Source organism: Miscanthus floridulus, chromosome 19, assembly GCF_019320115.1.
Source record: "Miscanthus floridulus cultivar M001 chromosome 19, ASM1932011v1, whole genome shotgun sequence".
Lineage (NCBI taxonomy): Eukaryota > Viridiplantae > Streptophyta > Magnoliopsida > Poales > Poaceae > Miscanthus > Miscanthus floridulus.
Window position 1 is genome coordinate 83,679,590 of NC_089598.1, and position 57,738 is coordinate 83,737,327.

General features: G+C 42.9%; 2 protein-coding genes across 5 annotated transcripts; both read left to right on the top strand.

Annotated features, from left to right (window-relative positions):
• Positions 1-28,917: 28,917 nt before the first annotated feature.
• LOC136526855 (nuclear pore complex protein NUP1-like) lies at positions 28,918-38,147 on the top strand. Of its 2 annotated transcripts, none has more exons than XM_066519427.1 (8): positions 28,918-29,240; positions 30,305-30,351; positions 30,915-31,072; positions 35,019-35,193; positions 35,548-35,850; positions 36,003-36,071; positions 36,685-37,149; positions 37,532-38,146. In XM_066519427.1, the coding sequence occupies exons 1-8, from the start codon at positions 29,021-29,023 to the stop codon at positions 37,952-37,954; spliced, it is 1,860 nt and encodes a 619-aa protein (XP_066375524.1). In that variant the 5' UTR covers positions 28,918-29,020; the 3' UTR covers positions 37,955-38,146. The 2 variants fall into 2 exon arrangements, with proteins under 2 accessions (XP_066375524.1, XP_066375525.1); XM_066519428.1 differs by lacking the exon at positions 28,918-29,240 and adding an exon at positions 29,510-29,600 and having other exon boundaries at positions 37,532-38,147.
• Positions 38,148-42,584: 4,437 nt separating this feature from the next.
• Positions 42,585-46,452, top strand: LOC136527390 (glucan endo-1,3-beta-glucosidase 14-like). Of its 3 annotated transcripts, none has more exons than XM_066520101.1 (4): positions 42,845-43,061; positions 43,217-44,256; positions 45,233-45,345; positions 45,987-46,452. In XM_066520101.1, the coding sequence occupies exons 1-3, from the start codon at positions 42,986-42,988 to the stop codon at positions 45,308-45,310; spliced, it is 1,194 nt and encodes a 397-aa protein (XP_066376198.1). In that variant the 5' UTR covers positions 42,845-42,985; the 3' UTR covers positions 45,311-45,345; positions 45,987-46,452. The 3 variants fall into 3 exon arrangements, with proteins under 3 accessions (XP_066376200.1, XP_066376198.1, XP_066376199.1); XM_066520102.1 differs by having other exon boundaries at positions 46,016-46,452; XM_066520103.1 differs by lacking the exon at positions 45,987-46,452 and having other exon boundaries at positions 42,585-43,061; positions 45,233-45,912.
• Positions 46,453-57,738: the final 11,286 nt, after the last annotated feature.

A 57,738-nucleotide genomic window follows, 5' to 3' on the forward strand; every position in this document is an offset into this window, starting at 1 on the left:
TATTGCATGCCGATGCACAAGATAAATATCATGGATGCATAAGGAATGATATGATGCTCATGATGAATGAATCACAGTAAGTGTTTAACGAAACATCACTGGACACTCGTTTACCGATTAAGAATAGCCCTATTCAAATCACTTTAAAACAAGTATCTAAACTTAACTTGAAGAACAAGATCAACTTACCTAACTTGCATAACCTAAGGTAAAGCTGCTCATCTTCAGTTAAAGGCCTAACACCTAAGAACATTACCATAAACTTAGAAATAGTAACGGTATACATAATTTAATATTTAAAGCTTCGTATGCATACAAGTAGTCCCTTAATTCAATCACAACCAGAGTTCTACCATTCCGAATGACTTGTATGAGGACATTCTAGAAAACTATGAAATTCTCTACAAAACAATTGTAAACATCACAGCATGATACTTACGGTAACTAACTCGAAATTCCGTAAACCTAGAATTTGTCCAGAATGGCAGGGTTACTAACTTATTTATTTAACGATGATGCAAAAGCCTAATTTGACCAAACCAAGCTTACCAACTTGTTACACATACCAGAGGAACACTAGAAAGTATGGTGCTGACTTTTAAATAAATTATTTAATATCCTTTTCCAATTTATTTAGTTAATTAGGTGATTAAAGCAATATATAGTAAAACTGTTCATAAAAATCTACAAAAATTACAGTAGCTATCTCATGCTTCACATAGACTACCACAAAAATTTCAAATCCATTGAGCAAGCAGAACTTGCTGTACCTAAAATAACGAGTGGTATGTCCATTTTTAGCATAATTAGGAAACCCTAATGAAAAGTGTCAAACAACAGATTTCACATTTTTCCTAGCATCATTCTAGCATAAGAACCTTACTCACCAAATTTTACCTACACTGGATCTATAGAAAAATTATGAAAATTCACATAAGATCCATCCATTGATAAAAAGAAATTCTATAACTTAAAAACTATACATGCACTAGCTCTGAAATTTTAACCAGAGATTCTACTAAGCAATAATAGACTACCCATAAAATTTCATCATTTTTGGACCACAGAAACTCAAGATAAAATTCAAACAAGTTTGCATGTATCCAAAAACACATTTCAAAGTCCTATTTAATTTATCCAGAATTTCTAAAACATGTGCTCATATAATATTTTTATTAAATACTAGACAATACTAGGAACTCAACAAAATTAGAACCATAACAATTGGATCTACCAACTAGGAGATACACATTTTTGAATCTATATGCCAAACTGTGAAATAAAACAAACAAACAAATAAGAAAACAATCACCGCCACAGCTGTTGGGCCGGCCCGAGGAACGGCGGCCCGCGAGCGACGCTGGCGCGGCCCAGACATTGGAGCGGCCCACGCTGGGCTCCCGCCTCAGCCACGGCGGCTGACAAGGCGGACCCGCACGACAGAGAGAGAAGCAGGGGAAGGAAGAAGACGACGGCGGGACTCGCCGTCGGTGGCTTCTCCGGTGAAACCAACGGCGTTACGGTGCTCACTACAGTAGTGCGCAACTAGCCATGCCCTTGATTGAAGCTTTTGGCACGGCTGCAGGGTCGGCGACGAGCAATGGCGGCGCACGGCCGTGGCAGGGCTGGCTCCGACGACGATACGGCGTCAAGGTTCCTAACGGTGACCCTACGGGCTCCGATGGTACTCCTATGACCTAACATGAGCCAGAGGAGGGAATGGAAGGACGCAGGCGTGGGGTGGCTTCAAGACATGGCTGGCCGTGCCAGGGCACCCACAGCGCGTGGCCTGTGCGCTCAGGCGAGCGGCGATGAGTGGCGGACACACGGCGTCAAGCCTCTGAGCCGGTCGGCCATGACGGTCACTGACCGATTTCTGAAAACGGCGATTCAGAGATCACATGACCCGACTGACAGACGAACTTAACCGTGATGGATCTCTCAAACCGTGACGATCTGGGTTAAGTTGTAGTTAACAAAGTTGGAGACCTACGCGAGTACTACAAGTTTGCTAATTGGAGCTCGAGCTAGTTTGGCTTGGTTAGTGAGATACAGTGCTCCAAACATCAGCTCATGAAACTGTACTTCACTTAGGACTTAGAAAAAATTTGCTAAGTATGAAATCAGCATGTACTTCAGACTTGTGGGCCATGTTTGAGCATGTTCTAGACATTTTCATGAAATGATCATATTGAGACTTTTGTTCCTTAATAAATTTTCTACAACTTTTGTAAATAGTGCACAACCATGCAAAGTCTCTAAGTTGGACTTTTGAATGAGTCAAACAGTGACACTCCAAGGGTCAAATCTAGTCAAACCTTCACTTGAGGGTATTTTGGTCATTTTGATCTACATGAACAATGTTCCAACAAGTAACCTAAGTGAAGTTAAGGTGTAATAGACCATGATCAACCACTTTACAAAATTGTTATACCACTTATAAAGATCACGTGTGATAAAAGCAACTAAAACAAGCAATTCACTCATATGTTGCAATGCAATGTTTCATATGTTGCATGACTTTTGTTGCAAGCTTAACTTGCCACATTCCTACCATGGTGCCATGTTTCCAGGTATGAGAAATAAATGTTGCATTCACATTTTTGCACTACTACCATTCATAAGCAAGAAAGTATGAACAGACAGAATATGTGAATGTTGCATAAGCATGTTTCAGTGACAAATGGCATGATGACATAGATGATGCACATGTTTATGAAATGAAATGCAATTATGCGGAAGCCAAACACCTAGGGTGTTACAAAGGATCCGTCTGTGCCCACTAGAAGAATCCTCCACACAACAGATACTCTTCAAGCTGCACCTGTAACAGGGTAAATAGACCCTGAGTACACAATGTACTCGCAAGACTTACCCGACTAGTGGGAATAATTTCCTGACTTCAAATGATATGATAAGGTTTTTGGGTTGCTGGTTTTCCATTTTGCGGAAAGCAATACTAATAGTGAATCCTTATGTATGTATCTTATAAGTAGTCATGATTAGTTTATTATCTAACCATTCTATTTAAGCACATGTTCTACTTTCAAACAAGAGTTAAGCAAAGAGATCCATTTCACCATCTTTTATCTTCCAGTTTTTACTACGGTACTAGATTGTAGACAAGTCATACCGGATTACTCGGCGATTCACGAATCAATGTGCCTAGCTGGGTACCCCGAAACACACGCCTCGCTTATACCCCAGGCACAAGTAGGACCAACCTATCACTCTCCTGTTAAGGGGTCTAGGTCACTGTCTAAATTTGGACTCTAATCCCCCACACCTGAGTCCCAGACTCAGTGTGGTGCTTAGACCTACACCATCCCCGCCTCCATTTAGTTGGTTCGAAAAGAGACAGAACCCACGACAAGAGAGCAACGAGCCTTCTCTGCTCCCATAAACAAGTATGTGCTCAGGATAATAAGTCTGTGACCTGACCAGAATCCAATGCAACGGCCGGTCCTTAACCGACACGGATAGGGAAAATAGTGTAACCAAGCTATGCCCCGTTGGCCATGGGACACAACCCCTTACACTCACCAATATTAGTACCATATCCCTGCCTGGTCTCCATTTCCTTTCACCATTTTATCATGAGTGATAATAATAATCACCTATTGTGAGTAACGGCAGGTTACTCACGCTACCGATAGCCTAAGCATAGCTGCTACTCGACCTATGCTAGTACGACTCATATGTAGGTTATCTATGCATGTGGTTTCCATAAAGTGCCTGTAACGTAAATGCACATCACATTCATATATATCCAGTTATCATTCAAAATAAGGGTTATGCACCAGGGCTTGCCTTGGGCAGGCGCGGTGTTAGCTCAGCCAGTCCGTGGCGGCTCTAAGACCTCTTCCTGCATGAGGATCTCCTCCTCATACTCTTCAACCACCTCCTCGTACTCCTGCTTGCCCTCGGTCACAAACTCCACCAACTCGTTCTCTACATGGATGCAATGACGATGCAACACCCAATATTAAGGCAACAGTAGTTCTTAAAATAAGAATACATCTACTAAGCCACTAAGCTAGCTCTAATGACTAAGATACCGAGCTAATCAACATTCCCATCAAACCAGCAGGGCTTCACCTACAAGTGCTACTTAACAACTAAAATATATTCTTACTCTTATTAATGATTTCCTATATACTACAACAAGGAGTACATAGCTACCATATTTCTCAACCTATTCTAAGGCTACAAAAATTACAGTGAGCACATAATAATACAATGAATCTACTATAAAAATTTTATGGTCAAAGCTATTACCAATTTGCCACAAAATTTCCTACAAATACTAATATAAATAATACTAAACACTCACAAATGATTTAATAGCCGCTGGTATCAACATATATATATATATATATATATGAATTAAATACACTAACAGATAGAGCACAATTTTAGGAACCTAACAAAATTGGTTTTATAATTTTTGGACATCTACATGATTTTATATGATTTACCAATGTTCAGCTCAGAATTACAAATAAAAAGCTATTTCTATTTTCTATGAAAAATCTAAACATATTTTAGCCCACAGACCTTTCTCCTATTTATAATGGTGAGGCCCTCGGCCATCCCTGCACGCTTTGGCATGGCGAGCAGTGGCACAGGTGCCTACGCCAGCCACACGGGACCCCCGCTGACCTAGCTACGAGGCAGACGCTCACCTAGGGTTTGACGCAAGATGATTGGCGGCGGTTGCACGAGATGGGATGCCGTAGAAGGACTTCTCCACAACGGTGAACACCCTGTGGCAATGGTGATAGTGTTTAGGTGAGCCGCAATAACAATCAAGGTAGTAGGTCAGCGGGTGAGCAACGACAACTCACTGGTGACCATACCAAGAAGCCGGCTTGGCCAGAGATGACCCGAGCGAGGCTAGCCACGTGCGCGCGGCTAGGCAAACGATGGACTGTAAGGCATGGCCGCGTCAGTGGCAAGGAGGCAGCACAAAAGCTATGACTACCATGTGCACGATGAAGAGAAAGCCAAGGTGAGCTAACGGTGCAAAGAAATTGGCATAGGGTAAAGTGGTGGAGACTGGACACGACGCGGGCGGCGATGAACCTTAATGGCACGGCGGCGACAAGATTCCAAAATTGGAGCTTGGCATGATGCGAGTCAAGGTGGGGTGGGGTCGTATGGAGAGGGGGCATGAAGGCGGAGACGCGAGCACGAGGAATTGATGAGAGGTGCTCGCTCTCTGGCTTCATCGTGACACGACACGACAACAGCAGAAAGCTGAGGGAGGGAGAGACGGGCACGGTAGTGGGTTCGACTCATCCACGCCTTGGCAGGATGTGAGTGGCAGAACCAGGAGGCCCACGCACCGGCGCTAGCCGATGGGCATGCATGCCCGATCGGCGTGGCTCGCTCGGCTGTAGTGCCATAAATGGCAAAGCGACGGCGGCGCGTGCGGCCACGGAAATTGATCGTTTTGAGTTACGGAAATTGATCTACACTCTTTGTTACATGCATTAACACATAAACATGATGCTTATGACATGTTTTAGTAAATGATTTATAGTGTAACACCGAGGGTGTTACAAATCTATCCCCCCCTTAAATAAAATCTTGTCCCGAGATTTCATGTGCCTAGTGTGGGAAAAGAGATAAGAAATAAATTCTGATTTAAACAATTACCTCGGTTAACTAGAAAGAAGGTGGGGATAATGCTTCAAAATATAACTTTCTTGCTCCCACGTTGCTTTGTCCTCCGAGTGATTTTGCCACTGAACTTTGTAAAACTTCACCACACTGTTTCTAGTCACTCTTTCTTTTTCATCCAAGATCTTGATAGGATGCTTAATATAAGACAAGTCGGGCTGGAGGGGAAGTCCTTCCACTTCCACCACTTCATCGGGGACCCGCAAACATTTCTTTAACTAGGAAACATGGAAGACATTATGCACTACTGATAAAATATCCGGGAGCTAAATACGGTAGGCAGCAGAACCACACCGAGCCAAAACAACATAGCGAGGGGCTAGCTTCCCACGGACACCAAATCAATGTACACCTCTCATGGGAGATACCTTGAGATACACATTATCACCAACTTCAAATTGCAAGTGCCTTCTTCGCTTGTCCACATAAGTTTTCTGACAACTTTGAGCTGCCTTCAAATGGCTCTGAATAATAATGACTTACTCTCGAGCTTCTTTCATAAAATCAGGCCCAAAATATCCATGATCACCCACCTTAACCCAGTTAAGAGGTGTTCTACATTTCTTACCATACAGGGCCTCAAAAGGTGCCATACGAATGCTTTCTTGATAGCTATTGTAATAAGAAAACTCAGCTAGAGTCAAGCATTCATCATACTTTTCAGGAAAAGAAATGGCACAAGCCCTCAACATATCCTCAAGTACCTGATTGACTCTTTCTGTTTGACCGTCAATTTGCGGATGATAAGCTAAACTTTTGAGGAGACTAGTACCAAGACATTCCTAGAGTTGCTCCCAAAAATGAGAGACAAAGACTAACACTCTATCAGAGATGATAGTAAGAGGAACTCCATGTAGGATCATGATCCAGTCAAAATACAACTTGGCATACTTCTTGGCGGAATACCTGGTATCTACCGAAAGAAAATGAGCGGACTTGGTAAGGTGATCCACAATGACCCAAATAGAGTTATAGCCCTTGGACGTGCGGGGTAAACCCATAATGAAATCCATGGAAATCTCCTCCCATTTCCAAACAGGGATAGGCAAGGGCTGCAAAAATCCCAGTGTACGCATATGATCTCCCTTAACTCTTCCACAAGTATCGCACTCCACGACGTACTTGGTGATATCCTGCTTCATATTTGACCACCAATACAAGTGGCGCAAATCATGATACATATTGTTACTTCCTAGATGGATGGATAACTTAGAATTATGAGCTTCATCCAAAATTTTTCTTCTAAGCTCCTCACTTGACGGAACCACTAATCTGTTTTTGAACCTCACCACACCTTGGTTATCAATACTAAAATGAGGACCACGCCCTTCGACAATTAACTTCTTGATATGCGGGATTTCTGAAACATCTTGCCTTTGCTCTATAATAATTTGCTCAATTAAATCCGAGACTATAGCAATATGGGCTAGCACCTCAACATGGTTGAGAGACAAGGGTGCTTCTTCAACTTGATACGACTTCCGGCTCAAAGCATCAGCTACCACATTAGCTTTTCCAGAATGATAATGAACTTCCAAATTATAATCCTTGATTAGCTCCAACTATCTCCGTTGCCTCATGTTCAGCTCGGACTGAGTGAAAATATATTTTAGGTTCTTCTGATCCGTAAAAATGTGTACTTTATTTCCTAACAAATAATGCCTCCAAATTTTTAGAGCGTGCACCACAACAGCCAGCTCTAAATCATGGGTGGGATAATTCACCTCGTGCTTTTTCAGATGGCGTGAAGCATAAGCTATCGCACGTCCATTCTGCATAAGCGCATATCCCAATCCAGCCTTGAGGCATCACAATACACATCAAATGGCTTGTCAATTCTGGTTGGGCAAGAATAGGAGCAGAGGTAAGAAATCTCTTTAGGGCTTGGAAAGCTCCTTCACAAGCCGGACTCTAAACAAACTTGACATCTTTCTGGAGCAACTTGGTCATTGGTTGAGCTATTTTGAAGAAGTCAAAAATGAAGCACCGATAATAACCAAGAAGACCAAGAAACTGACGAATTTGATGCACTAAGTTTGGAGACTTCCAATTTAACACATCCTACACCTTGCTTGGGTTTATAGAGATACCTTCAGGTGTCAGAACATGTTCCAAAAACTACACTCGATCTAATCAAAACTCACACTTGCTGAATTTGGCATACAGCTTGTGTTTCCTTAATTGAGCCAGTACTATCCAAAGATGTTGTGCATGCTCTTTCTGGTTCTTGGAGTATATCAAAATATCATCAATGAACACCACTACAAACTTATTCAACTCCGTCATAAAGACTAAATTCATGAGATACATGAAGAATACAGGAGCATTGGTGAGACCAAAGGACATGACTAGGTATTCATACAACCCATACCTAGTAGAGAAAGTTGTCTTTGGTATATCTTATGGCCGGATGTTAATTTGATGATACCCAGAACGAAGATCAATCTTTGAAAACACCTTGGCACCAGCCAACTGATCGAACAAAGTATCAATACGAGGTATAGGATACTTGTTCTTAATGGTTACCGCATTGAGAGGGCGGTAATCCACACACATCCAAAGAGTGCCATACTTCTTCTTCACATAAATAGCTAGACAACCCCATGGTGAAGAACTAGAATGGATAAATCCCTTCTCCAATAATTCTTCTAACTGCTTCTTCATTTCTGCTAGTTCTTTAGAAGCCATGCGGTAGGGACGCTGGGAAATAGGAGCAGTGCTAGGTTCTAACTTAATGGAAAACTCTATATCTCTATCCGATGGTAACCCATGTACATCTTCAGGAAAGACATCCAGAAACTCACAAACCACAGGAATAGAGGCAAGATCAGGAGAAGCTTAAACATGAGCAACAACTGGTAAGGCTGATCTGAGGGCATAAGAAGAGACATCCTATCCTCGAAAGAAGGAAGACGTAACTCAACAACTCTCTACTTAAGGTCCAAGACTACCTCATAAACTAGCAACCAGTTCATGCCCTGAATTGCATCTATGCCTTGTCCAGGCAGCACCATGAACTAGAGGCGGTAAGTGTGAGTGGCTAGCACTAATCCAACTGTGTCCGTTTGAGTGTTAACGCACAACTGTGCACCCAGAGTACTGAATCTATAGGCAATAGGAATAGCCATAAGAGGTATATTTTGCCTCTGTGCACACCCCATGCTCATGAATGAATGTGATGCACCAGAATCAAACAACACATATGCTGGGTGGGAATCAATGGTAAACATACCAGCCATCACCGGTTCATTCTGCAAGATTTTCTTAGCCTTAGTGAAGTTGACTTGCCCAGAGCGGCTTATGGGCACCTTTTTCTTGATGATCGTCTGCTTGATTAGACAGGTGTTGGCTAAGGGCTAAGAAGACTGTGCGGGCTAGTTCTGCGGATACTCTCGAGCATAGTGGTCTTCCTTGCCACACTTGAAACAAGCACTAGGCTTGTTCCCCTGCCCCTGATGAGATGAAACTTGTTGTCCCTGAGGCTGTTGTTGCACCTGCTAAGTAGGTGCACGGTACTGAGTGGGAGGTGCCTAGTAGGTCTGCTGAGACTAACAGAATGACTGCCCACCCAAAGACTAATAGGGCACCCACCTAACAACCTATACCTTCTGAGCCTGGGGGTGACTAGAAGATCCAATAATCACCCGCTTGAGCTTCCACTCAGCCTAAGAGTCACACTATAGTCCCTCCATGGCAATAGCAGCATTCATCATAGCACCAACAGTCTGGTAGTTCCCTGTGTACAGCTCCTTCTACAGACTGCAAGAGAGACCACGATAGAAACGATCCCTCTTCTTCTCATCAGTATTGATGTGCGTCCTAGCATATTGTGCTAGATGGTTGAACTTGTTTACATAGTCCATCACAGACATGCTCCCTTGCCTCAGGTACAAGAACTCCATCAACTTCCTGTTTAGCACACCAGCAGGAATGTAGTACTCTATGAAAGTGGCAGTAAACTCCTGCCAAGTCACATGGTGATCCACCAGCTCCATGGCATTGAACGTGTCCCACCATGCACTGGTAGAACCCAACAACTGCTGCACTGCAAAGCGCACCTTTTGCTCCTCAGTTACAGTGAGCAGCTGAAACTTCTACTCTAGAATACGAAGCCAATGCTCCGCATCCAGAGGCTCAGCAGTCAGTGTGAATGTGGGTGGGTGTGTCTTCAAGAAATCCTGGTAAGAACAGGGCCCCTTGGGACCGCTGGCACCACCCCTATTTTTGCCATTACCTCCGTTGCCTCCACGGGCGAAGCCACCAATCACCTAGGCAAGCATCTCCAAGGCATGGGCTAACTCGCATGGGTCATCGGAGGTGGCGGTGGCGGAGGAGGAGCCAGAAGTGGGGCCTCATGACTCTCCCCATTGGTGTTGCTAATGCCCTCATCGCGACCGTTATCGCCCGGGTCCGCCCCAGCGCTGGTACTCCCATGACCAGACCTCAGGTTCATCTGTAAACAGATAGGAACCAACCATTAGGGACAACCCTCCAGATTTGGAACAAGAGATTAGAAAAATGATAAGACTTTTATTAAAGCATTCTTTTAGGTTATCCTATCAATTCACTAGTCCAAACTATACATATAGGGGGGTTTAGTTTAAGCAAGATTCTTCTTTCATGATGCATGTATCGGCCTACCCATTCACTCAAGCCAGAATATAGCGGCATTCGCAAAACTTTTTGACACATCGCACACTCACTTTCCATGAGCTAAATGATTCTTACGCAGTGTAAGTTAGTGTACCTATAGAAACTTGATTAGATAAAACTAGTGCCGCTATCCTAGATAGACCATATTGCTAGGGCTTATACTTATTTACATAATTATATCGCATTCTATTTTTCGCAAAACTTTTGTTGGTCAAATTTTAGGTTTTGAAAAGAGTTATGAAACTCATAAGTTATTATTGGCTCCGATACCACCTGTGGCAAAACCACCCAAAATAACACACATTCGGAGGCGCTCATCTTCCACTAGACACTAAGCACCCCGAAAGCAAGCTACATCGGACGGATTCCATCGAGCACACCCCAAGGGAGAACTCGAATAATCCATGTTTTTTCTCCAGGATCCAATAATGAGAACGAGTTTACAATACTTAGTCCATTTCATACAACTAGAGTTCTTAGATATACATTATTACAGTACCAAGTTCAGAGTGCGGAATTTAAACAACGAAATTATAATAAACATCTAACGGTAGAATACAAGGATCCGTCTGTGCTCACCAGAAGAATCCTCCACACAAAAGCTACTCTTCAAGCTGCACCTACAATAGGGTAAATAGACCATGAGTACACAATTGAAAGCTCTAGTTTAGTTTTGGTGAATTGATAAAACCCTAAGTGCTAACCTAGTTTATCAAAGTGATTATGAGATAGGTGGCACATTCCAAGTGGTGGAGCAAATGAAGATCATGACATGATGATGGTGATGCCATGGTGATGATCAAGTGCTTGAACTTGAAAGAAGAAAGAGAAAAACAAAAGGCTCAAGGAAAAGGTATAAGTGGTAGGAGCTATTTCGTTTCGGTAATCAAGACACTTAGCGAGTGTGATCATATTTAGGTTCGATAGTCGTACTATTAAGAGGGGAGAAACTCGTATCAAAATACGGTTATTAAAGTGCCACTAGATGCTCTAACTCATTGCATATGCATTTAGGATCTAGTGGAGTGCTAACACCCTTGAAAATGTTGGTAAAAATATGCTAACACACATGCACAAAAGTGATACACATTGTGTTTAGCACTTGGGAGTAAGGGTTCAAAACTATACATGCACAGTTCGATGGTGCCACCGACGCCCTGTATAGAAAAGACAGGGTTTCACAGAGTGCACTGGACGCTGTCCTCATGGGACCGGATGCATCCGGTGGCTAAACCTAGGCGTCAATCTTCAACCAAACACTGGGTCACTTCGTGACCGGACACGTGATGGGTGTGTCCGGTCCCGCTGACATGGTGCACAGAGAAGATGAGAAGGACCGGACGCTGATGCTGTGTCCGATCATGATCAACCGGACGTTGATCCTGCGTCCGATCAAGCTGCTCTAGGAGCTCTCTAGACTCGACTAGACGCTGCCCCTCCTACATTCGGTTGTGATCGAACTGACGTGTTCGATCATCATTTGGCTCTCTCGGGACCTCTCTAGAAATGATCGGAGTCGGCAGAGGTGCGTCCGGTCTTGGCACTATGCTGCATCCGGTCGTGACTTAACCATTGAGATCGAGCACTCAACATTTGAAGTGAGGGATGATGTGGCAGCCAGCTGTTAACTAGACGCTGGCAGGGTGTGTCCGGTCATTCTGACCGGTGCATCCAGTCGCCCCGATTTCTTAGTGAACAGAGAGCCAACGGCTCTATTCTATGGGGGCTTCTATTTAAGCCCCATGGCTGGCTCAAGGTCACTCTCTTGGCCATTTGCATTGACATAGCAACCTTGTGAACTTAGCCAAAGCCCTCCCACTCATCTCCATCATTGATCCATCATCTTTGTGAGATTGGGAGTGAATCCAAGTGCATTGCTTGAGTGTTTGCATCTAGAGGCACTTGGTGTTTGTGTTTCTCTATGGGATTCGCTTGTTACTCTTAGTGGTTGCCGCCACCTAGATGGCTTGGAGTAGCGAGGATCGTCAAGCGGAGATTGGTGATTGTCTCTAGCTCCGATCGCGGTGATTGTGATGGGTTTTTTGACCTTTCCCCGGCAGAGAGCCAAAAAATACTCTAGTAAATTGCTCGTGGCTTGTGTGATCCTCATCTTGTGTTGGTTGTGCGGCACCTTATTGAGGGTTTGGCATGTGATGTCAATTAGCGCGTGAACCTCCAAGTGAGTGAATCACCACAATGAGGATTAGCTTACTGGCAAGCAAGTGAACCTCGGTAAAAATCATTGTGTCAACATTTGATTTCGAGGTGATTGGTATTCATTGGTATTCACTCTTATGATTGATTGGTTCATTCCTTGACTCAACGGTATAACTATCTTGCTCTCTCTCTTTACATTACCATAAACTAGTTGTCAAGCTCTTTAGTATAGCTAGTCGTGAGAGCTTGTTAGTTTGGTTAGTGTGACTCTTTAGTTAGCATTTGAGAGCATACTAACATAGTGTAGTCACATAGCCATTGTGTGGATAGAGACAATAGAAAAACTAGAATTGTGGTAGGTGGCTTGCATTTTTAGTAGGCTAGCGCAACACTCGTTTCGCCTCATATTTGTCTAACCGATTTGCTAAGTGCTGTTATAGAAAATTTAATAGGCTATTTACCCCCCTCTAGCCATTAGGACCTTTCAACAATGTACTTGCAAGACTTACCCGACTAGTAGGAATAATTTCCCTACTCAAAAGGATATGATAAGCTTTTTGGGTTGCTGGGTTTTCTTTTTGGGGAAAGCAATACTAGTAGTAAATCCTTATGTATGTATCTTATTAGCAGTCATGATTAGTTCATTATCTAACCATTCTAGGTAAGCACTTGTTCTACTTTCAAGCAAGAGTTGAGCAAACAGATCCATTTCACCATCTTTCATCTTCCAGTTCTTACTACAGTGCTAGATTATAGACAGGTCGTACTGGATTACCCAGTGATTCATGAATCAATGTGTCCAGCTAGGTACCCTAAAACACATGTCTCGCTTGTACCCCAGGCACAAGCAAGACAAACCCATCACTCTCCTATCAAGGGGTCTAGGTCCCCGTCCAAACTTGGACTTCAAGCCCCCACACTTGAGTCCTGGACTCAGTGTGGTGCTTAGACCTCCACCATCCTCACCTCCATTTAGTCGGTCCAGAAAGAGCCAGAACCCACAACAAGAGAGCAATGAGCCTTCCCTGCTCCCATAAACAAGTATGTGCTTAGAATAATAAGTCTGTGACCTGACTAGAATCCAATACAACGGCTGGTCCTTAATCGACACGGATAGGGAAAATAGTGTAACCAAGCTATGCCCCGTTGGCCGTGGGACACAACCCCTTACATCCACCAATACCCATACCATATCCCTATCCTATCTCTATTTCCTTTCACCATTTTATCATGAGTGATACTAATAATCACCTATTGTGAGTAATGACAGGTTACTCACGCTACCGATAGCCTAAGCATAGCAGCTACTCGACCTATGCTAGTAGGACTCAAAGGTAGGTTATCTATGCATGTGGTTTCCATAAAGTGCTTGTAACGTAAATGCACATCACATTCATATATATCCAGTGATCATTCAAAATAAGGGTTATGCACCGGAGCTTGCCTTGGGCAGGCGCGGTGTCAGCTCAGTCAGGCCGTGGCGGCTCTGGGACCTCCTCCTGCATGAGGACCTCCTCCTTGTACTCTTCAATCACCTCCTCATACTCCTGCTCGCCCTCGGTCACAAACTCCACCGACTCGTTCTCTACATGTATGCAATGACGATGCAACACCCAATATTAAGGCAACATTAGTTCTTAAAATAAGAATACATCTACTAAGCCACTAAGCTAGCTCTAATGACTAAGATACTGAGCGAATCACCATTCCCATCAAACCAGCAGGGCCTCACTTACAAGTGCTACTTAGCAACTAAAATAGATTCTTACTCTTATTAATGATTTCCTATATACTACAACAAGGAGTACTTAGCTATCATATTTCTCAACCTATTCTAAGGCTACAAAAATTACAGTGAGCACATAATAATACAATGAATCTACTATAAAAATTTCATGGTCAAAGCTATTACCAATTTGCCACAAAATTTCCTACAAGTAGTAATCTAAATAATACTAAACACTCACAAATGATTTAATAGCCACTGGTATAAATATATATATATGAACTAAATACACTAACAGATAGAGCATAATTTTAAGAACCTAACAAAATTAGTTTTACAATTTTTGGACATCTACATGATTTTATATGATTTACCAAAGTTTAGCTCAGAATTACAAATGAAAAGCTATTTCTATTTTCCACAAAAAATCTAAACTGATTTTGGCCCACGCGGCGCAACACGCGCGCGCGAGCGTGCGACAGCCCATAGGCGAGGCACGACCCATGCGTGGAGGCGGCCCGTGACAAGGAGGCCAGCGTGCGCTTCCACATATTCAAAAACACCCCTAGACTATGAGCAAAACAACCCGTAGTCCATGTTACTATTCCTAGAGACAACACTTATGCAAAAGAACCCTCGAACCTTTCTCCTCTTTACAACGGTGAGGCCCTCGGCCATCGTCGTGCGCTCCAGTGAGGCGAGCAGTGGCACAGGCGCCTACACCGGCCACACGGGACCCCCACTGACCTAGCTACGAGGCCGACGCTCACCTAGAGTTCGACGCAAGACGCTTGGCAGTGGTTGCATGAGACGGGACGCCGTAGAAGGACTTCTCCACGATGATGTATCCCCCTGCGGCAATGGCGACAGCATTCAGGTGAGCCACAACAACAATCAAGGCAGTAGGGCAGCGGGTGAGCAATGACAACTCACCGGTGACTTTACCAAGAAGCCAGCTTGGCTAGAGATGACTCGAGCGAGGCTGGCCGCATGCATGTGGCGAGGCGAACGATGGACCACAAGGCACAGTGGCGCCAGCGGCGAGGAGGTGGCACAAAAGCTACGACTAGCTTGCGCATGACGATGAGAAAGCCAAGGAGAGCTAACGGTGCAAAGGAATTGGTGCGGGGTAAAGTGGTGGAGACTGTCCACGACGCGGGTGGTGACAAGCCTTAACGGCATGGTGGTGGCAAGATTCCAAAATTGGAGCTTTGCGTGACGTGAGTCAAGGTAGGGTAGGGTCAGATAGAGAGGGGGAGTGAAGGCGGAGATGCGAGCATGAGGAATTGATGAGAGGTGCTCACTCTCTAGCTTCACCGTGACGCGACACAACAACGGCGAAAAGCAGAGGGAGGGAGAGATGGGCGTGGTAGTGGATTCGGCTCATCCACGCCTTGACGGGATGTGAGCGGCAAGACCGGGAGGCCCACACGCCGGCGCTAGCTAATGAGCGCGCACTGCCATGTACGGACGGCACCTAACCAGGCCAGGGAGGGGCAGCACGATGCAGCACGCGTACTAGACCAACACGACTGCAGCGATAGTGTCGTGACATGAGCCATCAGTGGCGGACGCGATGGCAGCGCAGCACGGGATAGGATAGGGCAACGACGGCGTGATGGCGCATGGCTGGGAGCTAGCGGCAAGGTAGTAGCGTGGCAGTGAGGTGGGGTAGCCACGCACCAGGGCTATCGGCCATAGTGGCTAGCCGAGCACGGCAAAGCACACGTGTGGGCGGTCGGTGTGTTGATGTCATGGCTTAGGGGCACGGTGACCATGCCTACACAAGGAAACTGACCGAGGACATGCCATGCATGCTTTTTAAAGCGTCCAAAACAACTAATCGGTTGGCCAAACACCCAAACCATCTTCACCATACTTTAGAGGGTACATCTCCTACAACTGAAAAGAATAAAGTGTGGACATTTTTTGGTGCGACATTTGTTTTGGTTCGTCCATCTACCCACACCTATGATCCCAAGACATCTCCCGCATGCCATTCTCCTTAATTGAATATTGCCTGTTATGTGATAGAGGAATCACGGCAAAATAGGAAGTAGAAAATTATTGTGCTATCCATATACACATTGCATGTTTGCATGCACCAGCATACATGACAACGAGCAAAAGGAAAGAGAATTGACATAGAAGGAAAGAGAATTAAGACAAAAGGAACCTCTTTGCATTTCTAAGAACCTTGCCAAATCTGCCTATATTTAATTACTTCCCCTCTTTGCATTTGCAAAAGCGATAGCTTTTTCCTCCTTTCATTTGGTTTCACGCTCACGTGTTCTATCGCCCTTGCTTGCTGTTTCTTGCTGAAATTGCCCTTGGGTCTGTTCATTTTGAATCCTTTCCCCATATCCCCGTTCCCTAATCCATGGTCCATCGCGATAGTAGACACTAGACACCATTTATTGCGTGAACCATAGTTGATGTCATCTGTCTTCCATGGCTTAGCCTCCCAATCCCAAGAGAAGGTCCCTACCTCTCCCTGACTGGAGATCTGGCCTGCCAGAGGATCTCCTCGAGTCCATCGGGTAGCGTCTCGCATTAGGCCATGACGCGGCATCCTTCTGATCCGCTTGCTCCCCATGGTGCGCCACCATCCCATTCGTGACCTTTAGGATGCTCCTGCTGCTCCCGTTCGACCCCAACTCAGACCGCGTCAGCTTCTACTGTGTCCTAGAGAAGGTCTTGTCCAAGACGCTGCCCAACGTGCATGGCAAGGTGGCGTGCGGCTCCTCATGTGGGTGGCTAGCGCTCATGGATGAGGCGGTGTCTGTGACGCTGCTGAATCCATTTGCCGGTGCCTGTGCCCCCCGCGTTGAGCTCCCGCCAGTAGGCGAACACGTCGTGGTGGCGTCCACATCGGAACGCATGTCTAGGGTCCACAGCCGGTGGGTCCTCCATCCCACCTACGGCTATGGGGACGCGGATGCCACAGGCAGAGCCATCAAACTAGAAGACATGAGGGACGTGTTCTTCCATGAGATCATGCTCTCGGTGCCGCCTGACATCGCCGGCCACGAGTGCATGGCCATGGCCATGCTTGGGTGCTCCATGGAGGTCGCGTTCTATCGGGTTGGAGTCGACAGTGCATGGACGCTACTCGACATCAAACTGGAGTTCTCCGTGGGGTCCATCGTCCATCGTCCACTGCCAAGACAAGTTCTTGGTGATCGACTGCACTGGAGAAATCTCCATCTGTAGTAGCAACGCCGCCGACGCTACTCCAACTGTGACGCTGCTGCCATCACTATCGCCACCTATGGGGCTCTGCCACCGCAGCTACCTGGAATCAAACGGTGAGCTGCACATTATGGGTGCCATGGTGAGCACGTTCCACGAGACATAGAGCTTCACCTACAGTAGCGTGATCTACAAGTGCAACCTCCACGACCGTACATCAGAGTGGTCCAGGGTGAGTAATGGAAACGGGGATCTCGGTCTTCCATCAGGTAGTGATAACTATCGTTGTGGCGGAGAATAACACACCGATCCGGCTTTAGATCGAAAAGATCAAACCCTGCAATCTTAGCACCACAACTCCTCTAGTTATCAACCGAGACATGGATCCGGTTGACCTCACTAAGAAGGCTAATCCCTGCCTGCGTAATGAATCTCACAAACCGATGAACGGTGAAACTATTCTTGATAGATTAATCTAAGTAAAACCCAAAACCTAATGATGGCGGTGGTGTATGATTATAAAGGTCTTAGGGTCGTCGCCTACCCTGGACGTGCCACCTAATGGGCCCAAACACGATACACGGTCCAACGGACCAAAAGACGGTGTCGCAGCACCCTGGTAGATTCTAGATGCTGACTTATTTCAACGATTCCTATTGATTCTGAAGGTATTTTGATGTGAGACCACATGGATTGGCTTCCTTATCAAATTAGCTTTCCAACCATATATGGATCATCGAAAACGAAGTTTGGATGCGTCCTGGGTGACTAGTTTAAGGCAGACTGGTACTGGAGGCCGAGGCAGACTCGAAATCATGTTGGACTGGGCCTCCGGTTTCTGTTGAACGTCCTTGCTGGTCATCAATGCATCCACCTCTTCCTCTAAGTCCCTCATGACCCTCTCCAATGTTCCTAAGCAAGATAATATCATTAGATAGTAGTCTATTCTCAAAAGTATGAAAAGGATAGTTTAAGAACAAGCTCACCTCTAAATTATCTTATAAGGACCAGCTGCTCTTGACATTAATTTAGACTTACGCAGCTTAGAAAATCTATATTTTCTCAAATGTAACCAAACCAAATCACCCGGTTCAAGTTTAATTTCTTTTCTACCTTTACTACCAGCAATTCTATACTTTTCATTCATTCTTTCAATATTTGCTTTAGTTGTTTCGTGTAACTTATGAATGAAATCAGCACGCTCTCTAGCATCACTATATGTTCTTTTAATGGTAGGTAAAGGCAAAAAAATCAATAGGAGCGCGAGGGTTAAAACCATACACTACCTGAAAAGGACTTACCTTGGTGGTGGAATGTTCGCCCTATTATATGTAAACTCCACATGCGGCAAACATTCTTCCCATATCTTCAAATTACGCTTCAAAATTGCTCTCAACATGGTGGACAATGTTTGATTCACTATCTCAGTTTGCCCATCAGTTTGGGGATGACATGTTGTAGAAAACAGCAGCTTGGTCCCTAATTTATTCCACAAAGTGAACAAAAAATGACTCAAGAATTTTGCATCGTGATCTGAAACAATAGTAGAAGACATACCAAGCAAGTGAATTATTTCTTGAAAGAAAAGGTCAGCAATATGAACAACATCGTCGCTCTTATGACAAGGAATAAAATGTGCCATCTTAGAAAATCGATCAACCACCACAAAAATACTATCCCTTCCCCTCTTAGTCCTTGGCAAACCCAACACAAAATCCATAGATATATCAGCCCAAGGAGTAGAAGGAACAGGAAGAGGCATATACAGACCATGTGGGTTCAACCGCGACTTAGCTTTTTGACATGTGGTGCACCAAGCCATGTACCATTCTACATCTTGCCTCATCCTAGGCCAAAAGAAATGTGTGGACAGCACCTTCTCTATCTTCTTGGCTCCAAAATGTCCCATCAATCCACCTCCATGTGTCTCCTGCAACAACAAAAGACGAACGGAGCCAACTGGAATGCATAGGCGGTTAGCTCTAAACAAAAACCCATCATTGATCATAAACTTATTCCATGTACGTCCTTATCTACAATTTAGCAACACGTCCTTAAAATCAGGATCAAGCGGATATTGTTGTTTTACTGATTGAAGCCCAAAAATCCAACAATCAAGTTGGGACAGTAATGTATATCGTCTAGACAAAGCATCAGCAATCACATTATCCTTCCATTTCTTGTGTTTGATAATATAAGGAAAAGATTAAATAAATTCAACCCATTTAACATGCCTACGATTCAGATTATGTTGAAAGCGAAGATACTTAAGTGATTCATGATCAGAATGAATAACAAATTCTTTAGGCCATAAATAAGGACGCCACGTCTCTAAAGAACAGACTAGTGCATACAATTCCTTATCATACGTGGAGTAATTCAGAATAGGACCATGCAATTTTTCACTAAAGTAAGCAATGGGTTTACCATCTTGCATTAAAACACCCCCAATGCCAACTCCACTAGCATCACATTCTAGCTCAAAAGTCTTACCAAAATTTAGAAGTTGCAGCAATGGTGCATGTGTGAGCTTGTCCTTCAAAGTGTCAAAGGGCTCCTCATGTGCCTTTCCCCAATGAAACACCACCCCTTTCTTCGTCAACTCATGCAACGGGGCAGCAATGGTGCTGAAATCTTTGACAAAGCGGTAGTAGAATCCTGCAAGACCAAGAAAACTCCTCACCTGTGTGATAGTTTGGGGAACCGACCAGCTCTTTATGGCTTCAGTTTTCATCTCGTCCACCTCAATTCTCTGTGGAGTTACAACATAGCCAAGAAAAGAAACTCGATCCATGCAAAAGATGCACTTCTCAAGGTTACCAAATAAACGTGCATCACGTAAAGCATTAAAAACAGCACGTAAGTGATCCATATGTTCATCAAAAGACTTGCTATAAATCAATATATCATCAAAGTAAACTACCACAAAATGACCAATAAAAGCTCTCAAAACCTCATTCATTAAGTACATAAAAGTGCTAGGTGCATTGGTCAAACCAAAAGGCATTACTAACCACTCATACAACCCAAATTTGGTTTTAAACGTGGTTTTCCATTCATCTCCAAGTTTCATTCTAATTTGGTGGTAGCCACTTTGCAAGTTAATCTTGATGAAAATTATAGAACCACACAACTCATCAAGCATGTCGTCTAGCCTAGGAATAGGATGACGATACCAAATAGTAATATTATTGATGGCTCTACAATCAACACACATACGCCAAGTTCCATCTTTCTTAGGAACCAAAAGTATAGGAACGGCACAAGGACTAAGGCTTTCACGTACATACCCATGGTCCAAAATGTCTTGGATTTGTCGCTGAATTTCCTTAGTCTCCTCGGGATTGGTTCGATAGGCAGCATGGTTGGGCAAGGTTGCTCCCGGAATTAAATCGATTTGATGCTCTATCCCTCTCATAGGTGGCAGCCCCAGGGGTATCTCAGCTGGAAAAATGTCCTCATACTCCTGCAAAAGGTTAGTGATAGCAGGAGGCACCGAGCTAACAATATCATCAAGCGAAAACATAACTCGTTTGCATACCAAAGCATAGCAAATATCATCATCAGAAATTTTAGCAAAGTCACATTTTGTTGCAAGCATAACACCACCCTTCAATTTAATCCCCTCAGCCTTAGAAATAGATGTAGACTTATCCTTTTTAGGTGGGAGAATAGAATTAGCAACTTGCTGATTTTTAGATTGAACATCATTCAAACTAGCAGCGCGTTCTCTATCAGCTTGTACAATTTAAGCAGGGGTCAAAGGTACTAAAGTAATTTTATTTCCTTTATGCACAAAGGTGCATTTATTACTTCTACCATGGTGTGTAGCATCATTATCATGTTCCCAATGATGACCTGATAAGAGTGAACAGGCTTGCATAGGTACCACATCACAATCAACAGAATCATCATAAGAACCAATGAAAAAAAAAACTCTACAAGTTTGTGTTACATTTGCTTTTTCAGAATCATTTAGCCACTGAATATGGTATGGACGTGGGTGCGGGCGTGTGGTCAAGCCAAGCTTCTTGACCAAATCAGAACTCACCAAATTATTGCAGCTACCTCCATCAATAATGACACGTGCTCGACGGTTGCTGATGACAAAGAAAATCTGGAACAAGTTATGGCGTTATAGCTTCTCAGGTTGTTGTACTTGTGAGCTGAGCACCCACTGTATAATAATGCTCCTATAGGACGCCGTGGCCTCATCACCAAGGACTTCGCCGTCCTCCTGATCTGTATCTTGGTCTTCTCCTCCTCAATGTCAGAGGTGCTGATGTAACCATCTTCTATAGCAATGTATGCCCGCTGACTTGGGCAGTCCTTCTGCACATGACCAATACCATGGCAGCGGTGGCACTGAATGCCCAAAGTGCGTCCCGTTGATGCAACGGATGAGGCACTCTTGGTAGGCACCTGCAAAGAATTTTTACCTAAATCTGAAGGTTGTGCAGGAGGTGCCTTAGGTATAGCGGTAACTCCAAAGGCTATTGGTCACTTGCTCACTGGTGGAGGTGCCCGAAAAGTGGTTGGCTTGGTCAGCTCTGAAGATGGTGCCGAGCGTGGCGTGTATGTGGTGCGGACCTTACTCTTGCTCTGCTGTTCACACCCCTGCAATTCCTTTTCTGCAAGTATAGCAAACTGAAACAATTGGTTGATAGTGTTAAATTCTTTATAATCAACAATGTCCTGAATCTCGCGCCTCAAACCCAAATAAAAATGACAAATGGAATCTTCGTTCCCCTCCACAACACTACAACGCATCAATCCCTTTTGGAGCTCACCATAGTAATCCTATACAGATTTCTCTTCTTGTTCTAAATGCATCAATTTCTTACGCAAGTCTCTATGATAAGAAGGAGGAACAAAACGATCATGCATAGCTATCTTGAGTTCTTCCCACATACTAGGTAAAGCATCCCGTGCAGCTAGCCCATTCCATCAAATAATGGCAAAGTCCTTAAACTCACTAGTAGCTTGTCGAACTCTATGATGCTCAGGCACAAGGTGGGCACTAAACTTTTGTTCTACCGTCATCTCCCAATCAAGATATCCCTCAACATCATAATGACCCGAAAAAGATGATATTGTGAACTTAATCTTAGCATAAGGATCATCGGGCACATGGTGATTATTACCTTGATGGTGGTGGACACCACCCATACCTGTCGTGTTACGATGAAGATGTCGCCGTAATCTTGCTTGTCGGAAGGCTGCTCAATCTATGTTTCCAGTGGCATCATGCACCGTGTCTTCTGGCAAGAGACCATCGGTGTTGCTGCCGGAGACATTGTTGTTGACCGCCATCAAGGTTTCCAACTCAGTAACCTTGTCAGTTAGCGTGGAAATTCGTTTGTCCAATCTCTCCATGCTGTTGCCAATGTTGAGTTCAATGAGTGCGTCAGTGATGGCCTTCCTGATGGCCTCATTCATCCTTTTTTGGGTATTATCTACAGCAACTTGCAGTTGCTCTTGGCTAACATACTCGTTGAAATCCTTGGGACTGTTATCTCCAGTCTGATCACCTCCTGCCATTGTAAACATAAAAACAGAAACATACGGTGAAAGTTATCCCTACCAAATGACTACGTGGTTGCAGCGGTGTCACTTTTCACAGCAAGTGGAAGTATCTTACCAAGCTCTTACAAAGTTCTTATCAACACAAGCAGTGGGCGGCACAACTGATGGCTGGTTCGTGATACTTGTGAGGCAGTGGTACCGAGATTGCAAGACCCTTTTTCTATACTAATCTAAAGAGTTTATGGAGCTTGAAAGGCACACAAAGAATAATATGTATATTTGGCACACAAGTCAGTAACAGAAAGTAATGCTGAATTATACTCCAAAGTACTTATTCTCGTTGCTGGTCTAAAATGTTCCAAGTGCTAGGTGTGTGACAAACAAGTATGGTGGATAGCAAGGTGATAGGGGTGTGAAAAACAAGTATGGCGAATAGCAAGAGCAACACAAACAAGAAACCAGACAACACACGCTAACACAACTCACTTTGGCCTTCTCTATATACTCCTCTAGATATTGTTCCTCTTTTACCCCTCTGTTTTTCCTATTTTTTGGGGTTGTCGTTGTTTTTTGGGAAATTTTGAATTTTTATTTTTATTTTTTTGATATTTTTCCTTCACTTAGGAGCACAAAAGAAGTAACCATAGAAAATATGAGCTTAAATAAGTGAAAGGCGTGGCTTGTGGAAATTTCAGAAGATGTGCTCGAAATTGACAAAAAGCTTGTGACCGCGAAAAGAGGATCTTGTGACCAGTTTTTGATCAAATTAAAAAATTTCAACCCCGTCAACGCGGGGGATGGATTGATCAAAAAAAAATTTGATTGATTTTGATATATGGAACATCGAAATCCGAGTTCGTATGCAAAAAGTAGACCAGTTTTAAGAATAGACTCTAAATTAGAGGACAAAACGGGAACAATGCGCGTAAAATTGGTCACGGCAGCAAGGATTTGATGGAAATGATGGGCAAAAACACATGAACTGGACTCTAACATGACCTAACCAGCAACAAGACCTTGACCAAGACATAAACTCAATACGATGGACTCTGAAACTAAAATATGCAAAGGCTATGGCGCGGAAGGTTCGAGGACAGGAAAAAATATGGCACTGGACTATGGGATGAATGCGAAACACTCAAAACTAGGGAGATAAATATGAACCTGATGGTATACCTTAGCTCTGATTACCACTTAATGGAAATGGGGATCCCGATCTTCCATCAGATAGTGATAACTATCGTTGTGGCGGAGAATGACACACCGATCCGACTTTAGATCGAAAAGATCGAACCCTGTAATCTTAGCACCATAACTCCTCTGGTTATCAACCGAGACACAGATCTGGTTGACCTCGCCAAGAAGGCTAATCCCTGCTAGAGCAATGAAGAACACAAACAAGAACAAGAAAGAAAGCAACCAAATTGCAGATGATTGATTAATCTCACGAAGTTGGGGTCTCACAAACCGATGAATAGCGAAACTATTCTTGACAAATTAATCTAAGTAAAACCCAAAACCTAATGACGGTAGTGGCGTATGATTATAAAGGTCTTAGGGTCATCGCCTACCCTGGACGTGCCCCCTAATGGGCCCAAACACGATACACGGTCCAACGGATCAAAAGACGGTGTCGCAGCACCCTGATAGATTCTGGATACTAACTTGTTTTGATAATTCCTGATGATTCTGAAGGTATTTTGATATGAGACCACTTGTATTGGCTTCCTTATCAAATTAGCTTTCCAACCATATGTGGATCGTCGAAAACAGAGTCTGGATGCGTCCTGGGTGACCAGTTTAAGACAGACTGATCCTAGAGGCCAAGGCAGACTCGAAATCATGTTGGACCGGGCCTCCGGTTTCTGTTGAACATCCTTGCTGGTCATCAACGCCTCCACCTCTTTCTCTAAGTCCCTCATAACCCTCTCCAATATTCCTAAGCAAGATAACATCATTAGGTAGTAGTCTATTCTCAAAAGTATAAAAATGATCGCTTAAGAACGAGCTCACCTCTAAATTGAGTTGACGCATTCGAGCCCAGGTCATTGGACCTTGCATGATGGTTGGAGGATCAATGGGTATATCCGAAGGAGTGATGTCCTCATCAGTGAGGGACATCGGTGATCAGATACTGTTCATGTCTAAACATTTCAATAAAAGCTTCAGTGGAACAAGTGTATCCAAGTACAAGGAGAATAAAATCTATATGTCTGAGCCATTGTATGGGGATCCATATGACTTGATCCATCGATTGGAGATCATTGATATTGCTACTGGCGCATCCGAAGTGAAGCCCGTCCAGAAAAAGATACAGGGTTTCGAGGCTTTAGGTTGGATTCAACCCAATCTCTGGAAGGGAGGTACGTTGATGTTCTTCAAAGGTTTATTACTTCAAATACTCATATTAGGGCAAGCACGGTTGAGATGTTTTTCGCTTCTGCACACAAGCAGTGACTAAAAGAATTCGATATATGCCACATTTAGTTATTACTATTAGTTCGCGAACTGAGTTAATTCAAACAAAACATTAACTAACGTACATTATATGTACGAATGTAATCAGTTCTCTCCTTTTATATTCAACTAGGTAACGTATCCGTGCGTTGCTACGGGACAACTAAATCTTTTGTACTAAAAACACACGGATCGCATGATAAGATAACAATATTGTTAAATTAAATACCGACATTAAAGTGACATTTAATTCAAAAAGCAAAGTGCGTGAAATTAACACAGTCACGGAGAGCGTGGCGTCGCAGGCTTACAAACTCTATTGTATAGATTTTTTCGTGATATGGCTAAGATAATATTTTATATCGGTAGAAAAAATTCTTTGATATCCATTTTTTCACGCATCAATAAATCCATGAATAACTTCCGCTACATCTCTATATAATCCTGTACACACAGGTTCGAGTATATATGCCTGTCACATGAATAATACTGCGTGTCTTAAAAAATCTCTCATAAAATTTTAAAACAAAGTATGTTATACTCATCGTATAAATATATGTAGCTTTATGACTATTCCACACAAACATATATTGTAGAATAAGGTATCCACTTGAGTGTCTATTCTAAGATGTTGAATTAGGTGTTGTAATTCTTAATTTCGACACATTTTTTAGGTCAAGGCAACCAATGGTGACACTTTTCTTAGTGGTGCATAATTTTATGGTGCACTTATTGACTATCTGAGTAAGGACAAGTTAGTACTGTAAAGGCTCAGAAAAACTGCTGAGAAGGCCAATGTTGAGTTTTCCTCCATTATGCATACTAAAATCTATGTCCCCGTTTATCATTACCGATGCTTTTGATGCAAAGCAATTCAACATTACCATGATCAGATATAAGTTTGAGTCTCTTGTGAGCAATCTCATAGAGGGACTCTCATCCTTTATGTGATCTACCGCAAGGATATTGGCAGGACGATGGACCCATGTTGAAATGTCGCACCAAAAAGTATCCATGTTTTGTCCATAATTTATTTTCCATGAATACATGCGGGTACTATGATAACACTAACTACACCAAATAAAAGATTAGAGAGAATTTGCATTGCCTCCAGAAGAATTTATTTATTAAGTTCTTTGGACTCTACAGGTAGTTTTGAAATATCTGTTTGCATGTCTTACCTCGTATCCTAATTTAAAATTTTGTAGTTTAATTAGAATATTTAGGTGATTGTATATATGTAATATTCAATACAAGAATAATCTATGCATGATCTTCTTGAAAGATTTCTGCAGTGTAAAGACATCTTCGTTTTTCATGCATGCCCGTGTTAACGCTACGGTAAAAACAAAAGGACAATATATCAATTAAAAAATAAAAATAAAACTCATGCTCAAAGTCAAAGAGATAAATTATGGATGCTTGAATTTTATCATCAATTATCTATCAGCGTGCCTATAAAATAGACTGAATAAACAATTAAACATAAATAGAAAACTAAATTAATGAAAGGATCATTGCAAGACATCAATCATCTCATAGCTTCGGACAATATCGCAAAGCTACTAAAAACTGTAACCGTACCCCACCTTAAACATTGTCCAGATAAATGGATTATAATGAAAGAAATTGATATCAGAGATTTCTTTTTGTCAATATAAAACATTATCTTAGCCGCATCACGGAAAGGTCTATAAAGTAGAGTCTGTGAGCCTGTGACGTCGTGCACTCCGTGACTGTGTTAAATTCATAAACTTTGCTTTTTGGATTAAATGCCACTTTAATGTTGGTATTTAATTTTTACAGTATTGTTATCTTATCGTGCGATCCGTGTGTTTTTAGTATAAATTGTTAGTTATCCCGTAGCAATGTACGGGCACGCTACCTAGTTAGGCTACTAAAACAGGCCATGACACTACTCTGCTTCTTAATTAAATTTTTCTACAAAATTTAATGAACAAAGCAATGTCTCCCATTTCCAAAGTTCAACAAATTTTCTAAGTTCTGAGTTGAACTCTATTTCAAATTGCATTTCTAAGCTATTGGAAATCTTAGCTAGTAATATCATTTTTTGACCGCAAGTATTTTATTATCATCTACAAAGTTTATACTTCTAACTTTATTCAAGTATCACATACATGTTCTATAGCATTTTTGCTTAATAAAAAATTATTTTAAACCCTAAGTGGTATAACATGACTATTGAATTAACTTTCATTTTGCATTCCTGTTGATCGTTTTGAGTTACGGAAATTGATCTACACTCTTTATTACATGCATTAACACATAAACATGATGCTCATGATATGTTTTAGTAAATGATTTACAGTGTAACACCGAGGGTGTTACATCTAGATATGCATAGGCACGTAGATTTTTTTTTTCTCACAAATCGACATTGGATTTACCAATCCCATTTTTATTGTCACCGCTAATTGCCCATGTGGGAGTGAATGTGGATTTAAGTGGTATGGTTTAGAAATCTAGGCATGATTTTCATAGACCAAGTACAGAAGGTTACCCTTTGAAAGAAAAATATAGCTCAAAGAATACACCACATCTATCTATTAACTATAACCTACCTCATGATGCCTTGCAAGCAACAACTTTGTGTCCCTTTATATATCATTTTATAGATCAACCACAGTATCGAGAAAACACTAATCAAAATTATTAAACATCGCTATAGTTTGCTGTATGTCTGTAGAATGTCCGAAGTTATGCAAGTTAGCATGATATATAACAACAACCACAAATTGATAAAATAAGAAGTGGTTCTATTTTCAATTAAATCATCTTTCATACATTGATAAATGAGATAATAGTGAAGGATCTGGTTTGATTTGTGATGTGTTGGTGAGACTTGAGAGGCTATATGTATGATAGGTATGAGTAAAGTATACACAGAGAAGCATAGGATCGATGGCAAATGATATGAGTCTGAAAAATAAGAGATAGTACTCTTATCTGAACTATATAATAACTAGTTAGATGAACGATTTAGCTCCGAACTAAAATTCCAAAATTACTGCCTACTCCATCCGTCTCAAAAATAGAGTCGCATGGGAATCGTGCTGGTCAAATTTTCTCAACTTTAATTAGGTTTATAGAAAATACGTGCAATATTTATATCTCCAAATAAGTTTATTATGAAAGTATATTCAACGATCTACCTAATGATACTAATTATATACCATAAATATTAATATTTTGTTAAATATATTTGGTCAAAGTTAAAAGTTACTGATTTTTTAGGAAGCGAGAACGACTCTTTTTTGAGGGAGATCACATATCTTGTACTTGATCCACGGAACACATTTTTGGATGTCATATCCAGCGTTTAACATGGTTTTCATTAGCGTTATTTATTAATTTTATTTAATAATAATAAGAAGAAGAAAGAACAGGCAAAACATGTTTCTTTTTTTTTTTGAGAAAAAAGAGGAAGAACAGGTTTCCATTGGGCCTTTTGGGCTGTCGTCTTTTCCTAACCCGAATCGGTCCGCCGCACACACCAGCGGCCAGCGCATGACCCAAGTGAGGAGAGCGTGAAGCGGGGGAGCAAGCAGCGCAGCGCAGAGCGCCGGCCGCCGGCCGCTGGCTAAGCGGGAGGCGAAGGCGAGGATGATGGGGTCGCGCCAGTGGCAGTCTCCGGCTGGTGCTCCTGCGGCCGCCGATGCCGCGGAGGAGGACACCGGCGGCGTCGGGGGCCCGTCCAGGCGGCCGCTGCGCCACGGGTTGCACCGCGCGTCGCCCTACGGGGGTGGCCCCCGACGGTGGCTCCCCAAGGTCCCCGTGGCTTCGAGGATATTCCCCACCATGCCCCGCGACCGCGCCGTCTCCGGTGATTCCCCTCACTGCCCTCGTTGTCTTGCACCTCTCTGCTATCGGCTGACGCCCGTTTGCGGAAGAGGATCAAATGGGGAAACTCTGCGACGTCTTACCTATTCTGTTAGCGAGTTTGTCGCCTTTGGCGAATGAGTTCACTGTAGCTCGCGTTTTGTTTCAGATCAGCGCTAGTCTATCTAGGGTTTAGGGTTAAGCGCCTGTGCAGCTCATGCCATTTTACTCTTTGCATTGCATCAATCTCCAACCTAGGGTTTTATGTGGCAGGTTTGAAGAAGTTAGCTGGTGCCTGCTTTTCTGGATCCACTAGTGGACTCATGATCAAGCGTGTCAAAAGTCTACCAACTGATGGGATTTAGTTAAGCCCTTCATGTACTTCCTGACAATTACTATTGTTTTGGACTTCGGCCCTTCATGTACTTCCTGACAATTACTATTGTTTGGGACTTCGGTTTGCTGTGGTTTGTGATGGTTTGATTATTGGTTATGCTCTTTGGAATGGGCATACTAGTTGATGTGTAGTGAACTTGAGGTCAAGTTTGGGGTTCCCAATCCGTGTTATTAGTGTAAGGGCCTGTTTGGATGGACTAGAACTAACAACTAGTCCTATTAGCTCCTATATGTGGACTAATGGACTAACAACCAGTCCATGACTAGGACACTAACAATTAGTCTGTCTATTTGGATTATTAGGGACTAAAAATTAGTCAACTAGTTGTTGTCCTATGGATCCAAACAGGGCCTAAGGCTGTACTAGTGTCCATCTGGTATTATAGGATCATGGGAGTAACAAGAGTAGTTTTAGTGATAAACTATTATATAATCTAAATTTATATATGACCTCATTATTTATTTCAGTTCTTTGCTATAGGTGAGTAGTTTCTTAGCAGCACTCCCATCTGTATTGCTGTTATATTTTTTGACGCATCTATGAAATTATGGTCATGTGATGTATTTGTCAGTTATCATGTAGATCGATCATACTTGACGAGTTTCCATATAGCCTCCAATCATGCACGGTGTTTAATGTGGATTACTTAATGGTGTTTTAAACATATGCAGACAATGATCAAGAGGTTCATCGTGAATCACTGGAAGTTATTCATGAAGTAAGCAAAGTTACTTATCTTGGAAATGCTTATTTTCTTTGATTTATTAAAGTACATTTTTTCTGTCTATGGAGTCTATTTCTAATATGTGTTGTTATGTCACTTCAAATAAAATGCTGCAGCTGTCAGAAGTAAATGTAATCACACCAGATAACTTCTGTTAGTACAGTTTATGGACAATCATTTTGCACTCAGAACTTTAAAATAGTTAGCACAAGAAGATACCCTATTAAGCTCCCTTCTCTTAGGCCGTTACTGTTGAAAACATAGATCATATCGCTGATCTATATTGGCTGACTGCTTATTAACATGCCTTAGATGTTGCAATGGTGCCTATATTCCCTATGCATATCCTGCACTTTTGATTCTATCGCTGCAATGCATCTAGAAGGATAATGATTGCTAACCATATTCTATTTTGCCTTTTGTGTTACTTGTGAACTGCAAGATTTTTTATCAGTTTCTACCTTGTTTTTCTACGTTTTCTCCATTTATTTCCCAGTCAAGATATATCTGTGCGTGAATGTTGTCTTTAATCTCTCACTCGGTAATGTAAACTGTAGAGACACTCCACAGAACCAAACATCAATGCTGCAGCCATTCTACCACCAACATCCGTGAGCAATACGTTTAACTTGCTTCTGGAAGGTGACAGGAATCCAAGTCATGGCAATGGGCTTGCTGACATTGAGAACATAATCAACCAGAGATATTTTTCTAGGCAGGTTTTTCTGTACCTTCTACGTTTTGACTGTTATGTTATTTTTTTAGTTCATTGATGTTGCTTCTATCTTTTGAAAGGTAGAGTAACGAACTTTGTAATTTCCCTTTGATTCCTTAATTTGTTATCCAAATACACCCTCTAATTGAAATTGTAAATCAGTTTATGATATGTATTGGTAAAATTATATCAAATAATTATGTAGATTGAAAATATAAAATTGATACTACTAGATCCATGACTAAAAGGGCTTCTGCAATTTATAGTTCTTTTACCTGAAATAATATAATGCCTAAGAATCACTATAAGTGTTGTTGGAGATCGTATCAATGCCCTAAGCTTACCTTTCCCCAAAAAGTAAAAGCCCTCGGGGGAAAAGTAGGGCGCAATGGGTGAGTGGGAATTGGATTTTAATGACAAATTGTTGACACAGGTATTGTTGTCAAAGGATGTTGCATGCAAATGTCATATTATGCCCAACAACAACAACAACAAAGCCTTTAAGTCCCAAACAAATTGGGGTAGGCTAGAGTTGAAACACAGCAGAAGCAATCAAGGTTCAGGCACATGAATAGCTGTCTTCCAAGCACTCCTATCTAAGGCTAAGTCTTTGGGTATATTCCATTCTTTTAAGTCTCCCTTTATTGCCTCTACTCAAGTCAACTTCGGTCTTCCTCTGCCTCTCTTCACGTTACTATCCTGGCTTATGATTCCACTACGCACCGGTGCCTCTGGAGGTCTCCGTTGGACATGTCTAAAGCATCTCAACCGGTGTTGGACAAGTTTTTCTTCAATTGGTGCTACCCCTAATCTATCACGTATATCATCGTTCCGAACTCGATCCCTTCTTATATGACCGCAAATCTAACGCAACATACGCATTTCCGCGATACTTATCTGTTGAACATGTCGTCTTTTCGTAGGCCAACATTCTGCACCATACAACATAGCAGGTCTAATCGTCGTCCTATAAAACTTGCCTTTTAGCTTCTGTGGTACCCTTTTGTCACATAGGACATCAGATGCTTGCCGCCACTTCATCCACTCTGCTTTGATTCTATGGCTAATATCTTCATCAATATCCCCATCTTTCTGTAGCATTGATCCTAGATATCGAAAGGTATTCTTTCTAGGCACTACTTGACCTTTCAAACTAATATCTTCCTCCTCCTGAGTAGTAGTGTCGAAGTCACATCTCATATACTCAGTTTTAGTTCTACTGAGTCTAAAACCTTTGGACTCTAAAGTCTTCCGCCATAACTCCTGTTTCTGATTCACTCATGTCCGGCTTTCATCAACTAGCACTACATCGTCCGCAAAAAGCATACACCAAGGGATGTCCCCTTGTATGTCCCTTGTGACCTCATCCATCACTAAGGCAAACAAATAAGGGCTCAAAGCTGATCCTTGATGTAGTCCTATCCTAATCGGGAAGTCATCCGTGTCTCCATCACTTGTTCGAACTCTAGTCACAACATTGTTGTACATGTCCTTAATGAGCCCGACGTACTTCGTTGGGACTTTATGTTTGTCCAAACCCCACCACATAACATTCCTTGGTATTTTATCATAAGCCTTCTCCAAGTCAATAAAAACAATGTGTAGGTCCTTCTTCTTCTCCCTATACCGCTCTATAACTTGTCTTATTAAGAAAATGGCTTTCATGGTTGACCTTCCGGGCATGAAACCAAATTGGTTCATAGAGACCCGCGTTATTGCTCTTAAGCGATGCTCGATAACTCTCTCCCATAGCTTCATAGTATGGCTCATCAACTTAATTCCTCGGTAATTAGTACAACTTTGAATATCCCCTTTATTCTTGTAGATCGGTACCAATATACTTCTCTACTTATCAGGCATCTTGTTCGATCGAAAAATACGGTTGAACAGCTTGGTTAGCCATACTATAGCTATGTCCCCGAGGCATCTCCACACCTCGATTGAGATACCATCTGGTCCCATCGTCTTACCTCCTTTCATCCTTTTCAGCGCCTTTCTAACCTTAGATTCTTGGATTCTCCGCACAAAGCGCCTATTTGTGTCATCAAAAGAGTCATCCAATTGAAAGGTTGTGTTCGTATTCTCACCGTTGAACAAATTGTCAAAATACTCTTGCCATCGATGTCAGATCTTATCCTCCTTCACCAAGAGATGCTCCCTTTCATCATTAATGCACTTAACTTGGTTGAAGTCCCCTGTCTTTCTCTCACGAACCCTAGCCATCCTATAAATGTCCTTCTCTCTTTCCTTCATACTCAAATGTTGGTAAAGATCCTCGTACGCTCTACCTTTTGCCACACTTATAGCTCGCTTTGCAGTCTTCTTTGCCACCTTGTACTTCTCTATGTTGTCCACACTCATGTCATGGTACAAGCGTCTATAACATTCTTTCTTCTCCTTAATAGCCCTTTGGATTTCCTCGTTCCACCACCAAGTATCTTTAGCCTCGCCTCCACTTCCTTTGGTTACTCCACACACCTCTGAGGCCACCTTCCGAATGTTGGTTGTCATCTTTTCCCACATGTTGTTTATGTCCTCTTCTTCCTTCCAAAAGCCCTCTTTGATAACCCTTTCCCTGAATACCTCTGACGTCTCCCCTTTCAGTTTCCACCACTTTGTTCTTTCAATCTTAGCTTGTTTATCCCTACGGGCACACACTTGAAAATGAAAGTCTACCACCAAAAGCTTATGTTGAGAAACAACACACTCCCCTGGTATCACCTTGCAACCCAAGCATGCTCGTCTGTCATTTCTTCTTGCGAGGACAAAGTCAATCTGGCTAGAGTGTTGTCCGCTACTGAAGGTCACTAGATGAGATTTTCTTTCTAAAGAAAGTGTTGGCTATCATTAGGTCAAAAGCTACCGCGAAGTCTAGAACTTCCTCCCCCTCCTGATTCCTACTACCATACCCAAAAACTCCATGAACTGCCTCGAAACCTGCGCTTGTGGTACCTACATGCCCATTAAGATCTCCTCCTATAAAAAGCTTCTCACTACTAGGTACAGCTCTAATAAGGCCATCTAAGTCTTCACAGAACTGTCTCTTAGCACTCTCGTCGAGGTCTACTTGCGGGGCATACGCACTAATTACGTTCAAGACCATATCACCAGTGACAAGCTTGACTAAGATAATCCTATCTCCTTGCCTTCTCACTCCCACCACACTATTCTTGAGGCTCTTATCAATCAAAACTCTTACTCCATTTCTATTCGCGACTGTCCCTGTGTACCAAAGCTTGAAACCTGTATTGTCCACCTCCTTCTCCTTCTGACCCTTCCATTTAGTCTCTTGAAAGCATAATATATTTACACTCCTCCTAGTCGCGGTATCAACTGATTCTCTTAACTTACCTGTAAGCGACCCTACATTTCAACTACCTAAACGGATCCTAGTTGGTTCGACTAGCTTCCTTACCCTTCGCACCCGTCGACTCAGATGCGAAGACCTTTGCTCATTTTTCACTACACCCGGGCGCCGATGTAGCGCGCCACTAAGGATGCGACGACCCGATCCTTGCTCACTTGACACCGTGCCCAGATCGCGACACGGCGCGTCACGGGGGTGACGACCCGGCCCTTGCTCATTTAACACCATACCCGGGTTCTGATATGGCGCATCGCTAAGAGGGTTACGCCCCAACAGTTTTCTTTCGGGTTTCATCTCCATTAGAATGGCTAGATTTAACGTTGGCTCGCCACGCCTATCACAACCCTTCTCCTTTACCGGGGCTTGGGACCTACTATGTTGAGACAACGATGCCCATTGCTTTTTTATATTATTTTACTTCTTTCCATTGACTACCATAACTCGAGTCATCACACATCATGTGGAGAAAGATTTATGTCTATATTGAACAACAGTTGTGGTTGCCCAGTATTTCTTGAATTTATTGTGCATTTAGGTTTGGAACTTCAGATGCCTGTGATCCTTTTTGGTCTTATACAGGGATGAGACACTACGTCTTACAGAGATCATGCGGTCAAGGACTCCTGATTTTAGTGTGGAAGACCAGAGACCTTCAGTATCTACTTCCAAAGGTTTTGAAACATCATTTTCAACACCTGCCAAACTGATTGAGGATCAGCCATCCTTGAGGACTGATATTGTTCCATCATCCAATGTAAGAATGACTGAACTGTGCGATGCCAACTTATGATTACTTATCTGTGTACAGAACATATTGGTAGATACCTGCTGATCATGTTGCCTTTGTTATTTCTATGTGATGTGAATCCTGCCTATATGCTTTTGAAGTTCAAGTATGCTTGTAGCTGAGTAATAGTTTTCTGAACTATGTGTAAATTAAAATATTGATTCAAACATTTTAATCTCCCTCCTTCCCTCCCATAGCAACAGAGGGTGTGCTGGAGACTGGAGAGTTATATATGCACAGCACTTAAGCAATACAAAAATATTCCTTTTTTTTTGCTTCATTTGTTGTTTTCTCTTATCTTGTGCTTTATTGTCATTTTAGGTGCATGGCATTGGTTCTTCACCGATTGAAATTGCAAAAGCTTTTATGGAAGCACAGACCTCAGCTTTTGTACACGAGTCCAAAAGGCGGAAATTCAGAGCTTTGAGTCATGGAGTTGAGGCTGACAATTCGACATCAAAAGTTTTCCCTACAATAACTAATGATTGTTCTGTATGCTGGCCTGGTTCAGTTGTTCGAGGTTGTCCCAATTATCTTACACCACAAAGTAATAAAGGAAGGACTCTGCCTCAGCCTCTTTCTCGCACACCATACAATAGATCAGTTTTTCGAAGATCTATTAAGGTTGCATATTGACTTTCCTTGCAATTGATTTCTATTCTAAGCTATGCAATGTCTCTTATTTGTCATCAACTGTGTCTATCACTATGTACTAGCATTCATATATTACCTTTGGGAGCTAAAAGGTTTCATGCTTATTTGGTCTGTAACTGCAGAACAGCAGGCATGGTGATACGTACAATGGACAGACACAATTTTCCACTCCATTTTCTATTGGAAGTAAGGTACTAGCTAGTTGCCCATCAGTTGCAACAGATTTTCATTATGAAGTATTCGAAATTCGGCTAATCGTTTATCCACAAAGGAACCACATAGATACAAGGTGGAAGACCATTTATTGGATTATCTGTACACCTATGTATACACAAATCAGTGAACAGTAGATTCTTGTGTAGAAACCAATCAACTGTTTTTATAGAAGTAAAGATAAATTTGATGTATTTTACTGTTATCATGATACACACTTGTCTCTTTTGCTTCATGAAAATAAGAAACCTTGGACTGATTTAAGCCCACATAATTGTATTATATGTTGAAACTATTTGTGCAAGTTTGTAATAACTAATCAAATTTTATTCTAGCTTGTTTGTGATCGAGTGATATTGTTCTCCTTTTGAAAGGTTGTCAAACCTGATTATATTTGACTATAAGTAATTCCTGCAATTATTGCACAGCATCCCCAAAACTTTGAACAATGATCGACAACTGAAAATCAGTTATAACTTTGCTTGCTATGTTTAGACCTTAAAAGTGCCGTCACATGGAAAAAAATAATGTAAAGATGTTGTATGGCCATATGTGCCTTTTTGTCTAATAATATTCTTATTTGCTTTATAGACAATACTAGAGGATAAACATGCATCAACAAGTGGTGGTATGGTGCAGCCTTCATCTTCCAGGGGAGAGAGAGATGTTTTTGGTTCTATTCCAAGAGAAGGTTCTGCCGCAATGAAGAATGTTGCATTCAACTTGCAAGGGTCAGATGGCAAAAGCATGACAGAAAATAGATCAATTTTTGGACGTGCTTCAGGTGTAGACAATATCTCCAGGGGTGCTTCAGTATCTGTTCATCCCAAGTCAAGCGAAACAGCTTTCAAAATACTTAAGCAACTTGACAGGACTATTCCTTCCCCTACATCAAAGCCACTAGGGCTGAGACAGACATTAGCCAATAGAAATACTTCTTCTGTTGCCACCAACAGACAGATCAAAGGGCCTGATTTCAGTATCGGTAATGGTAATGAACAGAGCAGCATTAATGAGAGTGGCAGTGCTAACTCGGAGACTACATATGGGAAGAAGGTATACTCCCACTTGCATTTTCTAGCACGATATACTGTACTACTGTTTACTAATTGTACATGTTATGAGGGCAATGAAAGATTTTTAGTTATCTTGCCAATAGCTACTCTGAATCTTGTTTGAACGTAAAATCAATTGTATACATGCAATACTGAATTACTGAAAAATTTCTATATGCACGTCTAATTGTTGTATTGCAATGCAAAACAATGTTTTTTTTTAACCTGAAATTTTCTCCTGATCACTTATTTTAGTTTGTTCTCTACTGCTATTTTCAGTTGACCATCAACGCAGATTGGATCAGTATCAATTTAGCAGATCCCTAGTAGCATCAAACTATAGATACTCCACTAATCAGCTGGTTGTGTTTCACCTTGTGTAGGTTCAGCAACCTCAAAGCAGTCCTATTGCAGAAGAGTCAAGTGAAAAAGTCCAGAGAAGCGGAGCTAACTCAGATTTTTCTGAAGCAGGCACTTCTCAGCAGCCTCTGAAATCAAACTTAACACCCACTTCAGTTGCCGAGGTCTTGGATAATAAAAACACTAGCAAAGGTTTCAGCTTCACATTTCCTATTCCTAAAGCTCCAAGTTCTCTACTTGAACCGCCGCCTACACCAACCATGGCTTCACCACCAAGGACCCTTCCAATCACTAATGAAGATATTCCCACGTTCACCTTTGGCTCACCCAGTACGGCCAACAAACTCGTTTTCTCCTTCAACTCCACAAGCAGTTCTCTTGGTGCTGGCGCAACAGACCCAACCTTCAAATTTGGATCTGATAATAAGCGAGAGCTTGTGTTTTGATATAGTTGTCAAAGATGCAGTTTGTTTTTGACCTTAAGATCTGAATTCAACCACTCTTTTGGTGTGTCGATGAAAGATGCCTTTAGAAAGTTGGAGTGTGCTACTTGAGCTATATACATGAGGACATTCGTTTCATTTATCAGTATATTCAAACTTCTTTTTACATATTTTAGGCGTTCTTCATTGGCACGATATTTTCCCAGTGGTTTGCACCTGTGGCTGTGTCATTGGGCATCAGTCCTTTTGGCCTATAATTTAGAAGCTTTCATAGCTGAATGGAGTTCCACCATCCTTTCAGTCCAAGGTATGTGACATGTCACTGCTGATATAATCCGTTGAAAAGAGTTGCTTTCTTGGCAAAGCGCGTTTGAAACTGCGCATTTTTTGACGCATGAATGCACCAGCCGGTTTCTGATAACCAAAAGGCACGAGGAGGATGACCTGGTTTCTAAAGACAGGAGTCGAGTCCGAGTCATGAAAACGACGGGTTGATGCAGAAACAGCTGCCTGATTGCATCGCATACACAGGCTGGAGTCGCCTGGACTGATTGATGTCGCCACTGAACTGAAAGCATGGTGAAATGTTGCCCAAATAACGGTGCCATACACGTAACCAGGTACGTGTGGATATCTGGATTATATTCTGTAGCTTCCTGAAGAAGGCTCCACACATCAAACAGGATGCTGGCCAAATTTTCACCAACACATCGAGCTAGACGCGTCGGTTGTTGGGAGAACTGAAGAACGGGGAAAGAATCTACTAGTCCGTCAGTCCGTGCATTATTTGTTCTTCCCTGCACTGAAGGTACTATAATTGAGCACTGAAGGAAGCGTCAGATCGTCCGATTAGCTACGTTTCACCAACTAGTAGTACTAAATAATCACTCGGCCAGGATTGGGCCAGGCTAGCTAGCGTCCGTTCACTCGAGTGCAGGCTCTGTGCAAGGCCAAGCCAGTACTAGCTAGGAACGTGTCCTGACGGGCATCACTAGAACACAACTGGGAAGACCGATCAGCCCGACCCGATCGGTCAGTATGTGGTCATTCACTAATGATGCGTTGTTATCGCGTAATGATGCCCTGTATCTCTCCCGTAGATCCAGAGGATCCAGCGTCGCTCTCTCCGGCGGGCCCCGGCTTGACGGGCGCACGAAATTCCGGTGTACCCATGCAGCCCATGGATCAAACTCAGAGCACGGCCGCACGGGGACCAGGCCCACGATCCTGTGACGCCATCGCGGGCGCTCCGCCGGAGAAAGCTCCGCGCGCGATGCCATACGGGTGCACGGTCGCCGTCACGCAACCGGCCGGACAACTAGGGTTTCGCAACTGCTGGCCGACCACGCCCTCTCCTGGCCGGGACGACGACGACATGATGGCTTGCCACGCTTTTCCGTTCCAACGCCTACGGTTATGCCTTTTTCTCAGCTACGTTACAAACACATTTCTTTTATTTTATTTTGAATCTTTTTCCAGACATCTTTTGAGGGCTTCTTTGCAAAACTAAACTCTCTCGTAGTTTTCTTTCTATATTTTCAGACTTTCTTCAGTCAGTCAATGGCGAGGTCTTCAGTCGGATGCCATTAGCAAAGCAGCATGCATCTCGGAAAAGAACTTTGTGGTAGTGAGTGCCATGTCATCTGAGCTAGTGATGATGACCACTCTTAAAAGCACCACATCACCCTGGCATGGCAAAGCTTTTGAGTACCTAATGAATATTTAGTATTGCACCGTCAGCACTAAGGAAAACGTATATAAATGGCGATGCTTAGGCACAACAGAAATAGGCTTTTAGGGCCACTAACACGGTACGGCCTTCATCGGAATCAAATCATAAAGGGCCAGAGACGCGTGTGTAATTCCACTCTGTTGGTTGAAAGATATGTTTTCTAACGACATCGTCATCTCACCTTTCGCTCCACCAACTCTAGTCCTGCATACCAACCCCGAATTTCTTATTACTCTGCTGCAAATTCTTTTATATTTTATTAGGGAGACCTTTTTCCCGAGTGGTCAAGTTCTTGTGATCTACTCTCATTATTCACAAAGGAGAAGCTGTGCAATACTTTGTACACGACCGCTTGCTTGGAAAGTCATGATATCTAGGTCCAAACTGTCCAATCTGAGGTTAAATTTGTAGGGAACATGTCTAGTGGTCTGCCAATGTGGTTCCAGGCCTTTTTATGTGCACACTAGCCATTTTCATTTTATTGATCCAAGCTTACAAAATTTCTTAAATCCACATAGCTTTTCTATTCCATTAAGGCATTTCATGTGGAATTTTTTAATAATAACATTTCAAATAAAGCCATCTAATATGCACCTAGAAATAGGATGCATAAAAGAATATACCGTCAAATGTTTTCGGAGGGTGGGGAGGAGGGGGGCTGCAAAACCACCAAAGAAAGCTGATTTATGCCCATGCCATGCCAAATGCGCTAGGGATATACAAAGATCCATATGAAATACAAAGTACCGTTCCTCCTTTCTTTCCAATCATTTCTAGTGTGATCAAGAATCCAAAGTTGGTGAAGTTGATTGTGTTATCCTTCCATCTGTTCTCACCCTGCAATTATCATGCCTGATCACCTTAACGAGGTCACCCATCCACCTACAATGGATCCAACCTTTTTGGATATCCAGGAAAACAATGGATTCACGTTATTATATTTTATTCTCTAATAAGGTGTTACTCATTTCGACATATGATTTCAAGACATGGCCCCCCATTATGATATCTAGGTCTGAATTGCCCATTTTTAAGGTAAGATTCACAAGGAACATGTATAGTTATCTACCGATGGTGTTTCATATATACAAAAACTAGGCATTTCATTTTGTTTTTCTATGCTTACAAAATTTCTGAAATTCGCATAAATTTCCTATTCAATTCAGACATTTTATGTGGATTTTTTTTTCTTCCCAATAGCATTTAAAATCAGAAGCTCTAAATGGAAACATGATAAATTGTTATATATAGATTCATTTCCTATCCAACACGCACCTAGTAGAACTAGGAAGCATCAAAAAGTATAACACAAGATTCTTTCAAAGAAGCATAATGCAAAACCACGCTGACGAAAGCCAATTTCCCTATATCATTGGACCTTGCCAAGCACAGATAGTGAGCTACAAATTAAATATCCAACATGACCTTCATATGAAACACAAAGTAGTGCTCCTCTTTTCATCCCACTCGTCTCTCATGCGTTATCAAGTCCAAAGTTGGAAAAGTCGAGTGTATTATCCTTTCGTCCATTCCCACCCTTGAATTATCATTTTTCCATCACCTTAACAAAGTCACCATAATCAATTCTACTTTCCTAGACATCTATTTGGCTAAGGAAACCCTTAACCTGAGTCTACATCCGAGAGAGGATCATATTTTTATATACATAAAGATAATTATGGATCCACATTACCATATTACGATCTCCAACAAGTCGTTATCCCTTCCACATATGGTCTCAACACATGGGCCTTACCTAGTGATCAAACTTAGAAGGTGTGTGCCTAACCAAGAGGCTATTCAGATCGACTCTTGTATGCATCTCACATTGATCCTTCAACCCTTACACTATGACATTCCTATTCCATGTGAATGCTTCCCGTGGAAAGGTTAATGCCCTGTTTGGATATGGGGTCTAGATAATCGAGCTACGTTTACGCATCCGCAGTCGGAGGTGCCAATTTACCCACCACATAAAATGAACTACGTGCAGTTCAGCCACCGCATGATTTTCTCCACCATCCGCCAAACGCTTCACGGTAGGCCAACCGAGAATCGGATTTTGATCCGAAACAAACCTAACCTAAGTATACTCTTGAGAAGCTTAGACAGTTATTAGACTTAGGCACACCTACTCCATCTCTTGCTTCTGCAAATAGAGAAGATTAACGCCCATCTCTAATATGGAACAAAAGGCAACCGCTAGAAGAATAAAAAAAAGTCCAAGAGGCATGTTTTCAAAAGATAAATAAAATAAAAATAAACCCAAGGGTTGGCAACGTACACGATACGTCGATACATCTATAGACTTTGAAGGGGCGATCCGCTAAACGGCCAAGGAAAAAAGCCACCCTGCTCGTCCCCACCATCGCCGGTCCACGACACGCACGCACAGAGCACCACACCACCCCACCGCCACGGCGCCTGCCCCTGTCCTACTCCTGCGCACCCGGCTCGGCTGCTTCCTCCCCCTCCCCCTCCCCCTCCCCTCCGCGTTTTCAAAAATCAAACCTCAGCCGGAACGGCGAAACCCCGTCCACCATAGCCCACAGGAGAGAGAGAGAGAGAGAGAGAGAGAGAGAGAGAGAGAGAGAGAGACGGAGCAGCGGTTGCGGTTTCCCTCTCCGTCGCTCTCGCCGCCCTCCGCCCGCCGCCGGCAGGCGGGCCCGGCGGTAAGGTCCTCGGCTCCGTCCCCTTCACTCCCGACCGGCGTCCCCCCTTCGTTGGTTCGCCAATCTACTTCGTCCGCCCACCCCTTCCCCCCCGATCGATCTCTCCTTCTCGCTAAGCAAACCATCTTAACCCCCCTCCCTCGTGCGAGATTAGCCAGGAGAAAGTTCGCCTCTTTTCCACCAGGCATACTTCCACCGCCTTGCTTCGCTGCTTGACTGCTTGCTGCTGTTGGGCGGAGTGTTAAGAGGGCGGCGCAGGAGTCAAGATTCCTTCTTCTTGACCCATCCTTCGTGTTGCCGTTGTCGTTGTTGGTGGTTTTGTTTGTGATTGCGGTGTTGTGTGAAGCGAGGGATCCGAGATTCTTGTGGATTCTGTTTTCCTTTTCCATCGCTGCTGATTCTCCCCCGTGCGACAGCACAAGCAGCGGCGGCGTGGGGAGAGCACCCGCCGTGCCCGGCCTTGGAGGGCCCCTTTCCGTCTATGGAACTTGCCGCCCCGGTGCCACGCCCCGGCCCGGAACCGAAGTGCTCAGCAAGGCGCTGCTTGCCTGCCTCTCTGACGCTGCTGGTGCCCACTGTGGCAGTCTCCTGTTTGATTCCTGCTCCTCGCTGATCGATTTCCGGACTGTGATGATGGTGCCTGCGATGATGGTGCCGCGGACGGCGCTGCTCCTTTGCTGCTGCCTCCTGGCGTTCCCGCCACCTGGTACTGACATTTTCCTTCATGATACATATTCAATTCAGTGATTTAGGGTTGTCGCGATCAGTTGGCGACAATTGCAATAGATGTCTGTTACCATGTAACAAAAATGCCTATTTTTGTTATACTGAAATTTGATTGGTGGTGTTTGTTGTTACTAGGTCCGCTAGCCGTTGAAGCTTTTGTAGGCGGTTACGGGATAAACTATGGGAGAATAGCAAACAACATCCCTTCCCCTGATAAAGTGGTGGAGCTCCTGAGGAGAGCAAAGATAAGGAATGTTAAGATATACGACGTGGACCACAGCGTTCTCGATGCGTTCAAAGGGTCTGGGATCAACCTGGTCATCGCAATCCCCAATGGGCTTGTCAAAGATATGGCCGCAAACACAAGCCGTTCGATGGACTGGCTAAATCAAAATGTGCAACCTTATCTCCCTGAGACACGCATCGTTGGGATCACTGTGGGAAATGAGGTGCTGGGAGGCCAGGATCAAAGCTTGTATCAGCCACTTGTTGATGCTGTGAAGAACGTGTATGATGGACTCAAGAGGCTCCACTTGGAGAGTAAAATTGAGCTTTTCACACCTCATTCGGAAGCTGTTTTTGCTACTTCTTATCCACCCTCTGCATGTGTGTTCAAGGAAGAGCTCATGGCATACATGAAACCTCTCCTCGACTTCTTTGCAATGATTGGCTCACCTTTCTATGTCAACGCATACCCCTTTTTGGCTTACATAAGTGATCCAGAACATATTGATATCAATTATGCTCTCTTTAAACCCAACAAGGGAATAGTGGACCCGAATACTAGCCTGCACTATGACAACATGTTTGATGCTCAGATAGATGCAGCTTACGCTGCTCTACATGCTGCTGGTTATGATGACATGGAGGTTCGAGTGGCAGAGACTGGCTGGGCTTCTAGCGGGGATCAAAATGAAGCAGGAGCTTCATCTGAGAATGCAAGGACATATAATTTCAATCTTCGTAAACGGCTATTTCTGAGGACAGGAACTCCTTTGAAGCCAAAGAGACCAGTCAAAGCATATATATTTGCCTTGTTTAATGAGAATCAGAAGCCTGGAGCTGGCTCTGAGAGGCATTATGGGCTGTTCCTTCCTGATGGAAGGATTTCATATGACATCGGTGTCTCAGGTCTACTACCTTCTTCTGCATCCTCATCAGTGCTGTCCATTAAGGTAAGCAATGGATTCTTGCCCTTTTAGGTTATGCTGCTGATTCTGCAACGTATTTATTGTTGATTCTCATTAGATGACTGTTGACTTGGATTGAAATGTAAATGAGTCTGCCTAGTTGTGGAGCCATATTTTGATACCGGGAATTTGGGATGGTCGTGTTAAGACGGTAGTTAATGAACAACATATAGTTTCCAGTATCATAATATTATTGCTACTGTGGAAGCAACATGTTGCTCTGTATGCTGGGTCTGTTATGTGAAAACTTGTATGTTGAGGACAGCATGTTCTTGGTCTTAGCCCATAAATTTGGTTTTTGATATTGTGCAAACATGTTCGGTATTGGAATATTAGAAAATTGTACAGGAGAGAAGGTTTTAGTAAAGACTGAGGGACATGGAGCTTAACTGATATCCATGTTTGGACATTTGTGTGGTTCCTGAAATCCCAGTTCTTGTATAATTTGGACATGTGCATACCCATCCTTATTTCCATTGTTTTAAAACAAAAATGACATGAAGTGAGCATTTAGCGTTGATACTCAAAAAAGCATAATGATCAGAAATAGCTTTTATAACCTCTTCAGTTAACCCTATTATTCTCTTTTTATAAAAGTATAGCAAGTCCCCAGTCTTTCCCAGCAAGCAACTCAAGAGTTAAGACACTGGGATTGAAACTTAGTACAAAAAACTGTGGGTATCTCATTTCTGGCCTCTTGCGCTTTTTTTTCGAACGACCAGCCTCATGCGCTTTATTGTAACACAACAATTGTCTGTGGCGTGTGGTCTCCACTGAAGTCGTGCTTAGTTTGGGTCATTATTTAATAAATATGATCCCAGCTGACGTAATTTCCTAGTTTCTGTAATCATTTTATTTCCTAAATTCCAGTGATGTATATCATGTGTACATTTGATTCTGATGCCACAGATTGCTAATAGTCGAAGGTAATCTGACTTGAGCATGTTATTTCTATTTGCAGAAGGTTCGAGCTGGGGGCTGGATTTTACACTATTGGGCTACAGTTCTTTTATGTATTTTCATTCTTTTTGGGCCATAGTGACTTGAGGACAGCATAACACATCCGTAGTAAAGGTACAACTGAGCAAGTTAGAATGTTGGGAATGGCAAGTTCACATTGAAAATCCAAATAGTAGTATCATGCACATGAGTTCTGTCTCTTGCAATAATCTCTCCTGATGCTGTCCTGCTTTGCTGCTTAAAACCATACTCAGTTTTTTTTTCCTAAAAAATGATTCATACCTGCTGAAAACCATACTCAGTTTATCTAATTCACTCTCTGTTTTTTTTCTCTAAATGAACCCTCACCCAGCATTCACTATACATATTTTATTTTAGCAGTCGAAATGCTATATCAAACTAATAACCATGTGAAAGACAGTTCTCTATCATAGCAACTTCTAGCCTCATAGGGTTTTTTTTTCCATTTTTAACAATCAGGTTATTGCTCGAGCTTGGATACCTTAAATGTTTATTATTTTTCATTTAGCCTACCCCAACTTGTTTGGGACTTAAAAGGCTTTGTTGTTGTTGTTGTTGTATTTGGGATGATGTGCATCAAGCAGACAGCCTGACAAGACTGACAAATCATTGTTCTTTTTTGGGCCCGTGTGGAACGGCGGAACTTTCCCTGTTCCTGCATTTTTCTTGTGAAAATGAACTGGTTCATATGAAATTCCTGCACAATTCTTGTGAAATTCCTGCGTTCCGAACAGGCGCTAAGTATCTCATCTTGACATATCAGTTACCAGTAGACACTCAAAGCAGATGCTGACTGAAAGAATAGCATTCGTTTTTGTGGATGGTTTGAAGCCTTGAAGGATTGCATGCGCACCTATGCTGTGCTCTGTTCGAAGGTCTTAAAAAGCAATAGTTGCAGAACCTCAGAGAATATACATATAGATATCAAAAGGCATCGAAGGATACGGTATGGAATGTTGTTGCCCTGTTTGCCGAGTGGTTCTATTGATTGATTAAAGCTGTAGCATATTGTATTGTTAAGGTTTGCTGAGTGGTCCGTGGTCCCATCCATTGCTTGAAGCTTTATACACTAATAATACTATTCTTTAATACTCATATATTGCTTTGTGTCACCAACTCTGGAAAAACCGTGGGGAACTGGGGGATAGTCTTCCCCCACCGGCAGAGTTTCTCTCTATAAAGAATGGAGTTGATGCAAAACATGTATGGTTATTGTTTTAAGGGTGTTTGGTTTGAGCAATCACCCAATCCTAAATAAGGTGGCCCCGAAGAACTTGCATGATGAACTTGTTTCATGATTTTAGTGGAATGACTTAATTCCTCATGTCTGTACCAATTATTAGCTTTGTGAGCAATAATGTGGTTGGAGATCAAAGAAATCAAATGAGGAGCGCGAGGACCATGGATCACTATTTCTCCTACGAAACACACCCTTACTGCTGAAGTAATCATATCTTAACCATATCCTTATAAACTTCTTTCCTAACCGGATCTAGTGATATAATGGTCACTCGCACTCCTTTCATTCCCTCTCGTTCTTTGTTTCTCGAATCTTTTGATCTTTTTTTATAAAGAAGAGTATATCAAGAGAAAAGGTAAAACTTTTTTTTGCATATCCCATCTTTATAGCCCCTGCTTTAGACTACAATCATTTTCTTTCTTCCATACAGTATCTAATGCTTTATATTGCTCGTGAAGTACTTTGGTACACGCTCAATCAGTGAGCACCTGGGCATAGGATGCTAGTTGCTAGTATTGACATCTGACATTTAGAAACAACAGCGTAGCCAGAACGGGCACGGAGGGTGGCCACGGTAAAATTATTTTACAGCATTGATGAAAATCGGACGCTGGCCTATTGCCTCTCTGCATCTGTACGGTTATCCACGTTGGTTGTCGTCCTCTCGGATTTTTTTAACACTTTTTTTAAACTATTTTCAAAACTGTTTATTTTATTTTTTCAAAATTAATACTTTTGGACACGCCTATTCGTATGGTGCGGCAAAATCACTCTGCCGCGTCATGCATGGTGGCGTGGCAAGGGCAGTCAACGGTTGCGGTAACCGCTGACGTGGCAGGGCTACCGCGTCACCCGTCACAGCGCGCGGCGCGGGGCTGCCGCGCCACACATCACGGCGTGGCAGACCTGCTACTCCTACTCGCCTTGTACTTCTGCTGATGTGCCTGCACACAAAGCCTGTATGGCCCTATAGGCTGGCTAGGTAGTGCAAGCTAGGAGAAGGCGTGCACACACAGACATGTGAGTGATGTGATACCACGGTAGTGTAGGCTTCGCCACTGTGACCTGACACAGTGACACCTTTCCCTCTGTCTCTTACTTGCTTTTTGACTGTGCACTTGACGCAGCGCCATTGTGACATGCACAGTGTTTGAGAGCAGCTCACGGGTTACCCGCATCTGGCTATGTACCAGCCTCACAATTATGAAACAAATGCGGGGCACGACATTAATATATATAACCGATAAAAACAACTGACAAGTCACATCCTCATCATTGCTTCAATGTTATTGATGTGAAGTGTCTGCTTCTTTCCTCTGCCACTACTGCCTAGGTGGCTGGCCGTGAGGCTGTCTTCTCGATGCATTAGCTCTATTTCTCCTTGGATGGCCTGAATTCTTGGGCTTATTGCTACTGGCGTTGTTTGCCAGGCCATGTTGCTCTGTTTCTGAGGTTGAAGTAGTGGTGACTTTGCTGGGATCAGCATTCTCTTCTTCAGTTGTTTTCTGGCATGCTAGGAGGAAGAGAAACATACATTCCTGGTTGTATGGCAAGGTCTTTCTTTTGTTCAATCAGGTCGTTTCGTTCTTGCTGCAGATTAATAAGTGACTCGATTCTTTTTTTCCTGTGCCCATGAGCTGCACACAGTCAGATGCTGGTAGCCCGTGAGCTGCTCTCAAGCACCGTGCATGTCACAATGGCGCTGCGTCAAGTGCACAGTCAAAAAGCAAGTCAGAGACCGAGGGAGAGATGTCATTGTGTCAGGTCACAATGGAGAAGCCTGCGCTATCGTGGTGTCACATCACTCACATGTCTCTGTGTGCACGCCTTCTCCTAGCTTGCTCTACCATAGCCAGCCCATAGGGCCATACAGGCTTTGTGTGCAGGCACAACAGCAAAAGTACAAGACGAGTAGGAGTAGCAGGTCTGCCGCGCCGTGATGCGTGGCGCCGCAGGCTCGCCGCACCGGGACGGGTGGCGTGTCAGACCTGCCACGTCAGCGGTCGCCGCAACCGTTGACTGCCCCTGCCGCGCCGCCATGCATAGCGCGACAGAGTTATTTTGTCGCGCCATGCGAATAGGCACGACTAAAAGTATTAGTTTTGAAAAAAAACAGTGTCAGATTTAAAAAAAGTGTTAAAAATAAAAAAAATCTCCTCTCGTTGGTTCGGTGAAAAATATCTCCTCACCCTCTCTTCCCAGTTCCCACTTGGCTCTCCACACTACTCTCTCCTCTCTCTCTCTCCTAATGGGGACATTTAACTTTTTGCCATCCGTACGGATGGTACTCCTTCGTTTGTCATTTTTATATGGGCACCTACACATTTGTCATAGCAAACAGTAACCCTCCTAATTTTTTACCATTTTTACTGATGTGGCATGCCACGCAGTCAGCCAGCGTGGCAACGCCTCTCCTCCCGCTGCTGCTTCTCTCTCCCTCCACTCGCTGACATGTGGACCCCACCGGTCAGGTTCATCTTCAACCTCTGGCCACCGGAGAAACTATCCCCATAGTGCAGAGGTCTTCATGCAATAAATGTGAATCTTTTTTCACTGTCTCTCTCTTATCCCTCCGATGCTGTCTCCTATGTTCTCTGCCAACCGAACCAAAGCATGGCGGGCGCGGCCAATGCGGGTGAAAGCTCTAGTTTGGTTTTGGTGAATTGATGAAACCCTAAGTGCTAACCTAGTTTATCAAAATGATTATGAGATAGGTGGCACTACTCCAAGTGATTAAGCAAATGAAGATCATGACATAATGATGGTGATGACATGGTGATGATTAAATGCTTGGACTTGGAAAAGAAGAAAGAAAAATAAAAAGCTCAAGGCAAAGGTGAAATTGATAGGAGCTTTTCGGTTTAGTGATCGAGACACTTAGAGAGTGTGATCACATTTAGGATCGATAGCCGTACTATTAAGAATGGTGAAACTCGTATCGAAATATGATTATCAAAGTGCCACTAGATGCTCTAACTCATCGCATATGCATTTAGGATCTAGTGAAAAGCTAACACCCTTAAAAATGTTTGTGAAAATATGCTAACACACGTGCACAAGGTGGTACACTTGGTGGTTGGCACATTTGAGCAAGGGTGGAGAAGTTGGTGAATCGAAGGAGGTGTTTTTCACTGACAAACAGTGACCGGACGCTGGTCACGTGGTGACCGGACTCTAGGGAGCAGTGTCCGGTCAATTATAAAAGAAGGTGGTACTCTCGGCCTGAGACCGGACGCAGGCTATCGGACTCTGGGGAGCAGCGTCCGGTCAATTATAAAAGAAGGTGGTACTCTCGGCCTGAGACCGGATGCAGGTGATCAGACTCTGGGGAGCAGCGTCTGGTCAATTATAAAAGAAGGTGGTACTCTCGGCCTAAGACTGGACGCAGGCGACCGGACTCTGGGCGAACACTGTTCAGCATCCAGCATAGAGAACATCATGAGTGACCGAATGCTGGGCGAGTCCGGTCAAGCGTGATCGGACGGACGCGTCCGGTCATGAATGGAACCTTAGTGGAAGTGACCGGACACTATGCGACTGTGTGTCTGGTACTACACTATAGTGCGTACGGTCATAACTTAAGTGTACTGATGACCATTGAGATCGGGCGATCAACATTTGAAGCAGGGGACACATGGCGAAAATCTGAGGACCGGACGCTGGGGTCCTGCGTCCGATCAATACGACCAGCGCGTTCGGTCGCCCCGATTTTTTAGGAAACAGAGAGCCAACGGCTCTATTCGTGGGGTCTCTCTATTTAAGTCTGAAAGTGCATCTAGCCCTTTAGTGGGTTTTGGATGATTGAATGACAACGTGATTAAAGTACTAATCTGTTTGCTAAGTGTGGACAGGTAATAGGTTATCTCACAGGTACTTAATGAAAGCCAAAATGATGTGTTGTTGTATAAACAATCTAATTCAAGCACAAGACAACAATGCAAATGGAATTCATGTTAAGGCTTATTTATTGTGGGATTTCCATGTACTATGTGAAAGCAAGCTCGTGATTACTAGTTAATGAGACATGAGGGATTGCATATGGAATGGTCTCATATTTGAAGCTTGCTAAATTGAAATGAAAAAGATAACAATACATATGAATGGATGATTCAACACAAGATGTGACTTGATGGCTTGAGATGGTGAAGATAGCAAGGAAAGGCTTTGAGGTACTAAGCAAGGGTAAAGGGCAAGCAACGGCTTGGCGGCCGAAGAACCTAGCTAGGGTGAAGAAGAAAGTACTTGCATTTAGTTGAGGTACTAATCAAGCTAAGATGGTCATATTGATGTCAAGGATCAAATCTATAATGAAGTATTTGATGGAAGTGACTTGATACATTTGGGATTATTCAAATTTGGTGAATGGAATCAAGTCACATGCTCAAGATGGCTATGCTCAAGTGAAAAGATCAATATCAACATGTTAGCACCCTTACTTGATGAAGATTGAAAGAGACGACATCAATTCAAAATAGATCAACTCAAGTGGTATAAATTCATTTTTCCTTTTATCTTGAGTTTAATAGGTTTGCCGTACTATTAAGAGGGATGCATCATGTTGATAGATAATGTTTCATAAGTGCTTAAGCCAACCCATGTGAGTTTTGAGTATTTGAGAGACAAAAGAGCTAACTGATTTCTTACTGGTCTGGCAATACCGGATGTGTCCGGTATTTGTCCAGCAGCTGTAAAATTGTTGTTCTCGGGTTAGTTCGTTGGGAGTTCCAACGTAAGTCGGAAGTTCCGACAGTCGGGAGTCCCAGCAAGGGTCGGGAGTTCCGACGGTCGGGAGTTCCGGCATTCGTCGGGAGTTCCAATACCTCACTAACTTTAACTCAGTTACATGTTTTTCAAATTTGCTGAGGGTCGGGAGTTCCGACATGAGTCGGGAGTTCCGACGGTCGGGAGTCCCGGCATTCATCGGGAGTTCCGACGCCTCACAACTTCACTGTAACTAAGTTACCGTTGACGCAGTGTAAGTCATACCTGTCCGGTATGCATACCGAACGTGTCTGGTATGGCAACGGCTATAAAACGGCTAGTTTTTCAAGAGAGCTATAAATACCCCAAGCCTCCATCTTTGGAGGTTGCTGATTCTGCTGACTTACACACACATTTTTTAGCCTTGCCAACTCTCCTAAACCCTCTCTTAGTGAGTGTGTGATCCAAATTGCAAAATCAATTTGTGGGTTAAGAGAGAATTTGAAAAAGAGAGCAAGCCACCACTTGAGCACTTGTGCATATTGTCAATCTCGTGATTTACATTTGTTACTCTTGGACTCTTCGGTCCTAGATGGCTAGGCATCGCCGGAGAGCAACCGAGAGATTGTGGTTGCTTCGGAAGTTTGTAACGGTCGATTCCGCCGCCTCGAAATCATCTAGTGGAAGGAGGAAAAGGAGTTGGAAAAGACTTCGGCTAGAGTGACATTCGTGGTGCCCTCTAGGGCTGACCTTCGCTGGGTCGCCCGCAGCCCCCTCAACGGAGAGTAGGACTCGAACGAGTTCAAACTTCGGTAAAACAAATATCGTGTCTCAATTTGCATTTCATTCGATAGTTGTGTTGCTCTAGCTCTTGTGCAGGTTCTCTGTGTTTACTGTCATCTCCAGCAGAAACCTGTAGTTTGGTTTAAAGATATAAATCGAAGGGAGCAAGTTTGGGGCTGTTCTGCTGGAATCGTGTATACCGGACACGTCCGGTATTCATACTGGACACGTCCGGTATTGATCACTGTGCACGACTTTACTGTAGAACACGCGCGTACCGGACACATCCGGTATACCTACCGGACACGTCCGGTATTAGAGCTCTGTGCAGAAAATATTTATTTTTAGTTCTAACTTTGTGTTGCAGGGTTGTAGCTTCTAGATACATTCTTTATACCTTGTATACTCTGTGGCTAACTTGTGAGGGGTGGTACTACTCTTTATTTGGAGTTTCCATTTTGGAAACTCCCTTTACTAATCGTTTCTACATTTAAAGGTGTTAATTTTCAGAAACGCCTATTCACCCCCCCTCTAGGCGGCATCCTAGGTCCTTTCAATTAGTATCAGAGCAAGGTTCTTACCTAAAGCTTCACCTCCATGAGAAAAGGATGTTGACACCTATCGAGTTGGAGCCGGTGCTTCTCTAAAATGATGGTTCAAACTTTCTATCTTGGTCAATTAATATACTCAATGCTTTTAGAGATATTAGTCCTCTTATTGAGCATATTATGGATGCAAGCATACCTCTTCCTATAGTTGATTGGAGCAACTACAAAAATTTGTCAAAAGAGGAAGAGATATGTGTGCAACTTAATGCTCAAGCTATTAATGTCATTTTGAGTACATTAAGTGTAGAGGTTCAAGATGAGGCAATCTTCAATGGACAACCACCTCTGGAGAGTGCTCATCTCATTTGGACTAGACTTTTTGATTTATATGGAAAATCCAAATGTGATGATGCACTTGAGATCGAGACAATGAAAAGTATGTCCATTGTGTCTTCATACAGCGAAGAAGCCTCACAAGACCTCAAGAGCGCCGAGCCAGAGCAAGAAGTGCAAGCAGGCCATGACCTGCTGTCTGCCTGCACCCGGTATGCCTACCGGACGTGTCTGGTATGGCTGAGGCAGCAGACCAGCGAGCCGCTGTTTGCAACGATGCTCAAGCCCGGTGGCGACCAAGTGATGAGTCAACCTCAGTATCTCATGATACTCATCACTTGTGTCTCATGGCCAAGAAAAGCAAGAAAAAGAGTAACAAGAAAGATCAAGAAAAGGAGAAAGCACAAGTAGATGATCGAGATGAGAGTGATGTTGAAGTTGAAGACAACTACAACCTTGATCATCTCAACCGCAAAGACAAGTTCATCATCATGAAGATAGTTGAAAAGAATGATGAGCTTGAAGAAGAGATTGAGAAGCAAGAGCAATCACTTCAAAATCAAGAAAAGTTTCTCATCTCCAAATTGCAAGAGCTAAAGGCAATAAATGAGAGGTATGATAAATTGTCGATTGAGCATGCTTTAGTTACTAAATCCTCTTCTAGTGTTTCACAACTAGAAAAGGAAAACTTAGAGCTCAAGGCAAGGCTAGATGAACTATCAAGCAAGTATAATGTGCTACAAGCAAATTATGTTCATCTAAAGTGCTCTCATGATGAAGTAGTAGAATCAAGCATCATGCTTGAGGTAGCTCATGAGGTTGTGATCACATCGGTAAAACTCTCTCAACCTCTCACACATTCACTCACTAGTACACCATCTCAATTAAATATTTCATGTACTAATGAGTGTGCTCCTCAAGCAAGCCAATCTTCGATTGAGCTAAATCTCATAGAAAACATAGAGCTCAAAGAAGAGGTGAAAAGATTAAAGAAAGATGTGATTTAGTTGAAGGGTAAGGAGAAAGTACAACCTTCTCAAGATAACCGTGATAACATGGTGAAGAAGCTTGAGAAGGGTTCAAACCTTGCTTTCTCCAAAGCCCAACAAAAGAATCACATCTCAAGCAAGGCCAACACAACCAAGAGCAAAAAACATGGAAAAAGGATGTGCTATGGTTGTGGATTGTATGGACATGAGTGGGCTATGTGTCCACACAAGAGTTGTGCCGACAAGGTTGAAGCCGCAAATCTAAAGGCTTCTACCAAGAAATGCCCAATGTACAAAGAGGCAAGAAAGAAAGCCTAAGTTGCAACAAGAAGATGCTATGGATGCAATAAGATGGGCCACAAGGTTGGTAGATGTCCATACAAGCAAAACAAGCATAGAGCAAACAAAGGCCGCACATGCTATGCTTGTAAAAGAAAATAGCATCTAAGCTATGAATGCCCAAATGGTAACTCACCTAAGCCGAACACATTTGTTCACCTCAAACTAGTGCTAAAGCCATTTGGGTGCCTAAGCACTTGTTGACTAACTCAAAAGGACCCAACAAGAGTTGGGTATCAAAGTGTGCTTAGGTTAATGATGTAGGTACTTGGTGATGAGATGAAGGTTTCGGGGTGGTTGAGCAAGCAATTTGACAATATTCACTCAATCTATCAACCAATTCTTATCATAATCCCTTATATAGTTGACCCAAAGATAATTCATTGAACATATCATATATTTCATCCTCACCATTGGTAACAAGTACCTAAACCTCATAGGATAGCTACTTTATTTGTTTTGTGCTCAATAGGGTCACAAATAGGTATATTTGTGAAACATTAAATATGGCTAATTAATTTCACTTGAGATATATCATGTTTGCCATATGATGCTTTTGATCACTCTCTAGTGGAGTAATTTATTTGTTGAGATGCTAGTATACAATAAATAATAAAGCTAAACAAAGAATCACAAGCAGCAAATTAATTATGTCTGTCCTACACCTACCGGACGTGTCCGGTATTCCTACCAGACGTGTCCGGTATGGCCAGGGATAGAAAGTAAGTGTTTCTGATCTTTATATTCCGGACGTGTCCGGTATACCTACCGAACGTGTCCGGTATTGCAGCAACCAGAACACAATTTGAATTACAACTGAGTCTTTGATCCGTATATTTTCATATATCCTTAACTTACTCAGAAGCTTGTGATTTATCAAAACTAAGTGGATTGTGAGCATCTCTTGAACTCAATTGTAAATATGGAAATTTTATTAGGTTTATGGTCAAAATGGAAAATTGGCTCTCAATTTCTTAATAGAATAAAAGTGCTTGTTGAAAGTCATTCAAATTACTTGAAGCACTTATTTAGGGGGAGCTAAGTTTCTATTTTGTACCATTGTGGACTAACAAATCTATCTAGCATTCTTTGTAGTCCTTTGGATGAAAAGTGATTTATAATCTAGCATGATTATTTGACAATCAAGGTCAACATAAAGACTATCATGCTATTTATCTTCTTAGTGGAATTCTTGTGGGCTCAAGGCAAAGGTATGTGTTTACATACATGCATTGTAAGTGCATCTAAGGCCCTTTGTATGTTAGAATGTGTATTTGTGTGACATAGGAGAGATGTTTTTCAAAACCCCTAACTAGCATGAGTAGGAAGTGTGAATTTGAAAAACTATTTGAATCTTGGTCTTTGTGACCTAGCCTTGTCATGTGATGATTATAGCTCTCCTTGATTGTTTGATCGGCTAATCACAAATGGCATGGCTTTCTTAAGTCCACAATCTACTATGTCTCACAATGTTTCTCTCTCAAGTAATCAAAATCTTATTTATGCCAAATATTTGGAAAAGAGAAATCAATTTATGGTATTGGATAAGAAAAGTGATGATACTCAGTTTGGATCAAGATCATATACAGTTTTGGACTGAGAAACAACAGATAAAGGGATTGGAAGAGAGAAAACATATTTTGGAATAATTTGGGCCAGCCCGCATATACCGAACGTGTCTGGTATGCTACCGAACGTGTCCGGTATGAGCGGGACTATAAAAACAGACGTACCCCTTTGGCCCAGACCAGTCTGTCTCCTTCCAAACAAGCCAGCCGATGCCCTTCTTCCCACCTTGGGCGACCGTCAAATTTCACCAAGAAAAGAGAGAAAGGGAGATCGCATTGGAGAAGGCTTGCATCAAGATTGAAGGGCCGGGGATTTGGATTTCTCATTGCCTTCTCTTCTCTTCTCTCAAGGTACCCTAATCGCGGACCTTGTTCGATCTACATGGTTGATGATTGGTTTTGAAATTCCTTCGGTCAATATGCTACATTGGTGATATAGAAGCATTGCCCAAAGTTTGGAATTGATCCGTGATGGTTTGAATCCAAGAACCCTGGTTAGGACTGCTGGACGCCCACATCGGACGTGTCCGGTATGCTACCGGATGTGTCCGGTATGGCCCAGCAGAGCAGACCCTCTGCCTTCCTTTGATTCAATCCAATCTTTGAATGGTATATTAGGCATAGTTTCTTCTGTATCTACGTTTTGCAAACCTTGTGACAGTGGTGTGTCGAGGTGATTGTAAAACCTTGGATAAAAGAATCTATGTCTAATTACAATTCGAGAATAAGCTATGGGCATGTATCTAAAATTCTATGGAAATCTTTAGATATAGGACAACAGCCATAAGTGGACAATAGGAGCCGAGGTCCAAGCACAGGCATGATCCCACACTTGAAAAGTACAAGAAGGCAAGACAGGAAATGCATCCTGGATTCCAGCCGACTAGCCGAAGGTCTACCAGGGCTGCCTCTAGTGTAGCAGCTCAGTATGCAGAGGGGTCAGGGAGCTCTTCTTCTAACACTGACACTGATGAGTTCAGGGTGGAGTCCAGAGAAGAAAGAAAGAGGAAGAGCACTGACAGAGGATCAGATGGTGATAGCTCAGATGAGGAGCAGGAGATTGAGGAGGAGGAGTCAGTCCCTCCAGTTCAGCACCAGCCTGGTCATGGGATGTATTATGGTCTCCTTGAGACACGTTTGCCCAATGTGCCCTCTTATGTTCCTAGAGTTGACTTCAGGGGAAAGGGTATGACCAGGAGAACTAGAGATGAGTGAAGGGTTGATCCGAGGGGCTTACCTAAGGTTCAGTATGATCACCGCTTCTAGACAGCCTTTCACCTGGACTTCTACTCCAGTGTGATTCTCACCAGGAACCCAGTGATTGCCAGGTCTCAGTGGATTGACTAGCAATATATTACAGAGTTGTAGAAGGCCTCAGTTGATCATGCCATTGCTATTTGCCAGCGCACTGGGGTTTATGAGATCATGGAGTTCCAGCATGACTGGAACACAGAGGTAGTAGCTCAGTTCTATGCTACTCTGTTCGTTGAGGAGGATGAGAGGCGGATGCACTGGATGCTTGAGGGCAAGTGGTATAGTGTTGACTATGATGTATTTGCCGCCCACCTTGGATTCTCAGAGGATGATCTCTAGAGGGACAGGATCCACACCGAGTAGGTGTTTCCTCCTGAGCAGCTCGCATATATGTATCCTCCAAGAGGTGAGAGAGGAGCAGTGGGCAAGGTTCTTGGTCTTCACCCCACTTACAGATACTTGGACAGGATGTTCAGGAAGACTATTGACTGCAAGGGTGGAGACAAGGGCAACATCGTAGATTACTCCAGGAACCTGCTCCACAGGATGGCACCTGATGCTCGGCCCTTCAGCGTGTTCGACTTCATATGGTCAGAGATCAGGAGTGTGGGAGAGAGGCCCCTTAAGGGCTATGGTTTTGCTCCTTATATCATGCATATGATGAGCAGGTGATAGGGCACACGTTTGAGTATGATAAGATTCATAAGGCCCTAAAGATTGTTGTAGATCTA

Coding starts and splice junctions, on each gene's coding strand:
- LOC136526855 (XM_066519427.1), top strand. CDS start 29,021: ATGATGGGGTCGCGCCAGTGGCAGTCTCCGGCTGGTGCTCCTGCGGCC. Junction 31,073..35,018: donor AACCAGAGATATTTTTCTAG/GCAGGTTTTTCT, acceptor GGTCTTATACAG/GGATGAGACACTACGTCTTA. Junction 37,150..37,531: donor AGACTACATATGGGAAGAAG/GTATACTCCCAC, acceptor CACCTTGTGTAG/GTTCAGCAACCTCAAAGCAG.
- LOC136527390 (XM_066520103.1), top strand. CDS start 42,986: ATGATGGTGCCTGCGATGATGGTGCCGCGGACGGCGCTGCTCCTTTGC. Junction 43,062..43,216: donor CCTGGCGTTCCCGCCACCTG/GTACTGACATTT, acceptor TGTTGTTACTAG/GTCCGCTAGCCGTTGAAGCT. Junction 44,257..45,232: donor CATCAGTGCTGTCCATTAAG/GTAAGCAATGGA, acceptor TTCTATTTGCAG/AAGGTTCGAGCTGGGGGCTG.